The 70,725-nt window shown below is 43.7% G+C and overlaps 4 protein-coding genes and 1 pseudogene across 11 annotated transcripts; 3 read left to right on the forward strand and 2 right to left on the reverse strand.

The window, feature by feature from the left end:
* The first annotated feature begins 3,852 nt into the window (after positions 1-3,852).
* On the forward strand, positions 3,853-4,029 carry LOC122007456 (annotated as a pseudogene).
* A 625-nt stretch (positions 4,030-4,654) lies between these two features.
* LOC122006373 (uncharacterized WD repeat-containing protein C2A9.03-like) lies at positions 4,655-12,949 on the reverse strand. 3 transcript variants are annotated; one of them, XM_042561847.1, is made up of 11 exons: positions 12,790-12,949; positions 12,600-12,689; positions 11,548-11,698; positions 10,823-10,990; positions 10,652-10,738; positions 9,779-9,913; positions 9,535-9,645; positions 6,195-6,286; positions 6,016-6,121; positions 5,682-5,768; positions 4,655-5,427 (listed from the first exon to the last, which is right to left on the reverse strand). In XM_042561847.1, exons 3-11 carry the CDS (start codon positions 11,683-11,685, stop codon positions 5,014-5,016), a joined length of 1,338 nt encoding a protein of 445 aa, XP_042417781.1. In that variant the 5' UTR covers positions 11,686-11,698; positions 12,600-12,689; positions 12,790-12,949; the 3' UTR covers positions 4,655-5,013. The 3 variants fall into 3 exon arrangements, with proteins under 3 accessions (XP_042417781.1, XP_042417783.1, XP_042417782.1); XM_042561849.1 differs by having other exon boundaries at positions 12,600-12,717; positions 12,790-12,908; XM_042561848.1 differs by lacking the exon at positions 12,600-12,689 and having other exon boundaries at positions 12,790-12,932.
* A 3,864-nt stretch (positions 12,950-16,813) lies between these two features.
* LOC122004564 lies at positions 16,814-17,302 on the reverse strand. Its single transcript, XM_042559429.1, has one exon. The coding sequence runs from the start codon at positions 17,300-17,302 to the stop codon at positions 16,814-16,816; it is 489 nt and encodes a 162-aa protein (XP_042415363.1).
* Positions 17,303-23,647: 6,345 nt separating this feature from the next.
* On the forward strand, positions 23,648-27,118 carry LOC122006374 (uncharacterized membrane protein At3g27390-like). Of its 5 annotated transcripts, none has more exons than XM_042561852.1 (11): positions 23,648-23,706; positions 23,811-23,888; positions 24,121-24,297; positions 24,376-24,568; positions 24,732-24,868; positions 25,180-25,468; positions 25,536-25,642; positions 25,747-25,915; positions 25,988-26,183; positions 26,256-26,496; positions 26,569-27,118. In XM_042561852.1, the coding sequence occupies exons 4-11, from the start codon at positions 24,404-24,406 to the stop codon at positions 26,777-26,779; spliced, it is 1,515 nt and encodes a 504-aa protein (XP_042417786.1). In that variant the 5' UTR covers positions 23,648-23,706; positions 23,811-23,888; positions 24,121-24,297; positions 24,376-24,403; the 3' UTR covers positions 26,780-27,118. The 5 variants fall into 5 exon arrangements, 4 of the variants coding, with proteins under 4 accessions (XP_042417786.1, XP_042417785.1, XP_042417787.1 ...); XM_042561851.1 differs by having other exon boundaries at positions 23,653-23,706; positions 24,121-24,229; XM_042561853.1 differs by lacking the exon at positions 23,648-23,706 and having other exon boundaries at positions 23,739-23,888; positions 24,121-24,229; positions 26,256-26,344; positions 26,406-26,496; positions 26,569-26,711.
* On the forward strand, positions 27,012-34,178 carry LOC122006376 (agmatine deiminase-like). Of its 2 annotated transcripts, none has more exons than XM_042561856.1 (13): positions 27,012-27,153; positions 27,391-27,531; positions 27,753-27,792; positions 27,898-28,053; positions 28,438-28,551; positions 28,671-28,766; positions 28,842-28,923; positions 29,846-29,901; positions 30,006-30,084; positions 30,307-30,441; positions 31,988-32,223; positions 33,297-33,455; positions 33,830-34,178. In XM_042561856.1, the coding sequence occupies exons 4-13, from the start codon at positions 27,961-27,963 to the stop codon at positions 33,938-33,940; spliced, it is 1,161 nt and encodes a 386-aa protein (XP_042417790.1). In that variant the 5' UTR covers positions 27,012-27,153; positions 27,391-27,531; positions 27,753-27,792; positions 27,898-27,960; the 3' UTR covers positions 33,941-34,178. The 2 variants fall into 2 exon arrangements, with proteins under 2 accessions (XP_042417790.1, XP_042417788.1); XM_042561854.1 differs by having other exon boundaries at positions 27,895-28,053; positions 33,830-33,950.
* Positions 34,179-70,725: the final 36,547 nt, after the last annotated feature.

Below are 70,725 nucleotides of genomic sequence, written 5' to 3' on the forward strand. Positions count from 1 at the left end.
ACATAATTTAATAAAACTAATTGATTGGGAATTAAAATTATAATACCAATATAGAATTAATCGACACATACTCTTGTTGCAAAATTAGACAGTTGTGCTTGTCATGTGATACACCTTGAAGCCCGCATCCACAACATAGCCTGGACTTTGAGGTTGACTTCTTCTTTAATGATTTCAATCTCTTCCCACATCCTTTTGTTTTTACTAAAGATAAATCAACAATACCAAGGGCTTCATCTATGGATTTCTTTCTTTGACTTTCATTATCGCATGTTCTACTAATGTTCATCTCTTAAATTTTACTATAGATACAATCTAATTGCATGTTGATCCAAGAAATTTGTCCCCTCATCTGTCAAAGACGTATCATCAATTAATATCGAAGATCTAAAGGATAACCTCGAGTATCTTATCATCAAAAACCTTTCTGGATCATCGGTTAAATTTTCCCTTTCCAAATAAAAACCAGCTTCAACCTTTGCATCTCATGTCCATCATTTGAGTATATACTTATCAAGTAAATGAAACATTTGGTTAATATGAAAATAAGCTAACATATGCCTATATGAAATGCCCTTGAACTCAAATTTCATACATCTACAAGATATGTAGTCCCTCTATTGGTGATGTGTGGGCGTCCTTGGTTTGGAGGAAGAATAACTTTGAAAATTCACCACAAGGTAAACTACTGAGTCAACTAATGTAAATGCTTGTTACACATATAACTAAGAGTATCACTCATTTTACTTTGAAACTCCAGCTATATCTTTTTTGTGTACAACTTAACTATTTGAATATCCATTGGCTAGCTTGTTTTAATCTTTGGATGCTCATTTATATTAATATGATTTGCAACTAACTCATTGTGTCTTTGATGCCTTAATGTCTTATTGAAACGGATGATAAAATCCATTAATGAGTTCTAATTTTAGAAATACCTCTTGAAAAAGAATATGAGCTTTCAGATCTCTGACTACTTGACATTCCAGCATAAAATATATGCCTAAAATAAACTGACACCCATTTGTGGCAATTCATATATCAATGACAACCAATCATTTTTCTTCAAGTTAGTACACTTGATAACCTCTTGCCATGACTTCTCAAATTCATCTAAGTGTTATAGAATTTGCAATAACATTCTTTATGCTTTGATAGTGGTTTCAAAAATTCAAATGGCGTAATTTATATGGGAATTTGTTCATTATATGCCATAAACAATATCGATGCACTATCTAAGGAAAAACTTGGGCAATAACTTTCGTCATAACAGGATCCTAATATGTGATGATCATGTTTAATGCACCTTTCGGCATGACTTCTATGAGCTTCTTATACAATCAAACAAAAGATTTAGTTTTCTCATCATTTAAAAAGCCACAACCAAAAATAATTGTTCGATGATGATGACTAACTCCTACAAATGGTGCAAAAATTAACCTATATTTATTGGTGCTATATGTCGTATCAAATACAACTATATCATTAAATACACTATATGTCCTCCTTGATACATGATCCATCCAAAAATATCTACTAAATTTGTTATCTGAATCAGTATCGTAATCAAAGGAAAAACCTAAAATTTTCTCTTTCTTAGAGGAAAATAACTTGATTAGTGTTTTAGCATCAATGCCTTTTTGTTCATCCCTTAGCTTTTTCTTGAAGTTTTTAATATCTCTTTCTATGCAACCTACATGCTCAAGCCCTCCATACTCTATATCCAATAATCGTACTTGTTGACAAGTTGACACATTAGCATCTGAAAACTATTGAGTCAATGCTTTCTTTACTGTTGAAACACTATGATGTGAGCATAGAAAATGTACCTTTATAGGAGTCGAGAGTGGATGATTTTGATTTTCAATGAAGTTAGTGAGAACCCAATTAGGTCTAATTTGTTCCTTCACTAATGAAATCTTTGACTTACATCCAATTCTAACTTCGCCATGTGCTATTATCTTTTTGATTTTATCACTTAATGTCTACATATTCCGTTGAATATCTGTATGTTCTTTTTTAAAGCATACAAATTTTTTCCAGATTACCTCATTAGTTTTCTTATTTTTCTTGTTATTGCTTATTCCTGTGCTAAATTTGGCTTCTCGTGCATATTGATTATAGAACATAAATGTCTCCTCTAGTAATGTGAATTGTATCCCAGTTTTTGGCTTTTGATCATTATCAACTTGGAAAATGTATAGCTGTTCATCACAAAAATTTTCTTCCATTAATGTAGAATGCCAGATTCAAAAAAATTGAGCAACAGTTCAAGCGAGAGCACAAACATTATATCAATTACTAGACAACTATAAGTCGAGCAACAGTTTTCTTGCTTAATCCATGAAGTTCACTACAATCATAATCTCATCCAAAATATAGTATGATATTAAATTTCTTTGTTCAAGCCAGACAAGGAAGAATTCTACAAAGGTCCATGTGAATTACAAAATGATGGTAATAATAATGATTCAAAATCCAAAAAAAAAAACATTACTTTGTAATACTAGGTATGTTGGTGCTGGTTTATAATAAGCAACACTAATATGGTGTCACTGTTTATAAATCAGCATCAATGTGGTACTGATTTTTAAAATCAACACCAACATAGCGCTGGTTTTTAAAAACTAGTACCAATGTGGAGCTGTTTTTTTTTTTAAATAGCTCAATGCATCCAAAGCAACAAAATCATTGCATAAGACACTTCTAAATAGCATTTAAAAAAATATAACTTCTATATCCTACTATCAATCAACTACAAGAATCAACTATAAAATTAATCATAAAACATAATGAAAAATCAACTACAATGTTTGTGCTGATTTTGAAAGACTAACATCATGTTGGTGTTGGTTTTCATAGACCAACACTAACGTGGTAGTCATTTTGGAAGACTAGCACCAACATTGACCATCACCAATGTGGTGCTAGTTTTGAAAGACCAGCACCAACATGGTGCTAATTTTTAAAAGAAAACTAGCACCAATGTATTGCTAATTTTTTAAAAGACAAGGACCAACGTTGGGTCCAATACCAATGTGGTGTTGGTTTTGAAAGACTAGCACCATGTTCGTGTTGGTTTTGAAAGAAAATTAGCACCAATGTGGTGCTAATTTTTTAAAGACCAGGACCGACGTTGGGTCCAGCACTAATGTGGTGCTGGTTTTGAAAGACTAGCACCACGTTGGTGCTAGTTTTGAAAGAAAAATTATCCCACCGTTGGTGTTGGTCATTCAAAATCAGCAATTGAAGTTCATAAGGTCGATGTGGAATGTGGATTATGAAAATGAGTAGAAAAAGGAAAGAAGGGAGATGACTAGTATAGTTTCAAGGAAATTCCTAAGGTCGATGTGGAATGTGAATTTTGAAACACGAGTAGAAAAAGGAGAAGAGGGGTGTGCAGTATAGTTTAGATAAAAACCCTAACTCACTTGCTACGAATTGAGAGTTAAACAAGATAACCTGTATTTAGGGTTGGAAGAGGAGGAATAGAGGAGTGGATAAGTGGTGAAGAGGGTTTAGGGATTTTATTTTAGGGAAGAGAGGCGAGCGAAGGAAGAGAAGAGCAAAAATAAGCTTAAGTAAAGGAAGAGAAGAATTAAAAAAATTTAGATTCTGGTCGCGTCAAGTACCCACGTAGACTGTCACCCATGGTTACCCATATATATATATATATATATATATATATATATATATATAAATAATTTTAAGACTTGTTAGTAATTTTTTCTGATTATTTTTTATAGAAAAAATATGTACTGTCATGGTTCTCTTATTCCCCATATCTTAGGACTAGTAACATCACAAGCGGAGAAACTTCTATAAATACTTTGGGTTGGTGCCATTAAAAGTGTACCTTTCTCGACCTTGTGGCTTTGATCAAGTATAGTATCACTTCTTATCAGTTTAATATCTAATATTAAAAATTAAATTAATTTTTTATGAGAGAGCTCGTTACAGTAGTTTACTGTTGGGGTTCCTGAACATCGCCCTTGCATTGCACTACTACATGAGCCTGACGCATCTTTACTAAGTCCAATTTATGGGCCTTGGATACTAAGTTACGTGTATTCATGCACTGTATTACACATGCAACGCGTGTGCAATGACTAATATATAAAATTCATCCGTTTGAAAAATCAAATACCTCTCTCTCTATATATATAAATATTATTCGAACTAATTAATTCGAGAGATTACTAGCCTAGTCCCATTAAAATTTTCCACCGGTCATAAAGTAGATTCAGAAAGTGCTTACATTATTAGACATTGATAGCCAACTTTCACAAATCGCTCCTTGCCGATGAGAGTCATGGTCCACCTGAGTACTCAACTATAATTCGCAACACAACTGCTCCGCTAGTAGGCCCAAACCCATGGATAATCATGTTGTGTTCATGACACAACCACTCCGCTAGTCTATTTAGGCCCATGAGTATTCATGCTACACTTTATGTTTTTTTAAAGAGCGTTTGTACAAATGGTACTTTGAATTTGGAACGGTCCACTGTATTCATTGATTGATTTGAATAAACCCGATCTATTTAGCAAATGGAATCCATCCAAATCAATCAATTAGCATATGGGATCCATCTTATGGTCCGCAAAGAATCCCCCGCCTGACTTTTTCATCAAATAGAGCATAAATATAATATTATGCGACACGAACTATTTCATTGCACAAGATTTCACTTTTTTACACTAACACAGTATTGGAGAATCAACAACTTTTTTACATTTATAGAGGCCAAAGCACTATAATTTCTCACCTAAATGTCAACTAGACAAACAAAAACATCAGCAAGAATGAAAAGTAAAATTCCTATCTAAACATTCCCAAGTCAACCACGCACTGGAATTACTTAAAACAAGACTTGGACTCTGACAAAACACACTGTTTCAAAGAAAAGAGCAACATCTGTTTGACTCACGGGCATGAAGAACAGCAAAGCCATTAGCACCATCGCCCAGAACAGATGGTCATACTAATTATGCATGTTTGCTACTCAGAAGTCACAGCATTGCATCAAGGTAAGAGTAGTTTCGTGTGCGGCTGTACTGCAAGAGGCTACCATAAGTTCTATCAAATACACCAACAAAAAGTGCTTCTGTGTCAGGACTGAAAGACATGCCCGAGATTTCACCAAAGAAATCTAGCTCCTGATGTTTGTTGTACCCAGTTCCCACCTCGTAGATATGAACAAAATCCGCAGGTTCTGCCATTGCCAAAAATTGGCCATCGGATGTGAATCGGACCGACCGGATAGCGCCTAGATTGCCTCTCAATGCAGTCACGGAACTGGAGAGGTTCCTGGTGTCCCAAATGCGGCAAGTCTTGTCCTGGTTGCCAGTGGCAAATGTGCAGCCATCGGGATTCCATGCCGATGCAAAGGAGTAGTCACGGTGACCTTTCAAGGTATGTACAGTCTGCAAGAACCAGAGTTATGCAATTATTCACTCAAGCTTTACTTGAATGTCAAAAGCCTAACCTCCTGGTATAGCTTTGTTAGACAACTACGGCCCATTTCCACTATGACAACTTCTAAAAACAAACATTTTCAAATCATTATTTTAAAAAAATAATAGAACAGATGTAAAATTCTTAGATTCTCAATAACTGTTCTGATTGTTTCATCCCTAGTACAGTTCTTACCAAGATAGATATTTTGGATAATACAAACCTTTCCTGTGTGAGAATCAACCAACATGCCGTCAGGATCATCTCCAACAATGACAAGAAGCTTTCCATCAGGACTAATAGATGCATGCTGCAACAAGAACAGAATTGCAGATGTGAGTATATGTAACTGAACAAAAATAGCATTTTGTAAGCAAAACAAACAAATTGTCAAGATCAAAATCCCAGTAGGCTGCCGCTACAACTGATTGAGTTGAGTTTCCTTTCTCAACGAAGCGGCACCACTACAAGCAGAAATTCAGACCGACATAATATGGGATGCACATTAATGTGACTAGAAACTAGATTAACTCAACAAGAAATGCATTATATCTTACGTTCACAGGCCATGGAAAGCTGAAATGGCTGCAAAGTTGAAACTTCTCCATGTCAAAATCTCGTACTCCGGAGTCATTATTAGAAGACATGAAGTGAACAGCCCCACTGGATAGATTATAGACCAGAAAATCAAGCAGACAACTAGATATTTTTAGGAAAATCAGTAATTTACATTTACCTACAACTTTCAAAAATTTCCAGGGCATTAGTAATTGCATTGTCATCGTATGTTGTTCTGCAGCAAAAGCTAATTCCTTCCCGATCTAAAAACTGTTTCAATTTGAAGGAAAAAAATTTGAGGTAATATTGACTTCATCATACCACACTTCTATGTAACAGATGGAAGGACAGATAAATTGAAACAACAAGTTCTGATAATACCTATTGATATCATATTTAGCTAGAACAAGCACATATGTAAAAAATTCACTTACAAATTTAAGGGTAAATGAGAACAAATAATCACAAAGAAGAAAACACAGAAAATAAATTAGCAGAAGTTCATTGATCAGAATAACAAGCACATAAAAAAATAATCAAAGCACTTTTATATAGACACTAACAAATAATATCAAGCTAATCGTGTCAAAGGATGTCAAGTTCTAACTTAAATTTGATTCCTTGAACAATTAGCTTCAATGGGTATGACCATCATCATCATTAGGCTGTGATGTCAACCACATGAATATTCCTTCATCAGTTATATGCAATGTTATATCACTAGTAATATTCAAATTGATTAAATAAATTTTTTATTACATCAAGTATTGTTTTCTTTGGTCTCCCTCTAATCTGAACACCTTCTAATTTGATAGATTTCAACTCTTGTAACTGATAGAACCTATTGGCCATCTTTGATTATGGAAAAAACAATCTGCCTAAAAAATCACAATATGCCAGAAATAAACATCCAATAAAGATGATTTTTTCCAGGTTTTAATCAAGGTTTAGGTTTTAAGTATTTGTAAATTTTGGTTTGGGTCTAAATTTCTGATTTTATTTTATTTTATTTGCAAAATTGGGTTTTCCAAGTTTTAGGTGGGTTTCAGCTTTTAAAGCACATATATAGAATCCAGAGCCTTGGCGCAATGGTAAAATTATTGTCGTGTGACTTTGAGGTCATGAGTTCAAGTTGTGGAAACAACCTTTTACAATGCAAGATAAGGCTACACACAATAGACTCAATGTGGTCCGACCTTTTCTCACATCCCGCATTGGCGGAAGCTTCTACACTAGACTGTCTTTTATATCATTGAAGAATCCCACAAATCTTACATACCTTAACATACATCTTATAACACATATCACTGAAAAACCCCACAATTTTTTTTAAAAAAACTGAACTGAAAGTGGTTAGGATTTTTTTCCCCAAAGTTAAAGTTCTGATTTTGTTTTCCTTTTTGGTAATCCAACCTTTCAGGTCAACATTTCAACCCTACTCAGTGTCAAGGAACCTGATGGTTGTTTTTGTCTCAGATGATGTTTTTGATGAGTTAAAATCCACTGATCTTCTCAATGTGGGTGTTCCATTTGGCATGTCAATAAAAATGGTTCTGATGAGTATTTGTTCAAGTGCCAGAGCCATTTTAGATATAGAAGAGTTGCTACCTTAACAAGGGGCATTCAAACATCTATCTTTATCAGCTAAATTTTCAACAGATTATACTCTTTCAACTTCAGTGCCAGTAACCCCTTTAAAGCATTCTCATTTCCAAAAATTAACAACATAATTGACATACAAACAATGCCTACCTATTGTAGCTCATGAAGTCATGATCACTGATGATGAAATTTGCAACTTGGTACTTGACAAGATTTTTTTTGGAATTGAACACCAAATGTCAAAGCTTGGTTTTAGTCATTTTTGATCATTTAAAAAATTCCCTTCTCCTTTAGTCCCTCTCTTCTCATACCAGAGATTGCCAGGTTAGATACATGGCTCTATGTTGTATCATCCATACTTGTAAGATGAAGATGAAGAATACCATGGCAAACGAGGACCTTTCCTCAAGAGAAAAAAGGCTACATACAAAGTCATGGTTATCTTGCCATGGAGGCAACCCAATATTAGTCATAAAGTGATACTTTAGTATTATCCTAATTTCTTCCATGTTCAGTTCATTGAGATCAATCAAATAAATTTTTTTTGATGAAAATCTTAGGGGGCGTTTGGTTCTTTCCTAGGAATAAGAATCGGAATGAGAATCATTGTATTGTGGAATGAGAATGGGTATGAGCATGAATATCACTCTTAAAAGCAATGTTTGGTTAGTTGCATATTTTCTATCGGAATAAATCAAAATTTTCCTTTTTACCCTTAAAGGAAAATAAGAGAAAAAATTAGATGTGAGAGAAAGATGAATGTGAGAGAAAATATGATGAAAGAGAATAATGAGGGAGAAAGTGTGATGAGAAAGAATGAAGAGAGAGAAAGTGTGATGAGAGAAAATGAGAAAAGAGAGTGTGATAGGAGAGATCATGATGAGAGAAGATGAGAGAGAAAATATGATGTGAGAGAAAGTATGATGGGAGAGGATGAAGAGAGAGAAAATGTAATGAGAAAAATGAGGGGAGAGAGTGTGATAAGAGAGATTGAGGAGAGAGAAAGTATGATGAGAGAGAAAGTGTGATGAGGAAAAAGAGAGCAGTGAGTGTGATGGGAGAGATTGAGGAGAGAGAAAATATGATGAGAGAGAAAGTGTGTTGAGTAAAAAAAGAGGAGTGAGAGAGAAAGTGTGATGAGAGCGAAAGTGTGATAAGAAAAAAAGAGAAAAGATAGTGTGATGGGAGAGATTGAGAAGAGAGAAAGTATGATGAGAGAAAAAGAAGGAAGAGAGTGTGATGGAAGAGATTGAGGAGAGAGAAAGTATGATGAGAGAGAAAGTGTAATGAGAAAAAAGAGGAAAGAGAGTGTGATAGGAGAGATTAAGGAGAGAGAAAGTGTGTGATAAAATGATGAGAGAGAAAATATGATGAGAAAGAACAAGGAGAGAGAAGTGATATGAAAGAAAAAATAAATAAATATATTTTGATATTTGGTATTATGGGAGAAAATTTTAGTTTTAGGTCAAGAGTATTTTTGGAATAAGGAAATATTTTGATTGATGAAAATAGGGTAATGGCTCATTGAAGGAGAGGTACATGGGAATGAGTTATTACCCAATTTCAAGGATTCATTCCCTTATTTGTATTCCTATTCCAATAATCCAAACATTAACAATGACAATCAATGATTCTCATTCCCATTCCCCACTCCTATTCCCCTAAACCAAACGCCCCCATTTTTTACCATATACATACTTCGATTATTTCTTTTACAGCTTTCCTTTGCAATATCAATCATGGGACAATAACCTATTGCTTAACCATAAAATATGTATATTAATGGAGAAGTGTTGTCTTGACAGACAGATTAATTGACCACTTGTTGCAGAATGACGCAATGAGCTTGTTGATCAACCACATCTATGGTATGACAAATTGTTTCAAATGTAGGCTGACAACCAGAAAGAAATTACCTTACATATAAGTTCTCCTTGGAATCCTCCTGCTACAAGCATATTATCTTTCACAGCTAGTGTACTAACTTGAGTATGTGAAAATCCTTCCAACAAACTTCCAGGGTGTTTCTGCAGAAAAAGATATGGACAAATGTAAAAAAGTATTCGATATATCAGAAGGACAGAAGCCCATAAGTACGCAGTTCACAATTGACAACTCATTCATAAGCAATAGTCAAGTAAACAGATTCCTTGAACACACCTCAAAAGGAGCTATGTGCCCCGAGACATTGATAACTTCATATTCCTTGCCATTTAGAGCAGACCAATGAAGCACAGCATCATGTGACATTAGGTAGACGTCATGCTTTGATGTAGCCCATACCAAATTTCTCAACTGAAAATTAAAATATCAATCCAGGTAAGTCTAATGTTTCATAGCTCTGTCCATCAATAAACAGAATTCAGACTCCTAATGATTCAGACAGCTTAAGAAATGAACGGCTGAATAGGATGAATTATAGGTTTCAAAAATCCACAAAATAACTGAGAAATGGATATGTAAGGTCATATTCAACTACTTGTCGTGGCAAACTTTTGATACAAATTTGTAAATATTCCACATAATTTAGGTTTTTCAATTCAGATATGAAAACAAAAAGGTCATCCAAAATCTTCTAGTATCATGGAAAGTAGCTCCCATGCAAACAATAGGAACTTGCCATGGATATGCAGTAAGATACCAAATAAATTCTTAAGTCTTCAAAGAGAGTTCAATTAATCAAAACCATCAAATATCATCATTCTTTTGTGAGGAGAAATTGATACCAACATTAAGATAAGATATGAAGAGTTTTTGTGCTAAAGCATTGTCCTACCCAGAAAAATGAAAAGCTTGGACAAACAAGAAGAACATATTAATGAATGCAATTGGTTCATAACTTGTGGATTACTTCCTGACATGTACCATTGATGACAAAGTTTGCATAATTCAAATTGAAGCCTTAAGGTTAGCATAACACAATGGCTAAATTTGTAGAATCTACAGGCACCACTGGTGGTCAAATGATAGGGAATCATCGTTAACAAGCCCAGAAAGTGGTGGAATTGCTTGCCCCTGCAGAAAAATGCTCACCTGGAAATGAAGGATTGTTGATTTGACAGATCTTGTATTTCTCTGAAACTCGTAATACATGCCACCTTTTTGGGTTGATTTGCATTCCTGTATGATTAATGGGCAAATAAGTTTATGATCAAACAAGTATAAGTAGTGAGGAAAGTTAAAATTGAACCACTTGCTTCATGCCTTTTCTGATGCTTCCCCAGAATTTTGTACATTCTCATAGTTTTTGTATTGTTCCAGCCTGGTTCGTCTGTAGCTCTCACGTGTGATGTTTAGCGTACCCCATGGAATTCCTTGGATATCTTTTCCTTTCCTTGCTTGAGCAGAGGAAATATCAATTTCTCTTTCATTCTGAAATTCAAAACAAAGGTAAGTTGTGAACAATTGATTACTAGAGAAATAAAGAACAGTTTGGATAACAATCCAAAGTACAACTATGAAGAGAACCACCATCAACCTGCAATTTTCCTGACTATTTCTGCTACATGGATCTTAAACATTCATCAAGCTCTATGCAAGTTACATCGCTAATAATATTCATGCCAATTAAGTCTTTTTAGTCTTGTTTAATCTCCCTCTACTTCTTGTGCCTTCTCTCTACTCCAAATCCATCAATGCTCACCACCACCATCATCATTGTCCCATCTAAGTCCCAAACATTTGGGGTTGGCTAATGAATCTTAATCCTCTATTACAGTTAATAACTTAATATCGATCTTAGGTTTAGATTTTAATATTGACTAGCAAGGCCTAAAGCAGCCCTCAAACTTTTTCAGCTTAGGCCATCTACTGGTGATTTTCATAATTTATCCTAGATAAAAACTAAAAATAGAATGATAATATTACAAAATACAAATGATATAATGCTGTTGAAGATAAGAAAGGGTGCAGCAGCAGACACAGCATACCAACGGGTCATAATCTTCGCCATCAGAGTCTGAATTGCCTAGCGCTCCACCATAGAATTCTTCATACATATCTTCTCCATCTCCCATTTCATGATTTTCCACCATTTCATCCATATCATCAAACTGGTGATTTTGCATGGAGTATATGCCTCTGCCAAAGATAAAGAGATTTCAACATACTCTTTGAGTTAACTTTGAAATGCATTGTTTATACTCACACATACTTAAATCAGAGCGGTAATTTCAGCATATGCAAGGTTATGCACCTATTCCTATTATTCTATTTGGAGATAAATTGTCTAAGAGCATGATTATTACATAACAACATATGTGTCCTACTTATTGAGAGCTCAAATTAGCAACTAATTTTATAGTCTACTCTAACCAGACTAACTGGTACCTTTGATTTTGGAAACAGTACATTCGTAGAGTAAGCAAAAGTACATGCATCATTAAAGCAGATATAAGAGTAATAAAAATAAAATATAGTGGCCTAAATGGGAAGCTTCAGAAGTAACAACTGTATGTTTATGCTTGCTAACAACAAGCAGAATTTTTTCATAGGGTAGTATAATTTTATCAAAATGTGATGCCTGATCCAAATAAGTATTTGGACAAGACCCATTCTCCTAACCTGCCCCACCTTCCCTTTTAGCTCATAAGGGAGTGAAAAAGAATAGAGAGATAGGGAAGGAGATAAGAGTGCCATATGTTGGTTTTGTCTCGGAAAGGAGGATGATGATATTGGAGATGCAGTGCTGCAGACAGGAAGAGGAGAGAGAGGGAGACTCACTACAACCACAGGAGAAGTGGATGCGAATGAGAAGAAAGAATTAAATTTGGAAAAAAGAAAGACAAAGGAGGAGAAAGGAGAATGGGAAACAACAGTGTCTACAGGAAGAGGATATGAACAATCAAGGCAAAAACTTTCTACAGAATCAGATTGTAACTGACAAGAACAAGCCTAAAAAAACAAAATTTCGAGCCAAATGAAATCAAATTATCCAAAAACATAGAAAAATGCATTCAACCCAAAAGAAAAGGGATTTTACCTTCAACGAGATCCGTCGACAAAGCAACAATAAGAAGGAAGACCTAGACTTTCGCACTTAACGACACAAACGACAACAGAAGCCGATGGCCTATGAACAGATCACAGACACCAAAGAACTAATCATGACAGGTGAAGCATCGCGGGAAAAAAAAAACCTTAATTTTCATAATTGGCAATTTGGTATGCACCTGTGATAGGGTTCAGGAAGCCTTCGGATCTCGATCGAAACGATGCTGATGTCCGAATAATCGGACGCCTTGTGGCAGAAATCGAGCGAATTCTGGGAGCTAAAAGGGATCGGATTAGGTTAAGGGCCTTTTTTGGGAAAAAGAAAATTATAAAAAAAAAAAAGTGAAATACGACTGGATAATACAGAAAATAGTCGGCGTAATATTTACGGAAATATCATTCTCTCTGAATTAATTCTTTTGCAATTTTCCCAAAAAGTTATTTTTATTTATTCATGCCCCTTCTTCACAAGTTTTTTGTCCCACAAATAATCAAGTATATTTAATTACTAAATTATAGATATGTAATTTATTTAATTAATATATTTTTTGTTTGTCGCATAATATTAACTTCAAGATAATATATGTAATTATAGATTCCTGAAATAATAAATATTTTTAAATGGTATGAATTTATTTTAAAATTTGCTTTAGATAATTATGATACTGCGTAGAAAATAATAAATGAATAATATACGTTAATCATAGTTTTTTAAACGTATATAATTAACAGTTTTTCGCCGGCCCCTCCTGCTGCGGCTGGTGGCTCCCCGCCGGCCTTTCCCTGATCACTTCGCTGGTGGTCCTCGAGGTTAAGCGGCTTCCGCTCGCTGGAACGTCGTTACAATTTTGCCTCCTTTCGGTCGCCGGAATCCTCTTCCCCGCCTCCCGGTTTGTACTCTGCGGTTGATGCAGTGTTTTGCTTGCGACGACGACGACGACATTTCTCTGCTATTTTAATTTTGGATTGCTTTGAAGATTTTATCTCCCCAAAACGATTTTAATTCTGTGGTTTGTTTAATGAAATTTCGTGCGGTACTCCTTTATTCTCACGATATATCCGCAACACAAATTCTGTTGATCGCAGAATTGATTACAGAGATAAAGTCGATCTCCTCTTTGCCGCTCAACAGCAAGCACTGAACACTCCGTAGCCTTCATCACAGTCGCTGTCGCAGAAGGCGGTCTCTCAGACGAAGCGGCGGCTCTACCGGCACTTCCTGCTGCCGTCGCCGTCGTCATCGACGCCGGAGAATATGATCCAGCTGGAGATGATGGAAAGCCAGGCGATGATGAGGCAGTACATGACTTCCCCCCATAATCCTCGGGCGTCCATCCCTTCCATTCTACGTCGCGCCTGGCACACTCTTCTTTGCCCGGAATTTATAGGAGAAGCGATGAAAAGACCGCCGGCGATTGAAGTACTTGAAGATGTGGATAGGGTTCAGACGGTGACGAGGCGTGCATGCCATGAATGATCAGGTGACGAACGAGGGCATTCATTGTGGAGCCATTGCTTTAATTCGATCGAGATGTGTGACATTAACAGAACGGCGAGGTGGTTGTTGATCACGTTCGCATTGAAAATAATGGAAGGTGATCCTGTCCGGAAGTCGGGGAAGTGGAGGTTGGGGGTGTAGTGCTCCTGTTGATCTTTGATGAACTCCACGTTTACCTGTAACACTAATAGCGTCAGTACCGAGCCAGGGCAGGGATCCCGGCAATGATCCTCAGATGCTCAAGTCAACCTCCAGCGAAGCAAGAAGCACCGAATTAAAACTGTAGCGTAACTGTAGAGATCATAAGGAAAGCATACTTTTGTCGATGCATGCCTGACCCCCCTTTATATAGGGCTCCTGTAACATGTGTGTGCACGCTTCTATAATTTTTTATTCATTTTCCCGACCGACCCTCCGTCCAAACCACTTGACAACTTTCGTTGGGGCCTCAACCTTCACTGCCCTGCTATAAAAGTGCTCCGGACTACTTGCATGCTGCCTCCATGCTAGCTGGTCAGAAGTTCAATATTCACAAGTTACTGGAGGAAGGAGTTCTAACACTTTTCGGCCTTAGCTCGATCAGCCCGTCTGAGCCGATCGACTTAGGTAAACTGTTCACTTGCTTCTCTTCTCTTTGTCTAACTGATTTCTTTCTTTATTTTGTAACTGGTCGGGCAATCAAAGCTTTCCAGGGCCGAAGTTGACAAAGTAGTGGTCGAAGTTTTAGCCGATCGGGGATTTCAACAGGAAGATCTTCCAGAGCTTATTCAAGAGGCCGGTGGGGAGTCGGGCCAGGTGCCAGTCGAAGGAGCAGCGACTGGTGCGCCGATCGTAGGGCTTCCGGTTGATCAGCTAGCTCCAGAAGAGGGCTCGCAATCGAAAGCGCCGCTTGAGAATACTCGCAAGAGGCGTCGAGCGGAGAAAGCTGCTCGCTCCGCGTCTTCAACAGTGAGGATCGCCGATCGACCTGGTGCTTCCAGACCGATATTGTCGAAGGCCGCCAATATCTCCTCCAACCAAACACCCTCCGACCCTCTTGTCGCCTCTCCAATCGCCATCCTGCCGCCACTATCGGCTCAGGGTCGCATCCTAAGGTCGAGCATCAACCCTGCGCCCTCTTCCTCCCGCGCGGGCCGATCGGCTTCTTCCCATTCGGCCCCGACCGGTCGGAGACGCGTCACAGCCACCCTCCACCTTCCTACCGAAGAGCTTTCGACGCGGGGAGACTGGCCGGTTAGACTAAACACCGGATCATCATTCGAGCCCATTTGGCCGAGGTGTGGGAAGATGTACGCGCCCGGGCGGCGGCCGCGCCCCCGGGTGCATTAGCGGACAACCACACTAGGCTACTTACCGGTGTGAGTTTTTCTTTCAGCTTCTATACTAATTAATCTGGCCTTGTTTCTGATCTACTTTCGGTTTTGATTTCTGCAGTTTTGGGTGGACAACCTTGCTATGTGCCAGAGGCTCGCTTTTGTGGAGGATGAGCTGAAACGGCTGAAGGAAGCCCCCGACCAGTCGGGTACCACTCATGGTCTAAATGACACTCAGGTGGCTCAACTGCAGGCCGACTTGGCCAAGAGTGAAGAGCTGCTCGCTGCCGAGCGAGGCAAGAGTACTGAGCAGGCCGGGAACATTGACCGACTCAAAAAGGAGATTTCCACCTTCGAGAGCAAAATCACACTCGCTACAACCGCAAGCAAAGCAAAGGGCCGTTGATGATCTAGAAAAGAATAATGTGGAAGCTCGGGCTCTCGAGCAGAAGTTAAAGCAGACAAAAGACAAGTTGAAAAATGCAAAGGACCAGCTGGCGCCTGAGCGGCAAGCCCGCGAATCTGTAGAAGCCACTTTAAGGAGTCAGCTGTCCGAAAAGGATGTCGATCTGGCGGTGGTGAAGGCAGACCTGGAGAGCGCCCGGTCGGCCCTAGAGACGCACAAAGAAAGCGAGCCCAGCCGATTCAAGGAGATGAAGGTGGCCTACATCCGGTCTGACACCTTCGTTAACAAGTTTGTAGACCGGATTCTTCGACTTTTCTGACTTGCCATTGACAACGTTTTTGACCAACTCAAGAAGAAGGGGCACCTGCCCGCCGATCTGGCTGGCATTATCATTGACCGTGACCAGCTCAACGACTCTATTCCGGACGATGCTCTGAATTACTTGGAATGAGTGTTGAAGTCTTCTTATATGTCTTGTTTGGGGATCTTTTGGTTGTACTTTCTGTTTGTCTTCATCCGATCGGCCTAAACTTTTTGGGCAAAGTTGGGACACGTCTTCTTTTTAACATTCTTCTTTTTTGCCGTTTTTACGTTTGTCTTCCAAATGTGACAAAGCGATCGCCTTGATACCCGCTTATCTAGTCGACGATTTGGGGGCGATACAAGTGGTGCGAAGGTTTAAGGTCGCTGCTCGACCGTCGATGACGCGAGGGTTTAAGGTCGCCGCTCGACCGTTGGTGGAAACTAGGGTTTAAGGTCGCCGCTCGACCGTTGGTGGAGACTTGCATTTAATGTTGCTGCTCAACCGTTGGTGGAGACTAAGGTTTAAGGTCGTTGTTCGACCGTTGGTGGAGACTTGCGTTTAACGTCGTCGCTTGACTATTCGATGTGACGTTCGACATATAACTTAGAAATTTTTTATTTTGACCTGCATTCAGAGAGGACGTACAAAAATGTATAAATATGCTTTTATACTTGCGCAACTCTCATCCGGCCCGATAGGGTTGGAGATGGTTTGCGCTCCATGGTTGTTCGAGCCGCCTTCCCGTCTCGTCCTCTAGATAATAAGCGTCCGAGCGGAGCTTTTCCATGACCTTGAAAGGCCTTGCCCATGGGGCTTTGTGCTTGGTGACATCCCCGACTGGCCTGACTTTCTTCCAAGCGAGGTCGCCGACCTGGAAGGACCTCAGGATCACCCTCCGGTTGTAGGTTTGCTGCATCCACTGTCGATACGCCATCAGTCGAACAGCCGCTTTGGCACGCGCTTCATCCATCAAGTCTAGCTCCAAAAGCCTCCGCTCGGCGTTACCTTCATCATAATGCTGCACCCGATCGGACTCTAATCCGACTTCGACGGGGACGACCGCTTTACCACCATACACTAGGTGGAATGGGGTCAGACCGGTCCCCTCCTTCGATGTCGTGCGGAGGGCCCACAACACGTTCGGGAGCTCATTAATCCAGCTGCCTCCCATATGGTCGAACCAAACATGCAAGACTCGAAGAATTTCCCGATTGGTGACTTCTGCTTGCCCGTTGCTCTGCGGATAGTCCACGGAAGTGAAGGTCTGCTGGATATCATATCCTTCGCACCACTCCCTAGCCTCTGACCGACTAATTGTCTTCCATTATCTGAGACGAGTCGGCAAGGGATACCGAACCGACAGATGATGTTCTGTCATACGAATTTCATAACTATCTGCTCAGTTATCTTGGCTAGAGACTCGTCTTTGACCAATTTGGAGAAGTAGTCCACTGCGACGAGCAGGAACTTTCGTTGATCGGTTGCCATAGGGAAAGGTCCGACGATATCCATGCCCCATTGGTCGAACGGACAAGAGACTGTGGACGCCTTTATCCCCTCGGTGGGTCGGTGCGAGATGTTGTGATACTTTTGGCAGGATAAGCACGTGGCTACTGTCCGAGCGGCATCCTCCTGGAGGGTTGGCCAAAAATATTCAGCCGGCAGAATTTTCCTCGCTAATGAGCGACCACCTGGATGTCTTTTGCAAGATCCCTGGTGCACTTCTCATAGTATGTAGTCGACATCTTCTGACCCAACGTACTTGAGCAAAGGTCGGGAGAAGACTTTCTTATACAGCTGGTCTTCGATCAGAGTGAATCACCCAGCCATTTTTCTTAATAACCTAGCCTCCTCCTGATCGGACGGGGTAGCTCTCGACCGCAGGATTTCTATCATCGCTATCCTCCAATCGCTCGGGAAAGTGAGCCCTTCCATTCGATCGACGTGTGCCACCAAATAGGTTTTCTCGATCGACTGCGCCATGATAATCGACGACAGTGAACTGGCTAACTTGGCCAATTCATTTGTAGCCTGATTTTTTGATCGAGGGATCTTCTGTATAACGACCTCTTGAAAGTTGGACTTCAGTTTTTCGAAGGCCTCTGCATAGAGTTTGAGTCAGACATTGCTTATCTCGAACGCTCTGGACAGTTGCTAAGCGACCAACTGAGAATCTAACTGGATCAAGACTTTGATTGCTCCGACGTGCCGAGCGGCCTGTAAGCCGGCTATTAATTCCTCGTACTCGACTTTGTTGTTGGTGGCCCTGTAGTCTAACCGAACGACCAATTGCATTTGATCTTCTTGCGGGGAGATGAGCAGTATGTCGATGCCGCTCCCCTGTCGAGTGGACGAACCATCCACATATATCCTCCACACGGCTTTTGCTCTGGGCTCTATACCTTGGTGACGAAATCCGCCAAGGACTGTGCTTTGATGGCAGTTCGGGGTTGATACTGAATGTTGAACTCGCTGAGCTCCGTTGTCCATTTGATTAGTGGCCCAGACGCCTCGAGATTGAGAAGGACTCTTCCCAAGGGACTGTTAGTCATCATGATTATCGAGTGAGCGAGGAAGTACGGGCGAAGCCTCTGAGCGGCGAGCACTAAAGCATAAGCCAGCTTTTCAAGACCAGTGTAGCGGGACTCAACATCTTTTAATATATGGCTTAAAAAGTACACTGGTTGTTCTTCGCCGCTCTGCCTAACTAATGCTGAACCTACCGCATGTTCTATAGACGACAAGTAGATCCGGAGCGGCACGCCGACATATGCCTTGGCTAGTACAGGCAGGGAATTGAGGTATTCTTTGAGCTCTTCTAATGCCTTGTTGCCCTCCTCGTCCAATTGAAATTTTATCGCCCGGTGCAGTATTTTGAAAAATGGTAAGCTCCGATCGGATGACTTGGAGATGAATCTGGATAACGCCATGATCCGATCGGTCAATCGCTGAGCTTCCTTCAAGTTGCGGGTGTGGGGAAATGTCTTGCAACGCTTTCACTTTGATTGGATTCGCCTCGATGCCCCGCTCGGTTACTATGTAGCCGAGGAAGCACCCACTCTTTGCGCCAAACAGACACTTGCTTGGGTTCAATTTTATCCCATAAGTCTTGAGTGTCCGGCAGGTCTCCTTAATATCTGCACATAGGTCAGCCGCTCGGAGGGATTTTATCAATATATCATCTACGCATACCTCCATGTTACGACCGATCTGTCGTCGGAATACTTTGTTCATCAATCTTTGATAAGTGGCTCCGACATTCTTGAGTCTAAATGACATGATGTTGTAGCAGTACGTATCGTTGACCGTAATGAAGCTGACCTTTTTTTGATCTTCGCGGACGAGAGACACTTGATGATAACCCTGGTAGGCATCTAGCATGCAGATCAACTCGCATCCCTGCAGTGGAGTCCACCATTTGGTCGATTCGAGGTAGCGGCTAGAAGTCCTTTGGGCATGCCTTGTTGAGGTCACGGAAGTCGATGCAGACTCACCATTTGTTGCCCGGTTTAGAGACGAGGATGACGTTGGCGAGCCAGATTGGGAATTGAACTTTCCTCACGTGTCCGGCTTGCAACAACTTTTCTACCTCTGCTCGGATGATCAGGTTCTGCTCAGCGCTAAAATCCCTTTTGCGTTGCTTTACCGGATGAGCGTCTGGTCGAACATGTAGCTCATGCTGAGTTACGCTTGGGGAGATACCGTGTAGTTCATGCGTTGACCATGCAAACATGTCATGGTTCCGTTGAAGACAAACGACCAATTCTGTCTTCTGCTTGGCCTCTAAGTCGGCAACCACGAAAGTAGTGGCCTCCGCTCGGCAAGGATGGATCTAGACTTCCTCTTTTTCTTCGCACGCGAGGGCAGGAGGTTTTTCAGTAATTCTTCCGAGTGGCTTTGGCCTCGGTTTTGACCATCTCAACGTAGCAATGCCGAGCGACAAGTTGGTCGCCCTTGACTTCTCCAACCCGGTCATCTACTGGAAACTTAATTTTCTGACAGTAGGTAGAGACAACTGCCCTGAACTCGTTGAGGGTCGGTCGTCCTAAGATAACGTTGTAAGCTGAGGGGGCGTCCACCACGATGAAGTTCATGGTCCTATCCTCTCTAGGGATGTAAACGAGCCGAACCAAGCCGAACAGTATTAGGCTCGAGCTCGGCTCGTTTAAGTTATATTCGGGCTCGAGCTTGAATCGAGCTTTTATCACAAGGCTCGAGCTCAGCTCGTTTTAGAATTATCAAGCTCGTGAATAGTTCGAGCTCAGCTCGTGAATAGTTCGAGCTCGGCTCGTTATTAGCTCGATTATCAAAGTTAACGAGTCTAACTCGTTATGCGAGCTCGGGCTCGTTTAGAGCTCGTTTTTGGCTCGTTTTAAAGCTCATTTTAAGGCTCGTTTTAGAGCTCGTTTTAGAGCTCGTTTTTTGGCTCGGTTTAAGGCTCATTTTTTTGGCTCGCGAGCCTATAAACGAACATGTTCGCGAGCTCACGAGCCCAATATCCTTAAGCTCGAGCTCGGCTCGATAAAACTGTCGAGCTCGAAATCGAGCTCGAACTCGGCTCGATAAGATAAACGAACGAACTCGAACAAGTTTTTTACCGAATCGAGCTCCGAATAGCTCGCGAACCGTTTGGTTCATTTACATCCCTACTCCTCTCTGAGTGAAATGGCCAATTCTGTTTGCCTGATCGGCAAAACTTCATTATCGGTGAATCCGTATAGCGGGGTCGTCATAGGTAGCAGCTCGCCCCGACCGATCTGCAGCTGATCGAACACCTTTTTGAAATTATGTTCACCAAGATTCCTGTGTCAACAAAGATACAGTGAATGGTATAATTAGCGATCACTCTCGGATGATCAAGGCATCGTCGTGAGGGATCTGGACTCCCTCTAAGTCCCGAGGTCCGAAGCTGATTTCGGGCCCTTCGGCTTTCTCCTTGCTGTATCCGACGTCATGGATCTCCAACCGCCGAGCGTATGATTTCCAAGCCCAGTTGGAATCTCCACCGGTCAACCGTCCGACAATCATGCCTATCTTGCCTCGTGAGGCGTTATTTCGGTTCTCCTCTTCCCGGGCGGAGGGCCTATTCTGCTCGGACGAGATTCTGGAGGGATCAGTTTCCTCCCTTCGCTGATGGTGGTGGCGTTCGGGCTCTCTTTTGTCTTCTCGCCGCTCGGTTGAACGACGACGATCCCGTCGATCGGGAGATGGCGAGCGACGGCGATACCCCCTGGGCGTCGGCCGGCTGACGATCAGCGTCAGTGCTCAGCAGTCCTGGGTGTTGTGTGTCGCTGATTGGTGGAACGAACAGAACATAGGTGTCCATACCTTGCCCTTTGACACCTTCGGTCGGTTGGATGCCACATGCTGTACGGCGTGTACCCGGGCTTCTTGATGTGGATGTGCTCCCTCAGCTCTTGGCCCTTTTGGCGGCAGATGGATGCTAGCCGGTCTACGCTCGGTCGACGCCGAATGCTCGATCGACACCTCCTTTCTTCTGGGCGCCTGAGCTTCTTCCACATTGATGTACTCATTGGCCTTTTTCAGCATGCGGTTGAAGTCTCGAGCTGGCTTCCTGATGAGTGATCGGAAAAAGACTCCTTTGGCGAGTGCCTGGGTGAAGGCATTCATCATGGTCTCGGACGAGACCGAGGAGATATCCGTGACCACCTGGTTGAAGTGCTGGATGTACGCTCGGAGCACTTCCTTGGCCCAAGTTTTAGGGCGAAAAGGCTGACACTTGTCTTCTAGTAGCATCGGTTGCTGGCGAAGGGATGCTGGAAGGCAACTCGAAAATCTTTGAAACTTTGTATCGAGCTGCCCGGTAGCCTTCTGAACTACCGCTGCATCGATCCAGAGAGAGTCGTGAGAAAGACTCTACACTTTACTCCATCCATGTACTGGTGCAGCGTAGCCTCATTGTCGAACCGATCTAGATAATCATCTGGGTCGGTCATCCCGTTGTATGTCCCGAACGCCAACGAGGTGTAATGTCGAGGCAGAGGATCTTGTAAGATTTCCTCTGAGAACTACCTATTGATCCATTCAGGGGATGCGGCGCTCCGGGGCGCTTTTCCTTTCCTTGTGTCTCGTACGGGCGCCTCGTCAGATGATGACCCCCTGCTCCTGATGCGCTTGAGCTATCTCCGAGGGAGTTTGGAATAGGGCATGATGGAAAGGGATCGGCGCTGGCAGCGCCTCCCCTTGGGTGTAGGTCGGTCTGCGGTTCTGGCCCCATACGGAAGCTGCTCCGCTCGGTCTTCTTGCCCCGCTCGCCGATTGCCCGTTGAGATTGTTGGTTGTGGTGCTAGCCGATTGGCGATCGCTTGCTGTTGTTGCTGCTCCATCATTTTTGCTGCTTGTGCTTTGCATGAGCATCTCCAACTCTTCTTGCGTGAGCGTCACGGTGGTTAGTCGTCCAACGTCTTTCATTTCCTCATCTTGGATTCAAGTGACGTTCTTATAGACGACACCAAATATGATCTTGTCTGCAAATCAGGGAAGTGGATGCTGGGGACGTGACGCTCCTACCGACCTTCGATGGACTCCGCGCCTGCCTGCAATACTAGCAGCGTCAGTGCCGAGCCAGGGAAGGGATCTCGGTGATGGCCCTCCGATCCTCAAGTCAGCCTCCGGCGAAGCAAGAAGCAACGAAAACTGTAGCGTAACTGTAGAGATCGCGAGGAAAGCATACCTCCACCGATGCCTGGACCCCCCTTTATATATGACTCCTGTAGCATGTGTGCATGCTTCTTAAAGCGTGCACGCATTCCAAGCTTTCCGTGAAGAGACATGTCAGAAAAGTGTCTCCGACATAGTACTTGAACGAGTCGAACATATATCTAAAGTGACAGTAGAAGCTTCCGCCGTACGATCCTCTATCTGACCATGCTGTTCGTCGGTGGCACTAACTCCCAAAAGGATGTTGGAGGATATCCCACCGTACCTGTGGCTTGACCGAGCGGAATGAGCTCTCGGCTGAGAGTCCTTTGTAGCGTCGCCCGTTGTTGGGTCGAGCGAGACAACAGCTCGACCTGAGCGTTGTATGTCTGTTCGGCCATATCTCTATTCCGCTGTTCTGAATATTGATGTAAGGTCGAGCGGAGTAGCCGCTCGGCCTGCTTCTGTAGATACTTGGCGTTCGTTCCTATGTTGAGCGTCAGGTGCTTCAGTTAGTAGCTAAGCCAGTGATGTCGTCGGATCATGCCTCTTCATATCTCGGTCGTTGGAACCACCTGCGCGATCGACGAGCTATAGTGGAGCGTTAACCACTTTAACTCTGATTCCCATTGATCTCCACCATGAGAGTATGGTGAAGTCCCTTTTTATCACCGTATCAGTAGGTTACGGATTTTTGTTAGATTCTGAAAATAATTGAAGATATTTATTAGGTAAATTATCAATGCTAATTTTACTGAAATTAATATGGTAATTTATAAATAGATTTCAACTTTATCAACCTAAACTGTAATTAAACGTGTCCTTCTCGTGACTGTTACGAAGCATCAAGCCACAGCCTGACTCACGAGGAATCATTCCCAGTGATCGACACGTACCACTGGCGAAGAGCGTAAAGTAATCTCCTTTTCCTTCCGTTTCTCTTTATTTAATCTTCGACCGCTTCTCCTATTAATCCTCTGATCTTTCTCTGCATTAATAACAAATGGATGTTCCCAAAGGTTTCTTGGCATCACTCTGGAGTTTCGTTGCCTTCCTTCCGTTCTTCGTCTTGCTCTTGGTCCTTGGCATCATCAAAGGTATGCAGGCGCAGACAAGGTGTCTGCTTTATTAACGTTGAACCGCTAGTATCACTATAAAAACTTCTGGAGTTAAATTTTTTAGTTAATGTCACTGTGAAGTATTTAGTCCAGAGAAAATCTTAAAAAGTTCTATCTTTTTTGAATTTCTTGCTGACTTATATGTCCTTGCATAGCAGTAATTGAAATATTCTGCAAAATCATACATTTAATGATGGCTATGTTCTCGCAGCTGCTACAATCGGCCCTGTTGTGACTTCTATAGTTTTAGTTGGGAATTCGGCTGTAGTCATCGGCATGTGGCCAGCACATTTCATCTGGACTTATTATTGCGTGCTGAAGTAAAAGCCTCTTACGTTTTCTTTACATCCTTGATTTTGAATTAGTAGGGACGTGGGAGATGGAGACGGTTTGATTTGAAATTTTTGCCCTTGTTTTGGTTTTTAAGGATAAATTGCAGTCTCGCCTTCACTTTTTCCCTTTGCAGGACTGCAAAGCTTGGGCTTGTTCTAAAAATGTTCTCATTGGTTGCGTTGCCATTTCCATTACTCTTGTCGCCAGCATTAAGCGTTCTGGGGAGCCTTCTAGTTGGAATAGGCTATGGATTCTTTGCTCCTCTAATTGCAACATTTGAGGCTGCTGGAGAACAAGTGGTTGACAAGCTTTATCATTGCTTTGCTGTAAGTTTCATGAACCATTGCCGATGGTGATGCAACCTCACAGCCGAATAGTATATCTGTTTCTTCAATTGCACATGTCAAGATATGCAAATGATCATTGAAGTCGATGAATTGAGACGAGATAGTAAAACACTCATGCAAACATGACATGGTGCTATGGCAGGATGGATGTGTAGACACTGTCAAGGGAGCTTGTACGTTGGTGGTGGACTTCACAGATTTTTGCTTCCACTCCTACTTCTCATATATGGATGACCTCATTGAAAACCTTGGAGCTGGGGAGAATCCAATGGATATCAAGTATGAGTTATTACTCCTTTAGTTGCATGTAGAATTGTCGTATCACTTTGCAAATTATTTTGTAGGTACTTTAGGATACCACTGTGTAACATACAATGCTCATCAAGGATCCTATAAAGTTAGTCCAGCAAAGTTTGTAGATTCTGAACTAATGCCATCTAAGTTTGTAGATTCTGTCAGAATCTAATATTTTTTGGAAGACCTATAGCTCCCATATTAGCCAACACTATAGAAAATAGTTATCTCTTTGCCAATTTAGTATGAAGTGAACTAGCTATGAAGTTTCAACTATTTTTCTTTTGTACTGCTAGGTTGACAAAGCTACCAAGTTGTTTGCTGGTTTCTCTTATTGGTACCCTAGTTGATGTGCCTATGATCAGTATCGTTGCACTGTGCAAGAGTCCCTACATGCTAATAAAGGGCTGGCAACGCCTATTTCACGACTTAATTGGAAGGGAAGGACCTTTTCTGGAGACAGTTTGTGTACCCTTTGCTGGTTTAGCTATTCTATTATGGCCACTCGCCGTCATCGGGGCAGTAATCACTGCATTTCTGTGCAGCTTCCTTCTAGGATTTTATGGGGGCATTGTTGTTCATCAGGTATGTATGCTTGGGGACATAACATGTCTCTTCACTTTTCACTGTCTCATTTGTTCTACACCTTTAGGAGGACTCTTTTCGCATGGGAATTGCTTATATTGTGTCTGTGATCTCAATATTTGATGAGTACAGCAATGATCTACTTTATCTAAGAGAAGGATCATGCTTTCCAAGGTATCATACTTTCTTGCCCCATGCTTGAAATTGTAGAGCTAATTTATCTCATGAATATTACATTTGTTCTAGCCTTGATCATTCTGAAAGTTAATGGCAGCCAGGCCCAAGTATCGAAAATCAAATGCTGATCGAGAGCTTCTTGAGAACAAAGAAGAGGTTGAGAAGAAGAAGGCCCAAAATGGGAAAGTTCTATCAAGCTCGAATACAACAAAGTTAGCTACTCAAAGATCAACTTTGAAGGAAACAATACAGCAACTGAAACCTATTCAAGTTAGAAATCTCTGATGCTCCATATGAATATATGCTCTTGCAAAAAAAAAATAACCAGAGATGTTCTTACAGATATGGGATTGGCTCTTCATGTCTTGTGAGATCAATGGAAGGATACTATTCGGAGAGGGTCTGATCACAGTAGAAGATATAGAAGAATGCATTGTCAAAGGGAAATGCAAGAAGTTAAGCATAAGATTACCTTCATGGTGTATTCTCCAGTGCCTGCTACAATCCGTGAAATCCGACACATATGGCCTTCGGATATGTATGAGACACTCTGCTTCTTTGCATTCCTATCTACCTGTAATATCGATTTATACCTCTTTGAATTCTTCAGCTGATGAAGTGGAGCTTACTAATTTTAACTGGCCAAGGGACAAGGTGTTTGATTGGATTCTAGGGCCACTCCTGATCATCAAGGAACAAGTAAGAAAACTTCAATTGAAAGAGAACGAAGAAGCTTGCTTAAGGAAGTTGATACTGATAGGAAAAAATGAGAAGCCGGAGGACTGGGATGAAGTTGGTTTTCCATCAGATGACCATGTAAGAAGAGCTCAATTGCAGGCGATATTGAGAAGGTATTGCTATTGCTTTTCATGATTCAGTCCAATCTTTGGCACAGAAAATTTTCATTAGGTAAACCCTTGCAGGATTCAAGGGATCGTTGCAAACATGTCCAGGATTCCAAGTTTTCGTCGCAGGTTCAATAGTCTAATCAAATCCTTGTATCTGGAGGCAATACAGACTGGTGCTTTTGGCAGCCAGATAGGAGAAAGCAGCAGCAGCAGCAGCAGCAGCAGCAGCAGCAGCTGGAAAAAGAGAAACAAACACATGATGAAATCAAACAGCCTCGATGTTTAACAGTGCACCAGATGATTTTGTTTGGAAATTCGATCACTCAAGTGGAATGTATTAATGCTTTGTCTCCAAGTTTAATCACAGACGAGATTCTGACCGTAGAGTAAGATTGACGATGATGACGTATACTATATAGATTATAGACACGTGGTGGACCCATTCAAACCGTCCGGTGGCAGAATAATATTGGTCTTCGATTCCCCCCACCCTATTGTGAAGCCTACTCACCTCGCGACCCTTCCCCAGTCTCCTTGGCGGCAGCGACGGTCCCCTCGCCACCGTCGCCTTATCCGGAGAAGGCAATTGCTCCGGCGTTCCCAAGGAGAGTGGAAGATCGGAAAGGTGTGCGAAGAAATTAATGAATTGAATTCCAGGTGGTCGGTAGCAGCTCTCGTTCTCCCTTCGCCTATTAATCTGATTCGCGTTTGTTTTATTTTTGTTTCTATTTTTCTCATCCTGCTCGATCCACTGGCGATTGACTTGATCGTGCTTCTTATCAGTAGAATCTTCTTTTGTTGAATGATAATTTACGGAAACCTGACATCACTGCGTAAGATCCGGTTTTTGACGGCATTCGTCGAGACTGGTCCATGAACTCTAGTTTTTTCCTTCAGAAATATTGCAGATTTGGAAGTACTGAGGGGCGCCATCTGGTTTTTCTTCTCGGACCAGGTTCCATCGATCTCCTCTTCATCTTACCGTCGCGTTCTCCTCCATATACCTTTCTCGCCGTGAGAGCGAGCGACACGAATCAGGTTAGTTCTCATCTCCATCCCCTCTTCTTCGAGCCGTCTTTATGACACTCCGCTTATTCCCAGTGGGCTGAGAGAGTGTTTAGGCGATGGATATATGTGTGTTTATGAGATACATAATTTGGGTGTGGATCAGGTGTTACCGAGGTGTTGAGGCGACTGAATGGTATCTTTTCTTTTTGTTCTAATGTACGTTTGATCAGTGTGATTTGTGTTTCTTTCAGTTTGGGTATCAGTGGTGGTGGATTTGATCTGTAGTCGTTGGTAAGTTTTCATATTCTCTAATCTCCTGGGCTAAATTTCTTCCTCTATTTTCTGTGGATCGTCGATGCTATTTAATAGTCGTTGGTGTTTTCTTCTATATAGCAGTTAGGTCTCTAGGAGCAGAGAGAACCACCGACTTGGCTGTAGAGAGAGAGAGAGAGACAGAGGATGTCAATAAGCTTGAAGGAGAAGCCGGCTCTTCTGGGCTTCCACATGCCTGCGGAGTGGGAACCCCATCAACAATGTTGGATCGGATGGCCTGTGAGTGTTGATTGAAATCTGCCTCTTGATTCTCTGTTTTTCTTAGTAATGCAAATTTTTTCTCCACAATTTAGAATTGAAATAACCTGTTGCAGATTGTTTTTATTTGTATGGATTAATGACCTTTATGAGAGATTTTATTTTAATCTTTTCATGAATGACTGCATTCTTAGACCAAAACTATTTAGTCTTTTGTCATTTGTTTAGTTATTTAATCAATAATTAATCTGGATGATTAGAAGAACATAGTGCTTTTTTTAAATGATTGTTTTTTATCAATGTGTTGCATTTCCTAATCTTCCATCATTTCTATTAGCTTTTAAAATTGATTATGTCTCAGTTTATGTGTTTTTTAAAGTTGATTGAGAATCATTTCCATTTCAGGAACGCCTCGATAATTGGCGGGATGGTGCACTTCCTGTTCAGGACACTTTTGTTAAGGTGGCAAAAGCAATTTCAAAATTTGAGCCTGTTACAGTGTGTGTTATCTCAGATCAGGTGAACTTTTATCTGTGTTATGAACCTAAAATTTGTTGTTACATGGCTTCTCAATGTGGAGGTGCCTTTCTTGTGAATTATGGATTCAAATTTTTTTACTTGATTTATATGTGAAACAGTATACAAAAGCTTATGATAGGCTTCATGAAAATGGTAACATCCGAGTAGTGGAGATGAGCATGAACGATGCCTGGTTTCGTGATATTGGACCAACAGTATGCCCTTGTTATACTCTTTGTTCAGGTTATCTATGATTTTGTTTCTGTAGCTTATGAAAAAATTTGTATCAGTTTGTTCGGCGTGTCAAGTCTACAACAGAAGATCAGGAGCATCAAATTGCAGGAATTGACTGGAAGTTTAATTGTTGGGGTGGTATGGTTTGAAATTGCTTCTTATGTTTATTCCTTGAACAATCCTTTTCATTTATCTAGCACCACAATTATTGAACATACTAATCATTAATATTCATTTCGTGAGCCCTTGAATGCAATGAATAAGAATGCTAGAAAGAAATTGCAAACAAGTTATGGATCATCTTCTTCAAAATAACATGATGTTTTTAGGCAAATGACATGAACAAATATATTGCAAAAAAAAAAGAGAAGATATTTACAAGATTCTTCTGTTCTATACATCACAGGAAGAAGCAAATTCCAAAGAGAAAGGTAATGAATTACTTTTCTCCATGTCCAAGAGAAGAACTACACCGGAAAAGGATGAACTATATCTCTAGTAGTTGCACCTGTGCAACAACCACGGTTTTGCTTTTTGCAAAATAATACCATCAGTTCTTTGCAAATAGTTGCATTTGTGCATTCTTTTTCTCTTGCCAACCACTGCAATCTGAAACTAGATTGCAAATGACTTGTTTTTAATAGTACAATCTGTTCTTTCAAAATGCTTCAACACATGATATTTCCAACTGCAAAATATATGCAAATTTAGCACATCATTTTGTATCAACAGTATATACAAGGATGATAAAATTTCTAGAAGCAACATGCTCTATCTTAACACCTAATTAGCAATCCTTTATACCTTTTTGAAAATGTCTCAAGTGTGTAGTGCTTTTTGTAGCAAGTAATTCAACCTGACTCAACATAGTATATGCAAATATGGATCAGAAACACATATTTACAGGAACAGTTCATCTACAACTATTGCCACACAAGCTTAATCGACACCACATTTCTTCTGATATGCCAATTATTTAAGCAGAGTTTTTATCGTGGTTCTTTATTTATGTTGTTCCTTTTGTTGGATAGTAATGGGAGTCTTATGGCTTGTAATCCAGGACCAGAAGATGGTTGCTATAGTGATTGGACACTTGATGTTCTTGTAGCCCAGAAGGTAATTGATACGTGCTAGTATGATTCAAATTTTCAGTTTCTATGACCAATTTTCTTGAAGCTTTCTTTGTTTGATGCTCAATATATGCTACTTTTTGTTTTTAGATTCTCGAGCTTGATAGAATAGCTAGATTTTCACATAGGATGGTTCTTGAGGGTGGAAGCATTCATGTAGATGGAGATGGTACTTTCCTTCTATGTTTTTTAGCAGCTGTTTGTATTATTCTGGTATATTATATATTTGTCGTCAAAATACATGTTTTCTCCACAAAATTTGAAGTTTGGAGCTTGATTCATAGATCAGCACACCTGACTACATGTGATTTTATTGCTAATTAGGCTTGCTACTTGAAGTCTATAGTTTCTATTAGAAGCGTCTCTTAAATTTGTCTATATTTCCTTACAGGTACTTGCATTACAACTGAAGAATGCTTGTTAAATCCAAATAGGAATCCTGATATGACAAAAGAAGAGATAGAACAGGAGCTGATGATGTATCTTGGGGTTAGTAAGGTCATCTGGTTGCCTAGAGGACTCTATGGTAATTATAAATGTGCTTAACAAGTTATCACTATAGTGGTTGCTTACCAACTCTCATCTTCAGAAAGATTTTCAAATCTGAGGTTTCAAAGTTTTTGTTGTTGGCTAATAATTGCATTTTTTCAAGCTTTCAAAAAGCATATGTAGGTGCTATACTGCCTTTCCACTATAGCGCCTATGGATATGCATGGCCATATGTGGTCAAATATTACAAATATAAAAAGTATATTAATAAATAATCACCAACATATATACAATAATCAGCCCATTCTCTGAATTGAAGAAATCACGTTCTCTCAGTTGAAGAAAGCACATTTTCTCAATTTATCGTAATTCTTTTTGCCTCCGGGGGCGGGGTGTCGTGGTTAGGTCCTCCAACGGCAGGCCAGGCATATGGAGTTTGAGACTCAATTGCGGCGTATTGTGGGGGATTTTCCCCTCAATGGGTAGTGGACCCGAGAACGCTAGTTGTCAGGATGAGCCTCCACGTACGCTTCCCCGATTTAACTTGGTGGTCGGTGGGAAACTTCTGTGAGGCCGAGCCGGTGACTCCTAGGATTAGTCGAGCCGAGGCTTGGATACCTGAAGCATCCTAGCAAACATCCTATACTCAAACTTGTAACACACTTTTGCAACTGAGCCACATCTCAAGCTTATCATTCACACCGCACACCCCTCTGATCTACTCACCTACAGGATCATTACTGAAGACCAAAGTCTCTGATAGACTGATACCTTACCTTGGTGTGAGATGCTTAGGAACCAGAAGTGATAGGAAACTTAGGTGGGTTGGATGTCTGTCTTATTTATTCATTATCATCTCCTTTTATATCTGCTGACATCAAACTAAATAGATTGCCTTGCTTTGGTGTTTGGCATGAGCCACTGAAACTTACATAGTGCTGTAACAAGGACTCTTATTTAGTTTTCTGGCAAGCAAGTGCTAGTTGACATGTATTCTCCACTAGCTAGATGATTAAAAAATGGTGAAGAAGAAACGAGTATTCTCCATGGTTTTACTTCTGTGAAGCTTCAGTTGGCTTAGTGTGGAAAACATTATCAATATAAATAAGTCATGCCTCAACTGCAAACCAATTCAGACTTTACCAAACCCACTGAGTAGCATGGCAACTATGAAATTGAGTTCACAACAACAGATAGTACTAACATATAATCTGTCATATCAATTTTCGCCATTTTCTAGCTGGAACAGTCTATTCTTGTTCTGTTGTAACTTTCTCTTGCTAAAATGAGAAATATATACAGTTATATTGACAAATAAAAATTCTCCTTTTTCCCTTGAGATATGCTCAATTCTTAGTTTCAATTTTTATTATTGTCTAACACCATTAATAACATGTATTAATATATTGCATGAATAGACTCGCTCCTTTTAGCTTACAAATGCTTCATTGACTTGTTTGATTCTGAGTGTTATTGTTTAATCTTGTGAAGCTCGCGAATAGACTCGCTCCTTTTAGCTTACAAATGCTTCCTTGACTTGTTTGATTCTGAGTGTTAGTGTCTCGCTATTCTAACTTGTGTAGGTGATGATGATACCAATGGCCATGTAGACAACATGTGTTGTTTTGTTAAGCCTGGTGTCGTGCTTTTGGCTTGGACTGATGATGAACAAGATCCTCAATATGAGCGTTCGGTTGAGGCATTTAATGTTCTTTCCAACACAACTGATGCTAAAAATAGAAACATAGAGATTATCAAACTTCACATACCTGGCCCACTTTATATCACTAAAGAAGAAGCAGATGGGCTTATTTCTTTGGTTAGTATTATTGTTTTTCTGTATTCCATTTATAATTGCTTCTAATAAATCCTTCTGGAATGGTGATATTCACAATGGCGTAGCCAAGGCTGGGTTTCACTAAGAGCTAGTGCAGCGCAGCAGCCTAGCAATTTTTAGACTTATCTATTGAACTCAAATCCAGCAATCTAGCAATTTTTAGGCTTCCAGCCCAGTGCAGCCCAGCAGCCTAATAATTTTTAGGCTTATAGCTCAAATCCAGTAGCCAGCAATTTTTAGACATATTGAGCTTAAATCCAGCAGCCCAGCAACTTTTAGCCTTGTATATTGAGCCCAAATTTTAAAAGGGCTTTTTTTGTTTGTCATTCGACACATCAAAGAGCAGCAGATCACAGACAAGTAACAGCCCAGGGCAGTTGAAGATCCTCGCTACGCCTACGCCATTGGATATTCAGACACGTCTTCCTAAGAATATTACTGTTTTCTTTCATGAGGCTTCACTTGAGGAAATATAATGGCAGAGGCGAAGCAAACAATTTAACACTTTACTTTCTTTTAAAATATGCTTTCATTGAATAAACATACTGATGTGTGCTGCACTATTATTATCCATAAACCAAATGGTAAATGAATACTACGTCATGTAATGTGGTATGAATCTGTATATTCCTTTGTTTTTTTGTTTTACCCTTTTGGAATATGCATTCATGTCGTTTCTCCAGAACCTCTTCTGGAGTTGCATGACGATGATGATTGTTTAAAAGAGACTGACTACATTAATGAATAATGAAGGGCAAATGTTTGTGTGATTGTAAAGATGATTTTCTTTTTTTCTGCAAATTGCTGACCTGAGAACTGTGCTCGTAGAACTTACTCAGACCTAAGTTGAAGCTCTACACTCTATATGGATTATTTAGACAATGAAATTCTCTATTATTTTATTATTGCCTTTGTAATTGATATTCTATGTCTGTAGGTCTTCATTGCTCTTGTCAACTTTCATTAAAGATAAATAATTAAATTGGCTTTCGAAGCTTTAGATATTAACTAGTTCCAACATGGAATTTCTTACTATTTTGTATATTTGATCATAGGATGGGAATGCAAAACCAAGACTTGCAGGTACAAGGCTAGCTGCTGCCTATGTGAACTTTTATATTGCCAATGGTGGAATCATAGCACCAGCATTTGGTGATGAAAAGTGGGACCAACAAGCGTATGCTGTCCTTGCATCTGCATTTCCTAATCATGAGGTAAATACAAAATTTCACAAATAACATGTTTTTTTTTCATTTGGAGTTGATTCCATGTCGACATCTTTGAAGAAAATATATTTTATAGTTAAACAAGCTGAATCGATCAAGGATAAATAATAGGAGAAAAGAGAACGCTCTATTTGAATTGGAAAAACATTTTCCATGAAATCAACTCACCCTTAGACCTAGTCAATTGTTATGTTTGGTATCAGTCTGGTTTGCTATGAGATCTTCCTTTGCTTCGTGTATTAGAATATATTCAGCTCTTTCCGTTCTCCATGGACAATAGAAACATTTTTCTTCCACTTTTATTTTTTTTTATTTGTCCCGTAATGAATCGAGGAACACCCACTGGTTATATACTTCCACAGGTTGTAATGATTGAAGGTGCAAGGGAGATTTGTCTGGGAGGTGGCAACATCCATTGCATCACCCAGCAGCAACCGGCTGCCATACACGCTCCATTTGTAGCTTCCAAGTAATGGATCAACACACTAGCAATAAGACTAAAGACGTATTCTTCTCTGACGAGCGACGTGAATAAAATTGTCAGTGAATAAGTCCTAGCATATTTATTTTTTTTGAAAACATTAATGTGTTTTTTTTTCATAAAATGATATTTTGCATCAAAATTCGTGGATATACTGAGCAAAATTCGTACTGCTTAAGTTAATTTTTGCTCAATATACAATTTATAATGACATTTAACTATTTTGTGCCGATAGATTTTTCTTTTTCTTTTTATATTGGATCCATATGAATATTATATAAATTAATTAATTAATTAAAATTTAAAATTTTAAAATATCCATACATATAGTATGCATGTCAGTCTCTACTCTACAAATAGAATGCCACTCACACTTTTGCTTTGACCTTCGCCGTCAGAATCCAAACAAAAGTCAAATGCCGTTGAAATAAACCGATTCGCCCGGCTCGCCGGTGATCCCAACTGCCCCGGCGTAACCTCTCACCTTGGCTTCCTCATATCTCTGCACTAACGCAACCACCGTCGTTGCCAGCAGTGACGATTCTCTCGTAGTCTTCTATAAATTGCTCCTCCCCCCTTTCTTTCCCTTCGATCCCAGCCACCGCAGCCCCTCCAATTCTTCTCTGCGGTAGAATATATGTATCGCAGCTGATATGGTATGTTATGAGTTGACCCAGTAGTAAGGCATGGAAGTCAACGTCAAGATAAGATGGCGGTCAAAATCAGGATGAGATGGGAATCAGGGTTGGAGTATAAGCAGATAGCCAAGTTGCTCTCATCGAGACTCAGCTCCTCACTCCTTAACACTAAGACATTCAACATGAAGCCGGTTGGACTTAAGGGCCTCAATGCTCTACACCTTAGTACCCAAACACACATAATAAATCTGATCGGTCCAGGGTTGATCAGGTTTACAGAACACAGTTCCCTATTTTACAGCACTAAGGTAACTCTCAGCATATGGTCGGTTGGTCCAAGCGCCAGTCTGGTTTAGAAGGCATAACTCTCTACCTCTTAGCATATGTTTGGTTGGCCCAAGGGTTGGTTGGGTTTACAAGGCTTAATTCCCTATCTTGCAGCACTAAGGAAACTCAATATATGGTCGGTCGGTCCAAGTGCCAATCGGATTTACAGGGCATATCTACCTATCTCTCAATATATGGCAAGTCGATCATAACACTGGTCGAGCTTACGAGGCTTAGCACTCCCACTTATATATAATACAAATGTATGAGACAATTCTCAGTACAAACCTGATCGGTCTAAGAGTCGATCATACTTAAAGGACTTAATTCCTCATTTCTATTGTCAGTCTCCCATCATACAGCCAGTCGACTATTAGGTCAGTTGAATCGTCTATAGGGACAATATTATCAGGGAATCGTAACAACTTATCAGAGAATAATAACTACTTGTCAGAGAATATTTTGTTGCTATAACATGTATGTGCAATGAAACCTTCCTCGAATGGTGGCTATATACTTTCCATCATCTAACATTCTAATGGCATATTCTCTCTACTACCTCATTGATGACAAAAGTTATAAGAAGTGATTCATATATATGTGACGGAAGATTCTTCGGAGAATGACTACACATTTTCTAGGTTGTACATCTTCCATTACTAGACATATTCTGACATCTTCTGACATCAAATATTCCTTATCACCTCATTATTGTGGAGGTTATAAGAGATTACATAAAAAGGGGACTTCAGTTCGAAGTTCGGAGTCCTTTTCTCTCCAGTTCGAAGTCTTCTCGTAGTTAGAAGAAGAAGGAGCCCTTTTCTCTCCAGTTCGAAGTCTTCTCGCAGTCAACAACAGAGCCGCGTACCTAGCGTGCCATCTCCCTTGCTTTCAGACAGGATCAAATTTGACGTCATCTATGGGAATGATTTGCCTGAATCTGAAACAAGGAGATAGAAGAAGTTGGATGACTCACAACCATCACTTTATCACATGAAGATTTAGAGTTACTCATAGTTGCATGAGTACAGAAATTGGCATAGCAGCAACAAGCGATAGTGGAACGTCCCTTGCCAAATGACCCGACCCTATCGGTGATAAGACAACATGCCGAGCTAAGGACATGGGTGGAGGAGTCAATTGGGTTTCAGCTGGCTCCTCCTCCCCGAACTAGTTTCATGCAAGCGCCTGCGCAGCCAGTTAACCTGCGGCTTGTGCCACCATCCTTGATTGCCTATCACCGGGCATTATTCCACACGCCTCTTGAGGAGGTGGGTCTAGAAGAAAGGACCTAAGTATCGTCTTTTGGAGACGCGCCCACTCGATATCTGTGTAAGGGAAAAGCCTCGATGGTCAGCGGGCCCCTTAAACAGATAAGCATGTCGTTATCTCACAAAATCTTAAAAGATAAGCTGCCGAGCCACTTCTGACCCCTGATGCAGGGGAATATGGAGGGGCAATCGATCTAGGAGACCACCTCTTTAAGTTCAAAAACGCAGTCATCCTTCACCAATATACAGATGACGTAAAGTGCCGAGTGTTTCTCATCATACTCTCGTGCTTGGCACAAAGATGGTTCAACCAGCTTCTTACCGAGTACTACTTTTGTAAAGATTTTCACAAGGCTTTACTTCACCACTTCATCAACAACCACAGGTAACACAAAACCATGTTGAGTTTATTATCCCTCAAACAGGAGCCCAAGGAGACGCTGAGGGCCTATATAAAAAAGTTCAACTAGGTGATCATGGATATTCCTTTAGCAACCCCAGGGATTCTAGTGAGCACCTTCTCTCAAGGTCTCACAGACAGTGAGTTCTTTCATTCCCTGATTAAGATGCCCCCAAGGGACTTCAATCATCTACTTGGTTGGGTGACCAAGTACATTAATGTAGAAGATGTAAAATACCGGAAAAAAAAATGTCGGATAACGATAGGGGAATTTACCAGAATTTTTAGGAATTTTCTGAGAAATTTTCGGAGCACGTACGCTAGGTTTTGAGGGGACGAATTTATGGGTACGAATAAAGCCTGTTGAGGATACCCGTTTAAGTGAGGAAAAATTTTATTATAAATGCATTTTCTTTGTTTTTCTTATTTCCCAAAATGCCTTTTCCTTTCCACAAACCCGCGCCCTTTTCCTCACCGATCCGTGCCCTACGAGCGCCGCCGCCGGCCAACCGACGCCGCCGACGCTTGTGGCGGTTCCTCCAGCGCCGGGGTGATTCCTTCTTCCCCTTCCTTCTCGTGCCTAGCGACATCTTTCCCCTCTACGATCGAGCCCTCCTCTTCATCTTCTCCTCTTCTTCGACGCTGACTAGGGCCGCCGACGCCTGGGCCCTAGCACCGCCGGTTGCCGCTCCTCCTCAGTCCTAGAGCCGGTCTCTCTTCTTCCTTTCCGAGCCCACCGGACGGCGCCACCACATGAGGCCGAAGGGAGCAACGCTGACACCCTTACCGTCGCTTCTCTACAGTGCCGACCATGCCCTGTGCCCTAGCCGTCTCCTGCATGTTTACTGGCTTCTGATGCAGCCACTGCTTGGCATCGTCGTCATCGGAAAAGAGTAGTCTCAAGCCTCCATCGGGACCAAAAGGTAGAGATTTTTTCCAAATTGAGTCACTGCATACACTCATCTGTTCATATTGTCTATCAACAGGAAGGCAACTGGGAATCAAAGTGCATTATGTCAAATTCTACCATTCTAAGCATATAGTGCTAGTGCATTGATCCGTGTTTGCTTCTGAAGAATTGTTAGACTATTGGTCTATATGTTAGTTTGCATTAGCAATTGGTTGAAGCATCATATTGTTTCCTTTTTGGATCTGGGTAGTGAAGAGGTGTCCGACAAGAGCTGTGGTGTTTCCAGCAGCAGTTACATTCTTCCAGTAGCCTCTCCTTTCCGGCAACAATTCTTTTTTTTGGCCGAGGATTAAGCTAAGAAGTAAGGTAAGGATTTGGTGTATGGATTGAGTTGGCACGCTTTTGATACATGTTGTTTTAGGTATGAATTGATACATATATAATTGGATTTGGATTTAGGTTAATTTCTCGGGGATATGATTTAGCTAATTAATTTATATGTAATTAGCTAAATCCGTATATCATATTGTTACAGGACTGTGATTCGAGATTGGCCGTCTCGACATCGGATTGGTTCGATTCGATCTATACCGGAGGCGGGTACCTCTTGACTTATCATTTATGATATTGTCTTTGGATATGCATAGTACTTTATAACGGCAAGCAATGAACATGTTTGTCTTTGGTATGTCACTGTTTGATATCTATAGCATGTTAGGTTTGTCGCCTGTGATGTGTCCATGCTTATATCTCGTGATTTGTTGCCATGAGTATCTTATTGCCATGAGTATCTTAGTTTCTAGAGTGACATACCATGCTTTACTGAGGTTAGGACTAGGTTCTGGACTTTTGGTTTCAGTCATGTGTATCGAGATTATCTGATACTTAGGTTTTATGCCATGACTAGCTTGTGTACCTCTATTTGTATATCATATATGATTCGTGTACCTAGACCTTGATTCTTGATATGTGCATATTGTTGGTACATATGTTATGGAAGGAGATATGTTTAGGATCTAGGTTGCTATACCATAGAGGACCTGTATGCCCTAGATCCGTGGATTTGACCTACTGATACTGTGGTACCCATATTATATATATATGGATTTTTCTATGCTGATCAGGTTATACCATATTTGTTATGTTCGGGACATATGTTTTGATATTTTATCTGACCTGTGTACTCTAGATTTGGTATGTGACCATCGCTGTTACAGTACCCATTTTGTATATATGGATATGGTTATGTTGATCAGTTTTTGCTATGCATAGTGACATGCATCATGATTGCATGCTGTGCGATTGTCGGCTCCACTATGGTTGAGCCCATCGCCAGTTACATGTACTGCACACACCCCCACTCATGGTTTAGTGGTATATCAGGCAGGTGTGTGGCGGTTCTGCTGTTTGGCTCCGTTGGTCTGAGGACTCAGCGTGGTAGCCGGCAGACAGTTCCGCTCTGTTTGGCTCCACTGGCATTTAGTGTAGCAGTGTAGCAGCCGGCAGACGGTGGACTCTGTTTGGCTCCGTTGGTCAGGTGACTCAGCGTGGTAGCCGGCAGAGATTTCCTCCCCGTCATCGTGTACCGGGAGATGAGAGCATTGAGCTCCCCCATTTATGATTTGGGGTCACAGGACAGGAGTACTCCGACAGCATCCCGTCCACTCGGTCACTCATCAGGAGTAGTGACGACAGAGTGCACGGTTGTCACAGCCCTACCCACTCGGTCTCGCCATTTGTTTGTGAGAGGACTGACTGGCGTCAGGGGTGACCAGGACGCATCATTAGCATCATATGCATTGATTGCCTTTATTAGTTTGTGTTTGCTGCACTTATATGCTGCATTTTGGTGGATGCATTTGTTTGACATGCATACAGGAGACATACTGCGTATCGTTTTGATGACCCTTAGATCAGGATAGGAGTTCCTGGTGAGTACAGCTTCCTCAGTTACCTTTCAGTTTTGCATATTCCCTATATATGATTAGGAAGCTGTATTCCATGTTTATTGCTGTTAGATATATCTTACTACTCATGTCTATTGGTATTCGCTGAGTTGTTGAACTCACCCCCGTGGACTCTATATTTTTCAGGTACCAGGTTGTTATGATGTCGCTTGGAGTATCCTGTATGCTGGTCCCCACGTCACATCAGAAGACTTATCGGTTTCACGTATGTTTTGTTTGTTTATGTATCAGTTTGTTTAGCTCTGTACTCCGATTTTGTTTTTTGAGTGTTGATGTTGTTATGTGGTATTTTGTTATGTTGTTGGTTGTGTAAGCCTAGCCGGCTAGCAGTTATGTATTTTGGATTTCTATCGTTTTTCTGCTGTGTTTTATATTTTGTTCCAGCCGAGTGGGCTGACGATATATATATATAACTGCGTGGTTGTGTGTATATTCCAGCCGCCTGTGGCTGATGTATATTGTGTATGTAGAAAGTTTCAGATTGTCCGCCGTACAGGGGAGGTGCTGCCGAAATTTCTTCGGACAGGGACTCCTCTGGGGCGTGACAGAAGAAGCCCAATATGCTTGGAAGAAGGAAGTCGCCCCACTCATCGTAGTCTCAGCTCCAAAGCACCGAGCACCACCTCTGCCTCTTCCTCATAAAAGACTTTGAGTGGGCCCTCCACAGCCTGCCCCTAAGCTGGGAACCCACGCTGTACAACACGTGGGGGCTAGGCAGACACAATTTCCTAAGCCCCCCATATGGGCTCCAAAATTTTATACCAACTATCGGTCTAAGGCACACAACACTCAAGATTATTACTATTACAATCAATAGAAGTGTCTGGTAGCTAACCAAAGGTTCTGCCAACGTTCACCATCTCTCAATCGTTATCGCTATGAGCAGCCTAATGGACCACCCCAAAGAGACTACCAAGGCACTGAGCAACACTGGCAAACACCACAGCAGCAAGATAACCAGGTTCATACCTCCGTAGGGTCGAATAGGAGCGTCACCCGACATAGCAAGAAGAAAATCATAATAATGTCACTCGAAAGGATATTGGTATGATTGCAGGAGGCCCGATTGACGGATATTCCAACCGGTCGAGGATGTCACACGCCCGCCAACTAAAAATTCAAGTCGTCAGTTGTTGCTAGGAGCAGGCACAAGGGCCCGAGATTAGTTTTGGGCCTAAGGATTTAGAAGAGGTGGAAATACCCCATGATAAGGCTTTGATCATTAAGGCTGTTATAGCCAATTATAACATACATCATACTTTTGTTGGTACGGGTATAAGCAAACGTGCTCTCACACAAATATCCCAGACTCCTAAGCCTTCCGGCTAAGTTATAAGCGAGCATACTCTCGCTCCTATGTCCTAGACTTCCGAGCTGTCTGGCCGGATTATAAGCAAGGATGCTTTTGCGCCTATGTCCTAGGCTCCCGAGACGTCCTGTCGGGTTATAAGAAAGCATGATCTCGCGCCTATATCCTAAACTCCTGAGCCATCAGGTCGAGTTATAAGCGAGCATGCTCTCATGCCTATCTTCCAGACTCTTGAGTTGTTCGGCAGGGTTATAAGCGATCATGCTCTCGCGCCTAATCCCAAACTCTAGAGCCTTTCGGCTAGGTTTTAAATGAGCATGCTCTCGTGCTTGTCCCAGACTCCCAAGATGTCCGACCTCATTATAAGAGAGTATGCTCTCGTGCCTATGTTCCAGACTCCTGAATTATTCGGCCAAGTGATAAGCAAGCATCCACTCTTGCCTATGTCCCAAACTCCCGAGCCGTTAGGCTGGGTTATAAGTGAGCATGCTCCCACTCCTGTCTCAAACTCTCAAGCCATTCGACCGAGTTATAAGCATGTATGCTCTCGTGCCTATGCCCCAAACTCCCATTGTCACGCCCCGGGGGTATAGTTCCCGGTACCCCACTTGGTGATAGTATAATACAAGAAACCATAAAAATCATTTAAACAAAATAATCAAGAAATTTATCAATATATATATATATATATATAAATCATTTTTATAGATAAGAAAACTATACAAATAACACGACACATGAAACAAAATATAAATACAACGAAACGAAATTAAAGTAAACTAGGAATCAACACGTCAAGATCTCTGAGCAATTCTATGTAAAGTCGGGACCAACTATATAGTATAAAAAAGATCCCTGTGCCTACAAAACTAGAGGCCAAGGAATGCAGAAAGTAAGCCAAATTGCTAAATGAGTAATTAGGAAAGATGTGTATGAATTTAATGTTGTTTAAGAAATTAAAGAAATATAGTAAATTACAATCTCTTATTACAACTTTAAGTTCTTCTTAAAATTCTCCATTTATACATAAATATATATGTATAATCATCTTTAGTTATCATCATCTATAATCAGGTAATATTTTTATATTAGGATTTAGAATCTTCACTTTATCATCATTTATTATCATCAATTAAAATTAATTCTCTAGTCTTATTATTTAATCAACTGGTATACAAGTCATCCATGGTAATATCAACATATATATCAATGGTCTAAATATGATAAATCAACTAAAAAGTGAATTACTGGAGCTAATATCATCAAAGTGTAATATCATATATATAAGCTAAAAGCCTCCTTAGAGTATAATATTGTCGCTGATCCTGTCCGAATGCTGAACCAACGGACGCTGGGCACGGGGCACTCTCCGACTATTGACATGGATCTTCGACTGGTAGCACGAAGCTCCGGCGAACCTGCACAGAAGTCGGGCCGGGAAGGGGTTCCCGGCGGCGACCCTCCGACGCTCAAGTCAGGTAAGCAAGTGGTGGAAAAAGTAGCTCAAAAGGAGTTCCACGCGTACCTCCGGTGAAGTATGCGGCTCTTTATATAGAGCGGTGAAAGAGTTCCCACACGTCTATCGAGGCGCGTACGCGTCCGCAGCCCATATCTCGGTATGTGTCTGTCAGAAAGCTTACCTGACGCCATACTGCTACAGTCCAATCACGTCTTCGATGGGACAACATAACACCTCGTTGTCAGACTCGGAGTATGGCCTAGCCATAGGACGTGACAGCGGTCAGGAAATGTTCGTCCTTCTCTATACACCACAGGCCGGGACGTCCGTCCGGCCGGCTGGACGAAGAGCGTCGTCCGGACGGCCTTCATCCCCTGCGCCGGCCGGGCGGCACGCCCATCACGTCCCGCCTGTCGTTTGCATTGATATGCTGGGGAGACTTCCGGGCGGGTGCTACGTAAGGACTGTTAGCAGTATGTCACCTTCTCTTAGGCCTTCCGCTCGGCTCTTAGCTATTGTTTCAACTGAGCGTCGGAACCCCGACCCCTGTCAGGGCACCTTTTACTGTTGGATGCTCATCGGTCGGCCAATCGGTCTATCCTTTTCTCCCAAGTCTGGTGAGCCGGTCGGCCACCCTTCTCCGGTGGACCCCCCGGCCCTTTGATCTCCACGTGGCGTTGACCCCTCGCAATGGGGTCCTCTGCCTTGACCACCGGATCACTTGCCTTCTCCTCAAGTCTAGTTGAAGGAGGCGAAGTCCGACTGACTGGACTGCCGATCTAATTGGGTGACGAACGATACCTTAGTCCGCTCGGACGGGCTAATGGATGCTCAGCCGTTCGGCGATATCTTGCCCGTGCCTTGGAATTTATGCCGAAGCTTCTGTTAACCACGTGCGTTAACCCGTAACTTGCTGACACGTGGCTGCCTTTCTCTTGTCAGGATATGGCGGTGGCGTCACATCCGATGGGACAGCCGCCGTTTGAAAGGAATGGCTGGATGATGACCTCGTTATCGACGACCTGGATCGGACGGTGGAAATTGATCGCTGCCGCCCTTATAAAGCTCCCGACCCCTGCTCTTCGCCGCATTTTGACCTCCTCGTTTCCAGACACCTCTCTGCTCTCTTCTTCTCCGGCGACCTTGCACCTCCAACGACCTCAAACCCCCTGCGACTATCTGTTTACTAGTAAGCCTTTCTTCTCCTCGGTTCCTCGCTCCTTTCTTCCTGTTAGTCGCTTTTATCATTCTGCCTTCTTTCCTGGCTTTATTTCTTTTTCCTTCCATTCCGCGTTCATTCCCGGTCCTATACCATGACTAGTACCTCACAGTCGACCGGCGGCGCTCCTGGTCTGTGGTACACGGCCATGGAGAGCCGTTTCGATGAGGAGGACGTGTTGCGTCTGGCCAGGACTTACGACATTCCTCCTGACCACCACATAGTATTAGCCACCCCGGCCGATCGGCCTCATGAACCGCCGCCCGACACTGTTCTTTTCTTCCGAGACCAATTTTTGGCCGGGCTACGCTTTCCACCCCATAAGTTTATCTTGCAAGTCTGCAATTACTTCCGCATCCCGCTCGGCCAGATAGTTCCCAACTCCATTAGGCTGCTGAGCGGGGTGATAATTCTCTTTAAGCTGAACAGCATCCCCCTCGACCCTAAGATTTTCCACTACTTTTTTTATCCCAAGCAAGCCGAGTGGGACACCTTTGTTTTCCAGTCTAGGATAGGTTTCGTTCTCTTCGATAACATGCCGAGCTCCAACAAACATTGGAAGGAGCATTTTTTTTATGTACGTTTTCCCGAGCCGCCAACCTTCCGTGTCAAATGGCAGACGGCAATGCCCGCGCAACCAGAGCTCGACAAGTTTAGAGGCGATGCGGCCTACCTTCATGCAGCCGATCGGCTGGTCGGCCAGCGCTATCATATCGACAAGCTGCTCCTCCCGGGAGTAATGTATATATTCGGCTTGTCTTCTACTCCGGCCGATCTGCCCTGCAGCATGAGTAAGTTCCCTCATCTTCCCGTTTATTTTGTTCTAACTGATTTATTTTTTGCTTCTGCAGCTGAAGTTATGTGGCGCGCTAAGGCAACCGAAAAGCTCAAGCTGAAAGCCGCCAATATTGAGGTGGCCAAGAACAAGGAGATCGCCGAGCGGGGCCTTGCTCCAGCGGATCCGGTCGGCGAAGAAGGTGAGGGGACTCAGGATGTCACCGAAGCCTTAGTCGCTCCTGCCTCTCACGACGAGGATGCGGGCGACATAGAACCCTCCGCTCAAGTCGAGGTAGAGGGTCGTTCGGCCGACGACGTTCCACTGCTCACTCGGAAGCGCAGACGGCCAGAGTCGGCACCTGCATCGGTTCCATCTGATGAGCCATCATCCGAGCGGGGCGTTGACGCTCCGGTGTTATCCGGGACGATTTCCCTAGAGAGCACCCCGACACCGCATGGCTCACCGAGGGCCAGCTCTGAGGTACCACCGTCCAGTCTGTTGGTGCGGGAAGCATCTAACGATCGAACCTAAGTTTTGATAATGACAAAGGATTCAAAGTTAAGGTGAGTTGTGATCTAACATGTTAAATGAGTGTCCCAGGAAAAGTCCTAACTGCGGTTAGGCAGAGGAAAAACCCTAGGGGGTGGTAACCCTATGCGGAAAGTCTTGGCAGGTCTATGGCTTCAGGCAAAAGTCCTAGGGGGTGGTAACCCTAGGTGAAAAGTCCTGGTGTCGCGAACCAGGTGAAAGTCTGGACTAGCCGGGAAGCGGATGTCCAGCAGAAAGTCCGGAAGCGTCGAGTGCCGAGCAAAAGTCCAGTTGATCTGGAGGATCGTACTGGCAACAGGTAAATCTCCTGAGTGGAGTAGGTGAGGACGTGTTCCCCGTAGAGGGAACAGTAGGCGTCGGGTCGACCTAGGGTTTCCGGTTGGAAACCTGAAGTCAGACTCGGACAGTCCGGAGACTGTTAATACTTCATTTATAATATTTGTTGTATTATGTGCTAACTTTGTGCTGCAGGGTAGTGTTTGGGACTAACATATCTTGCAGGTGCAAAGGAGCAACTTAAAGCCTCGGATGAACAGTGTCCAAGGCGCCTCCATGGAGCTTGGAGGCGCCTTGGATGCAAGGCTGGAGTTGGCTGCGAGAAGCTGTTCAAGGCGCCTTGATGAACAGTGGAAGGCGCCTTGAACAGATGAAGGCGCCCTGTGAACAGTGGAAGGCGCCTTGAGTCTATGATAAGATTCGACCAGTTCGCTCCTCATCTCCTCGGCTGACTCGGCTGTTCAAGGCGCCTTGGTGAACAGTAGAAGGCGCTTTGAACACCCTTTATAAGGGGTTTCGACCAGCAGCTCTGTACAATAACTTCCAAGCAATCTTTCTGCTACAAGCTGCTCACGAGACGATCCCGAAGTGCTGCTACGAGACACCGACGACCCGGAGCTCCGAAATCTTCAGATTACGATATTGTCGTCGGTATAACTGTACTTTTTCATTATACTTAACTGTAATACTTGTACTCTTGTCGAGCTTATAGTTGTTGCCCACGGAAAGCGATCAAGGATCGCGGGCCTTCGAGTAGGAGTCGTCACAGGCTCCGAACGAAGTAAATTCTCTTGTCTTTCTGTGTGTCTGTTTACTTTCCGCTGCGTTACTTCTCCGATAGTTTTTACGATTCCGATAATTGAACCATTTTAGCCACGAGCGCTATTCACCCCCCCCTCTAGCGCGTCTCGATCCAACACAGTCCACCGAAAACTCTGCGCCGTATCAGGCGGTTGGGCGAACTTCCTTCTTCGTCCACCGGTAGGCCGTTCGGTGAGGCAGCTGCTTCTCAGAGCGAGCAGAGCGGCCCAAACTTAATTAAAATCATCCTGCGCCTCCCCTCGGAGGAATACATGGCTGCTGCTGATCGGCCAGTGGTCCCTGAGCAGCAGATCACCTTGACGGGCCCTCTTGCAAAAGCTTGGAAGGATGCTCGGCGCCGAGTAGCCGCGTTGACTCCTGGACAGCTAGGCGATAGCAACCTACAACAGGCCACCGAGGTATGCTCTTTTTCTTTGTTCGTGTATTTGAATTAAGTTTTTAACTTATCCACGTTTGCTCGCAGAACTGGGTGGAGCAGATTTCCATTAGCGATCGGTTGGCCGAACTGGAGGACGAACTGAAGAAGCTCAAGGCTGCGGGGGACAGCAGACAATCGACGACCACTCTGGAGAAGGCCAAAAGGTTGCTGGAAGCTGAGCGGGGTAAGACTTCCGGATTGACAAGCGAGGTTGCCCGCCTTGAAGCCTTAGTCAAGCAGCGGGACAAAGAAGTAAAGACCGTGACCGCTCGAAAGCTCAAGGCCATTGATGATATGGACTTGATGAAGGTGGAGAACCGGGGGCTGGAACAACGGGTGAAGGAGCTAGACGCCTCACTAACTGCCGAGCGGGAGGGTCGCTCCGCCGATCGGACCAAAGCAGAAGGAGCCTTGCAAGATCTTCAGGCTGCCCTGGATGCTTCCCAGACCGCTCTCAAGGATTACCAAGATGGAGAGCCCGGTCGATCGACGGAGGTACGCAAGGCCTTCGTCCGCTCGGACGAGTTTGGCGAGAAGTTTATCGACAAGCTCTCCTTGACTTTTGAGGAGGCAATCAAAGTGGCGGTGGAATACATGAAGAACAAAGGCCATGCTCCTGCCGATCTATCCGTCCCTGCCGAAGACCTGGCGACCATGATGGGCTCCATCCCTGACCATCATTTTAATTTTGATGACTAAGAATCTGTCTGTGAGGCTATTTTGTAATTTCCTGTATGCGCGTCGTTCGGGGCAAACTTTATAAATTTTGTCAATCCGCCGATCGGCGTGGATGAACTGTCTCTTGTTATTTGTCCATTCTTCCCGCGTCCAATTTTTGTTTTTCGCCTTGGTCTTGAGCTTTTTGTGCCCAAGTACATGTGGTAAAGTAACCACTCGGCCCAACCCTGCTACGTCGGGTTCTACCGAGGGCTACGCAGAAAACCATCCATCCGGCGGCCTCATAGGCTCCGGTCGCCCGTCGAATTTTATCGTCGGAACTTGACTACTGTCCGATCGGTATGTTTATAAACGCCGCTCGTCTCTCGATATTTAACGTCGGAGCTCGACGGTCTTCCGCTCGGACGTTTATAGACGCCGGCTCATCTCTCGATATTTAACGTCGGAGCTCGACGGTCTTCCGCTCGGACGTTTATAGACGCCGGCTCGTCTCTCGATATTTTACGTCGGAGCTCGACGGTCTTCCGCTCGGACGTTTATAGACGCCGGCTCGTCTCTCGATATTTAACGTCGGAGCTCGACGGTCTTCCACTCGGACGTTTATAGACGCCGGCTCGTCTCTCGATATTTAACGTCGGAGCTCGACGGCCTTAAAGGCAAACTTGAACACAGTCGCTTGGTGAACACATTAGCCATCCTTTGAATTAATTTTGCTTCCTGCATTACAGGGGCATTGGGCGATCAAAATATATGCAAAAATGAGTTACATTAGTGCACCTTTCACCCAGCTCGATAAGGCTGGAGATGATTCACGCTCCACGGCCGGTCCAACTGGCGCCCATCTCCATCCTCCAAATAATAAGCGCCTGAGCGGAGCTTTTCAATAACCTTGAAGGGGCCCGCCCAAGGAGCTTCCAGCTTGCCGACGTCGTCGACCGGCTTGACTTTCTTCCACACAAGGTCGCCGACCTGGAATGATCTGGGAATTACGCGGCGGTTGTAGTTTTGCTTCATCCGCTGCCGGTACGCCATCAGCCGGACGGATTCCTTGGCTCTTTCTTCTTCGACCAAATCCAGCTCCAGGTTCCTCCGCTCGGCGTTGTCCCCATCATAATTTTGGATCCGAGCGGACTCAACTCCCACTTCAACCGGAATGACCGCCTCGCCGCCATACACCAGGTGGAACGGCGTGAAGCCTGTCCCTTCCTTTGGAGTCGTTCGTATGGCCCATAGGACACTCGACACTTCATCTACCCAACTTCCTCCCAAATGGTCGAGCCGAGTGCGCAGAATACGAAAAATTTCCCGATTGGCTACTTTGGCTTGACCGTTGCTTTGGGGATAGGCCACGGATGTGAAGTGTTACTCGATGTCATAGCTTTTGCACCAGTCCTCGAGCAACTTCCCTGTGAATTGCCGCCCATTGTCGAAAACCAGTCGGCGAGGGATGCCGAACCGACAGATGATATGTTGCCAGATGAATTTTTTGACCATCTGTTCGGTGATCCTGGCTAGCGGCTCGGCCTCCACCCACTTGGAAAAATAATCGACCGCCACTAGCAGAAATTTCCGCTGTCCGGTCGCCATTGGAAATGGACCAACAATATCCATCCCCCATTGATCGAACGGACATGAGACTGTGGATGCCTTCATTTCCTCTGCCGGTCGGTGGTAGAAGTTATGGTACTTCTGGCATGAAAGGCACGTCGACACAGTCCGAGCGGTGTCTGCTTGTAAGGTTGGCCAGAAGTACCCGGCCAGCAGGATCTTCTTAGCCAGCGATCGTCCGCCCGGATGCCCTCCGCACGATCCTTGATGTACTTCTTGGAGGATGTAAGCCGAGTCCTCCGAGCTCACGCATTTCAACAGCGGGCGTGAAAAAGCCTTCTTGTAAAGCTGATCGCCGATGAGTGTGAACCGACCGGCTCTCCTCCTTAGCAGCTGGGCTTCATTCTGATCGGACGGTGTGGCGCCCGAGCGCAGAAACTCTGTAATGGGTGCCCTCTAGTCGCTCGGAAACATAAGGCCTTCCATGCGGTCGACGTGCGCCACCAACAACACTTGTTCAATTGGCTGCTGAATGGCGATCGACGTTATTGAGCTCGCGAGTTTGGCTAACTCGTCGGCCGCTTGATTTTCTGCTCTGGGTATCTTCTGGATAATAACTTCTCTAAAATCGGCTTTAAGCCTTTCAAAGGCTTCAGCGTAGAGCTTGAGCCGAGCACTGTTGATTTCGAAGGTACCAGAGAGCTGCTGAGCGGCCAACTGGGAATCCGAATGAAGCGTTACCCAACCGGCTCCCACATGCCGTGCTGCCTGCAAGCCGGCTATGAGGGCCTCATACTCTGCCTCATTGTTTGTAGCTTTGTAGTCCAGCCGGACGGATAGGTGCATCTTCTCTTCTTGGGGGGGAGAGCAGTAGTATTCCAATCCCGCTTCCGAGCCGAGTGGACGACCCATCCACATATATTCTCCACATAGCTTCCAGCTCCGGCCTTTGCACCTCAGTCACAAAATTAGCCAAGGACTGCGCTTTGATCGCCGAGCGGGGCTGGTATTGGATATCAAATTCACTTAACTCCGTCGTCCATTTGATGAGCCGCTCGGACGCTTCTGGATTCAGTAATACACGCCCGAGTGGGCTATTGGTTTTGACAATGATGGTATGCGCCAGGAAGTATGGGCGAAGGCGCCGAGCGGCGAGGACCAGGGCGAAGGTCAGCTTTTCGAGCCCAGTGTAGCGAGATTCAGCATCTTTTAAAATATGACTAAGGAAATACACAGGTTCTTCTCCACTCGCCCTTACTAGTGCCGAGCTGATTGCTTGCTCGGTTGAAGACAAGTACATATAAAGGGGCTCACCCGCAGTCGGCTTGGCTAATACCGGGAGAGAACTCAGATATGCCTTCAAATCTTCGAACGCCCGATCGCATTCTTCGTCCCAATGAAACTTATTGGCCTTGCGCAAGATTTTGAAAAAAGGAAGGCTCCGGTCGGCGGTTTTGGAGATGAATCTGGACAGAGCAGTTATCCGACCGGTCAAACGCTGCACTTCCCTTGTATTTCTTGGAGGCGGCATGTCTTGTAGAGCTTTCACCTTGATGGGATTTGCTTCGATACCCCGCTCGGTCACTATGTACCCCAAGAAACCCCCTCCTTTTGCTCCGAACAGGCACTTCTGGGGATTTAGCTTGACTCCATATTTGTGTAGCGTCCGGAAGGTTTCCTCCATGTCTTTGAAGAGATCGGCCGCTCGGACGGACTTGATGAGAATGTCGTCCACATAAACTTCCAGATTCCGCCCGATCTGCTCTTTGAACACTTTGTTCATCAAGCGTTGATAAGTGGCTCCCGCGTTCTTTAATCCGAATGGCATCACATTATAGCAGTAGGTGCCGTCGGCCGTCACGAAGCTGACTTTTTCTTGATCTTCACGGGTGAGCGGCACTTGATGATAGCCTTGGTAAGCGTCGAGCATACATATTAATTCGCAGCCGGCCGTAGAGTCCACCAGCTGATCTATCCGGGGTAGAGGATAAAAGTCTTTCGGGCAAGCTTTGTTGAGATCCCGAAAATCTATGCATACTCTCCACTTGTTGCCCGGCTTGGAGACTAATACTACGTTAGCCAGCCAGCTCGGGAACTGCACTTCTCGTATATGGCCGGCCTCCAGAAGCTTCTCAACTTCCGCCCGGATGATGACATTCTGTTCGGCGCTGAAATCTCTTTTTCTCTGCTTCACTGGCCGAGCGTCCGGCCGGACGTGGAGCTCATGCTGCGCTACACTTGGTGAAATTCCGGGCAGCTCATGGGTCGACCAGACGAAGACATCATGGTTTCTTTGGAGGCATTTGATCACTTCCTTCTTCTGGTTGGCCTCCAGATCAGACGCAATAAAGGTAGTGGCCTCCGATCGGGTTGGATGAATCTGCACTTCCTCCTTTTCTTCATAAATTAAAGAGGGTGGCTTTTCAGTTATGGCGTTTACCTCGATCCGGGGTGCCTTCCGAGCGGAGTTGGCTTCTGCTCGAATCATCTCGACGTAGCATCGCCGAGCCGCAAGTTGATCTCCCCGTACTTCACCCACTCTATCCTCCACGGGGAACTTGATCTTCTGATAAAAGGTGGAGACGGCCGCTCGGAACTCGCTGAGCGCCGGTCGTCCCAAAATGACGTTGTAGGACGAGGGAGAGTCAACCACCACAAAGTTTGCTGTCCTCGTCCTCCTGAGCGGCTCTTCTCCCAGCCGGATCTGTCCGACCGGCTGAACTTCGTTACCCGTAAACCCGTATAGGGGGGTTGTCATGGGTAGCAGCTCGGCTTGATCGATTTGTAGCTGATCGAACGCCTTCTTAAATATGATGTTGACTGAGCTTCCTGTGTCAAAAAATACGCGATGAATAGTATAATTGGCTATTACCGCTTTGATGAGCAGAGCGTCGTCGTGGGGTACTTCCACTCCTTCCAAGTTCCCGGGACCGAAACTGATTTCGGGTCCGCTCGCTCGCTCTTGGTTGCAGCCGACTGCATGGATTTGGAGCTGCCGGACGCTCGCCTTTCTCGCTCGGTTGGAGTCTCCTCCGGTCGGCCCGCCAGCAATAATGTTGATCTCGCCTCGGGAAGTATTGCTTCTATTCTCTTCTTCCCGAGCGGATGGTCGAGACCGTTCTCATGACTTTCGGCGATTTTCCTACCTTGGAGAGCGGTGCCGATCGGGCGTCTGTTGCTGTCGCCTATCGTTTCGAGTCCGATCGGCTTCATGAGGCCTTTGTCGCCTGTCAGACGACGGTGATCTACGCCCGCCACTTCGAGGCACAGGATGAGCAATCAAAGGAAGGCTCCGACAATCTCTGGTGTTATACGTGTCCGTGCGGTGGATTGAGCAGAACATGGGAGTCCATTTCTTCTTTGGCTTGGGTCATTCGGCTCCTACTTCTTGCACTTAGGACCTCACATGAGGGGAGCGGATTGCTTCGGCCCTCGGTCCTCTTGGCGGTTGATGAGTGGCGTGCTGTTTCCGCTCGGCAGGAGGAGCCCGCTCGGTTGGAGTTTCTTTTTTCCTGGCCGTTTGCGCTTCTTCCACGTTGATGTATTCGTTAGCCCGGTGTAGCATGTGATCATAATCTCGGGGCGGCTTTCGGATGAGCGATCGGAAGAAATCCCCATCCACTAGGCCTTGTGTGAAGGCATTCATCATGGTCTCCGAGGTGGCCGTTGGAATATCCATGGCCACTTTGTTGAATCGCTGGATGTAAGCTCGGAGCGATTCACGGGCTTCTTGTTTGATGGCGAACAGACTAACGCTGGTTTTTTGATAGCGCCGACTGCTTGCAAAATGATGGAGGAAGGCCGTTCGGAAGTCCTTGAAGCTTGTGATGGATCCGTCCGGCAGCCTCCGAAACCACCGTTGAGCTGATCCTGAGAGAGTGGTGAGGAAAACCCGGCACTTCACCCCATCTGTGTACTGATGCAGGGTGGCCGTGTTATCAAACTTGCCCAAATGATCATCCGGATCGGTGGTCCCGTTGTATTCGCCGATCGTCGGAGGTACGTAATGCTTGGGCAAAGGGTCTCGTAGAATAGCCTATGAAAATTGGCGATTGATCCGCTCGGGCGATGCGTCCGCTCTGGGGGCTTTCCCTTTTCTATCGTCTCGTCTAGGCATTTCGTCCGAAGAAGATCCCCGATCTCTATGAGCTGCTGTGGCTTCAGGGGTACGGAATAGGGCTCGATGAAATGCAACGGTGGCCGGCGGTGCTTCCGCTCGACCTCCAGACGCTGACGTTGCTTACTGCTCCGGCCGCTCGGCTGTGGCTTTCTGTTTTTTCTCCACAAGCTTGGCGGCCCTTATCTCGATCAGAGCGTCGAGTTCCTCCGTCGAAAGCATCACCGTGTGTTGTCGTCCAGCCTCGTCCATTGTTTCCGTTCGGATGCAGGAGCGTTCCCACAGACGGCGCCAACTTGATCCTGTCCGAATGCTGAACCAACGGACGCTGGGCACGGGGCACTCTCCGACTATTGACGTGGATCTTCGACTGGTAGCACGAAGCTCCGGCGAACCTGCACAGAAGTCGGGCCAGGAAGGGGTTCCCGGCGGCGACCCTCCGATGCTCAAGTCAGGTAAGCAAGTGGTGGAAAAAGTAGCTCAAAAGGAGTTCCACGCGTACCTCCGGCGAAGTATGCGGCTCTTTATATAGAGCGGTGAAAGAGTTCCCACACGTCCACCGAGGCGCGTACGTGTCCGCAGCCCATACCTCGGTATGTGTCTGTCAGAAAGCTTACCTGACGCCATACTGCTACAGTCCAATCACGTCTTCGATGGGACAACAGAACACCTCGTTGTCAGACTCGGAGTATGGCCTAGCCATAGGACGTGACAGCTGTCAAGAAATGTTCGTCCTTCTCTATACACCACAGGCCGGGACGTCCGTCCGGCCGGCTGGACGAAGAGCGTCGTCCGGACGACCCTCATCCCCTGCGCCGGCCGGGCGGCACGCCCATCACGTCCCGCCTGTCGTTTGCATTGATATGCTGGGGAGACTTCCGGGCGAGTGCTACGTAAGGACTGTTAGCAGTATGTCACCTTCTCTTAGGCCTTCCGCTCGGCTCTTAGCTATTGTTTCAACTGAGCGTCGGAACCGCGACCCCTGTCAGGGCACCTTTTACTGTTGGATGCTCATCGGTCGACCAATCGGTCTATCCTTTTCTCCCAAGTCCGGTGAGCCGGTCGGCTCACCCTTCTCCGGTGGACCCCCCGGCCCTTTGATCTCCATGTGGCGTTGACCCCTCGCAATGGGGTCCTCTGCCTTGACCACCGAATCAGTCGCATACGTCATTTGACGTACGGGCTACCAGCCCTCACCAATGGAAGACATAATAAACACTGACCAAGAGTTACATCACGCCACCATTCTTTGGGTGTGCAGCCAGGTACTCTAGACTGCGAGCCATTGCTCTACCATAATAATATGTGGGTAATCCAGTACTCAGATATAAAGCTCTGGTATAACGCTAGGCTCATAGTTTTCACTTTTTAGTATTCTTCATTTACCATTTTTATTATTTCACTTTAATCCTTTTTACCATCATTATTTCCTTCTAAGTTCATGTCTTATTGGTTAGTCTAAATGACCATTCCAAGTCAACTTTTTTATATAAATATATTAATTCATTTAAGTATTATCATAGATTTCATAGATAAAAATCATCAATAAAAAAGCTATAAGTATCAACAGATAGAATATCAATAAATATGGAGTATGGAAGGTCAAGGAGGTAAAAAAATGTTGGGAGCAATCTTGAGGGTCCGATGTGACCATGAGTTTTGATGTTTAAGCAAAGGGTTTAAGTTAGGTTTACCCTTATATTTAATATATGTATTTGAGTTGTGTAGGTTTGCAGGATACATATATGACTTATCTTGATGGCTTTAGGTCCGGTGAAAGATGGAGCGTCTGAAGGACCGTGGACAAGGCAGCAAGGACAAACCGAGAGGAGCGTACTTCGGGACATACACGAAAGATGATATTGGGACAAGTCGTGGACTTGAATATATCCGAGGGATGAGAGCCAAAGGAAGGAGACTTAAATTCAAGAGATTAAAGTTGTGAGGAAGAGTCAAGTGAGTTGTAAAGATCCAAGTGTGAAAGAAATGTACTCGGGAAGGGAAACCCTAAATTTAGTATTTTACCAGCCGATTGGCAATTGGACCAGTCGACTAGCAACTGGACTAGCCGACTGGCAATTGGACTAGCCGACTGCCAACTGGACTAGTCGGGGTAGGGCATTGAATGTTTTTATGCCCAACGACTATAAAAATTAGTTAACTGGTATTGTAGTCAGTTGATTGGTACTGTAGCCAGTCGACTGGTACATTATAGCCAGTCAACTGATACACTATAAAAGTCGACTAGTAAAGAGTTGTTGGCAGAATCACGGATTCTGTAGAGTACCTTTGGCTAGCACCATTCGACTGGCAATGGTAAAATCACCTTGCTGATTTCCCCAAGTTCTATATAACGGAGTTTGGGGTGGCTAGCCTTGGTGACGAAATTAGACTAGGTTAAAGCCTAATTAGAGTCTCCAAGCCTTCATAGCAAATCCAAGGTCTTGATGGAGTTTGTGGCAAGCTTTCTCCATGGACAAGGAGGATTGTGCTAGCCGGAGTTTCCAGAGACTAATCCATCGATGGATAGAGATTGTCCACCTTATGAACAGCGGCGGAATAGGAGCTTTATCTTCGAATCACGTAAATCTGCGTGTCATTGTGGTTTGTTCTTCTTGTCTTTAGATTAACTTCTTACTTGTTGTTTTGTTTTTCCGTTGCGCTAACATTGTAGGAAGTTAACGTTTGAGGTGATCGTCTATTCAACTCTCATTCTAGCCAGCCCAAGATCCCCAACAAAAAAGATAGATATAAACGAAAGAGTAATTTAGAATATTTGTTTAATTTTTAAAACAACCCTTTTCATATTAATCCCCATATGAACCCACTTAATGTACAGCAAAAACTTTTAGTGTCGACAAGTCACCGTGCTCCACCTGAACTCATATCTACATGTACAATACAACAATAATTCAAATACAGAAATGATAATAAAAATCATGACATAAGATCTAAACATTATCTACGGCTCGAAGCCGATAGATTATTATTTTTGATCTCGCCATCTTGTACCACTTGGCATTCCTAAATGAGACCTCATTGCTATTTAATTATTTACCCATCCTAACCATAAATTGATTAACATAAAGTATAAAATATACCTTTTGCAGATTACTGTGGTTGCTGGAAAAGAGGGCAGCAACTGGGGTTGTTTTCCCTTTGTCGCTGGTAGTCTCAGCTAGCTCCGGTGAGCTCTGGCGAACTTAGGTGAACTCCGACAGTGTTGCCAAGAAAAGGACAGCAACTAGGGCTACTGTTGGAGAAAACAAAAGGTAACAATGCAAGTTAGGGAAGGCTGAAAAGAAAGAAGACTGCTGGGATAGTGAAGGGGAAAGGAAAAACCTTTTCCCTTTTCAGAGATTGTCTCGATGAGCTTCGACGATGGCCATAGCTAGCTCCAGTGGTTGTTGTGCTTGGCTAGAAAAGAGGGCATCAACTTGGGATTTGTTTGCCCCCTCTTTTCTGGTGGTCCGGCGAGCTCGGGCACACTCCGAGGAGCTCAAATAGTGCTACCAAGAGCAAGGGTTGGTGGCTGGAGAAAAAGGTGGCAAGGTTGCCTGCTCTGCTCTTCATTGGAGTAGGAGAAAGGTATTGGAGGAGGAAAAGGGGGTTGTTTTGATTTTTATATGGTTGAAGAGAAGCAGAAAAGACAAGGAATGGGAGAAGAAGAATAAAAGAAAGTCAGGGATGGGGTGGGCCAAATGGGCATGAGCGTGGTAGGTATGGGTTTATCCTTTTTGTTTTTTTTTAAATTATTTTTTCCCAACTTAACACCCGAGCAGTTCGGTCGAGTTATAAGAGAGCATATTCTCATGCCTATATCCTAGATTCTTGAGTCGTTTGGCAGAGTTATAAGCGACCGTACTCTCACACCTATCCTAGAGTCCTGAGCCGTTCGATCGGGTTATAAGCGAGCATGGTCTCACACCTATATCCTAGACTCCCGAGTTGTCCGACCGGATTATAAGCGAGCATGATCTTATGCCCTAAGCTGTTCGATCGGGTTATAAGTGAACATATTCTCACACCTAAGAAGAAGAAAAGAAAAGTCAGGGATGGGATGGGCCAAATGGGCATGAGCGTGGTAGGTATGAGTTTGTCCTTTTTGTTGTTTTTAAAATTATTTTTTCCCTACTTAACACTCGAGCAGTTCGGTCGGGTTATAAGAGAGCATACTCTTATGCCTATATCCCAGATTCTTGAGCCGTTGGACAGAGTTATAAGCGACCGTACTCTCACGCCTATCCTAGAGTCCTGAGCCATCCGGTCGAGTTATAAGAGAGCATGGTCTCACACCTATATCCTAGACTCCCGAGCTGTCCGACCGGATTATAAGCGAGCATGCTCTTATGCCCTGAGCCGCTCGATCAGGTTATAAGTGAACATATTCTCACATCTATGTCCCAGACTCCCTAGCGTTCGGTCCAGGTTATAAGTGAGCATGCTCTCGCGCCTATGTTCTAGACTCCCGAGCCGTTCAACCTGGTTATAAGCGAGCGTACTCTCAAGCCTTTTTCTTAGACTCTCGAACTATCTGGCTGGGTTATATACGAGCATGCTCTTGCACCTATGTCCCAGACTCCCGAGTCGTCCGGTTGGGTTAAAAGTATGCATGCTCTCACACCTATATCATAGACTCCCAAGCCTTCAAGCAGGGTTATAAGCGAGCATACTCTTGAGCCTATGCCCCATACTCCTTTGTCGTCCGACCGAATTATAAGCGAACATGCTCTCGTGCCTATGTCCAAGACTCCTGAGCCATCTGACCAGGTTATAAGCGAACATGCTCTCATGCTCTCATGCATATGTCACAGACTCTCGAGCCGTCCAACTAGGTTATAATCGAGCAAGCCCTCGCGTCTATCTCGGACTCCTGAGCCATTTGACCAGGTTATAAGTAAGCATGCTCTCGTGTCTATATCCTAGACTTCTAAGCCATCTGGCCGGGTTATAAGCAAACATGCTCTCACGCCCATATCCCAGACTCCCGAGCTATCCGACCGAGTTATAAGTGAGCATGCTCTCGAGCCTGTCCCAAACTCCGGAGTTGTTGGTGTTAGTCCCTTGGTGGCCGGCAAGAGGGGAGGGATGAATTGCCCTACAAAAATAAACTCAACTCTTTCTCGACTTATAGCTTATAAGAAGAATTGTAATAAAAAACTAAGAGACTAATTAGAAAAATAGACACAAGGAGAATTACTTGGTTTGCAATCAGAAGATTGCTAATCCAAGGAAATTGAAGCGCACTTTATGAAGATCTCCTTCGAGCGGAGTAGCCTCTTACAACGTTAACAGTTCACAAATGAATGTATAACAGAAAGAAATGAATTACAAGTTGTTGTCTGAACTACTGAAAATAGAGCTATATTTATAGCACTATTTCGGGCACTTGGAAGGGTTTCGGGTGCCTAGAGTCGGATAGAATCTGATAAGATCGAGGTTTCTGGCGCTTGGAAGGGTTCCGGGCACCCGGACCCTTAAAGTCAGCACAATTGACTTTTTCGGTCGGGGCCCTCTGCTCCGATTCTGCTCGCCTCAGCCTGGTGCTCTTGAAGAAGATTGGGCTATCTAGGTGATCTGGCTATCTTGCACCTTTTGGTATTTTTCAGAGTTATCCATTCTTTGATTTAATTGCTTGATCTCATTCTTCATTTCCCTTTGTTCAGCAAGAATTTCCTCAAGCATCTTCTCTATTCTTGATAATTGATAACCTTATGATAGTTGTTGTTGATAAATTTGTTGCCCAGGTTAGTAGCTTGGCTTTGCTCTTGTAGATGGTACCTGGTCCTGATTATTCCGGTAAGAAAAATTTGAATGACTCCTCCACCCAGAGTTGTAAGTGTTGTAAGTGTTGGAGTACGGATTGTTCTGTCTTTGAATGTAACTGACTATTGCATCACATTGCTCATGTTGACTTATTTATGCAGAGATTGTCCCTAGGGGGCAAGTATCTTAAGCATGATCCGTACTTCCGCAAGTCTCGCACACACACATAATTACATTGGTAGTGCTATTTCCCATAGTCTCAAACTTTTTGGTCAGGGCATCCAACTTTACAAACATGAGTGTAACTGCATCTACATCAAATTTTCCTAAAGCCTTGATTTGATTCCCAGAAAAAGAGCCTCCAGATCTTTCAGATGCCCACTGATGATGGTTCAAGACTACATTTTCAATGATGTCTTCGGCTTCATCTAAGCTCTTGTTCATTAATGCCCCTCCCGCTGTAGAATCGAGGGACACCTTCGTGTGATAGCTGATGCCATTATAAAATATATGTAGGACTAACCACTTCTCTATCCCATGATGAGGGCACTATCTGAGCATACTTTTGAATTTGTCCCATGCTATAAATAATGATTCAGAGTCTGTCTGTCTGAAGCTTGCTATTAAATTCCTCATGTGAGTTTTTTTGCTTGGTGAATAAAATTTGTCCAAAAATTGTTGCTCACATTACTCCTAGGATGCTATACTATTTGCTAGTAAGGAGTTAAGCCACTGCTTGGCTCTGTCTCTTAAAAAAATCCAAACAGTAGTAGTCTCACTATTTCTAGTGGAACTCCATTCACCTTCATTGTGCTACAGATCTCATAAAATGATTCCAAGTGCTGGTTCGGATCATCATTTGGTCCTCCTCTAAATTGATTCTGCTGGACCATGTGGATTACCGCTGGCTTTATCTCAAAGTTATTAGCTTCAATTAGTGGCCTGATGATGCTAGACCGAAGCCCACGTACATAAGGTGTTGCGTAGTCTTTCAAAGGCTTGTCATCCATTTCCGATGCTTATTGTTTTGCTTCGAGTCTTTGCAGGAATCTTCTCCTTCAAAAAGTTCTATCGATCTCTGGGTCAAATGGCAGTAGTTTTCCTGCAAGATTAGCTCTTCGTATGCAAGAATGAGGTATCAAACAATCCAAATGCAACAAGAGAACAAAGATTTTAATTTTCTCAAAGGTAAAAAGAAAATGTAGAAGATTCAAAATGTAGAAATAAAAATGCAGAAATTTAAGTAAGCAAATGCAAGATGTAACTTCAAAATAAAATTTACAAGAATTATTTAAACTATAAAGAAAATAAAAATTTAGTCTAACTCAAATGATTATCACTAATGTTATAAGCGCAGTCCCCGGCAACGACGCAAAATTTTTTTTATGTTTCCTCAAGTGCATGGATACATCGTCAGTAATAAAAGATATCAAAGCACATGAACTGGTTATAAGCACTAGCGATCGCTCACATAGAATTAGCTAAACTATCGGTTGTTGAAAATTTACTATCTAGAAAGAAAGAAGAAACTTAGAAGAAGGAAAAGAGAACTAGAGTAAGTGTTGAATATATCGGTTTGGGGAATATTCTAGGAGTTCGGTTTCATTGTGGTATTTACTAATGCTACAATTTCCTACCTTCAATTAACATGCACTTGTAGGAAGTTAGATTTATTATCCCTAAGTATTTAATAGAGATGATTCCTATGGAATCCAGAAATAGTTAACCCCTGTCACTAGGGCACCTCAGTCATAGATCACATGAATATATGTCTAGTAAATAATAGTAACGATAAAGATAGAAATTTGGTGTAGTTTCCTACTTCCTTATGGAGGAATGTCTTCTCTTTTCAAGGGAATGTCCTAGACGTCCGTAAATAGGTTACCCTATCACTAGGGCCCCTCGGGTATATGATCTAAGGTACTTCTTCTACGAGATCATAAATTTCTACACAAACATTTGATCTAACATGGCAAAACATCTCATTCACATTTGAACGAATAGATACAAAGCAAGTTAATATCATGTCGATAGATAAAAGACATAACCATGAGTTTTTACATCATACCACAACCATAACTACTCCCTTGTCCTAGAACAATGAATCTACTCCATAGAGGAAAGAAAAAAATTCAAAGACATCAAGAAATAAAGTGATCAAAATCCAAGGAAGAGAAAGAGGGAGAAGAAGGCTTATTCAATGACATTGAGTAATCCTTGGGTCCAATACTTTGTTTCCGGAGTTGATGAAATGATGGAACCTGTCTTGTATCATTAAACGACAACCGAGGATGGCATGGAATGATACCAGGATAATTCTCTTAATGTCGGTGGCCTCCTCCTCTCCAGAAAAGGTTTAAAGCCCCTTTTATAGGCTAGGGCACGGGCCTGGCATGGCTCGTGTCACTGCCATGTGAGATTCACACGGCCAGCGTCTCCTTTGCTTTAGGTTAAGTGACATGGTTGTGTGAGATGCACACAACTGTGTTCTTCTTCGGCTCTAGATGTATTGCATGGTCGTGTGGGATCACATGGTCGTGTGCTTCTTCAACTCTAGATGGGTGGCATGACTGTGTGGGATCATACGACTATGTGCTGCTCCTCCTCTGGATCGGCCACATGACAGTGTAGGATCACACGACCGGTGCCAATATCTTTTACTTGCTCTCCGGTTCATCGATGATCATCTTTTTTGCTCCAAAAGTGATTCTTGTGAACATAAATGCACACAAAGAGAATATCTCCAACATAGAAGAGTAATTATACTGTAAATATGATAAGGAGTGTAAGAATGCATAAATCAATCATGAATAAAGTACATGATTGTGCATCAAAATATGCATAAAGGAGTATACGAACTACGCACATCACCAGACTCCCAAGTCTTTTAGCCGGGTTACTACGCATAAAGGAGTATACTATGCATCAAGAATTTGGTGACCCTCTTAGTCTCACCACCCTATAGGGAGATAGGGGGTTGGAACTCATCCCCTATTGTGATGGCAAGTCGAAGGAGAGGCAAAACTGGCATGCAGGTTTAGGGGGTGTACCAGGCCTTGAAGAGGAAGTGCCTGGGGTGGGTTAGTTGTTCGGGGCAGACACACAGATGTGGACAGTACAGGAATATGTTTAGTCAGCTCCAAATGTAATGCTCTCGCTAGGATAGGGCGAGCATCTTCCATTGGGTCTTTCCCTCTAGAGGTGGTAGTAGGAGCCATGGGTGTTTGTTCAACCCTCCCTTAGACGGTCGGAACCTAGGTGTTGGGGCATTGTCTTTTACACCTAATTCTGAGTGGCACATCCGAGTCAAGAGATTCTGTTGGGACCTTTGTGCTGCTAGAGGGGGGTGAATAGCGGCTCGTCGCGCTTGTGTCAGTTTGCTTCGTCTTGATAATGTGCAGCGGAATACAAAGACACAAACACTCACAATGCTAAAAACTAGGATTTACTTGGTATCCACCTCAAGATGAGGTGACTAATCCAAGGATCCACACACGACACGCTATCTCCACTATGAATCACTCCTTCTCAGTCACAGTCGGAGGTGGAGAAGCCTCATATAAACTCACATAACAATACACACAAAAATACAAGAAGAAGGAATACAAATACACGTAAAGACACTCTCTTCTTGCTTACTTGTACTTGTTGTTGCCTCTTGAACCTTGAGAAAACACTCCTAAGAGCCTTCAAGAACTGGCGGTGAAGATCGGAGAAGCTCGCTGTGAATTGCAGAGAAATCGCAGGAAGAAGAATGCAGAATTCTGCCGAGAAAACGCTCCGCAACGGCTATATCCTGTGCTCCCAATTGATCCAAATCATCCTCAATCGATTGTCACATCAGCACTGCTTCATCCCAGCCGTCCATCGCTCATTTCCTGCGCAATAGTCACTTCCCAATCGATCGACCGATCAATTGAGACTGCCTGAATCGATCGCCCGATCGATTCAGAGACTTTCTGTGCTCTCGCGTTCGCGCGAGAGCTTCTGTTGCCCAATCGATCGACCGATCGATTGGCAGCTCCCAATCGATCACCCGATCGATTGGGAAAGCCTCTGTGTTCACGATTTCACATTCCAATCGATCGACCGATCGATTGGGCATTCCTATAATCGCAGTACACTCCAATCGATCAATTGATCGATTGGACCTTGGTTCAATCGATCGCCCGATCGATTGACCAGCCTGAACTTAACTCAAACTCAAGTCTAAAATCTCCAACCCAACTCCTGGTTAACCGTGACTTGTTGGGTCTCCATGCCTAGCATTTGGCCACACCCGACCAACCTCAAACTAGCCTTCTCCATCAGCCTTGCGTCTCTTGGATATCTCCCATCCTTCACACCTTGCCTTCAGGAGCTTCCTTCGGCCTCATCCTAGTTGTCGGATTATACCACCACACTAGGACTTATCTTGCCAAGACCACATGCTTGGACTTTCTCCTTTGCCAAGATCACACTTGGACTTACCTTGCCAAGACCACATGCTTGGACTTACAACCTGTGCCAAGATCACACTTGGACTTCCCAATTGCCTGGCTCCTCACCAGGACTTTCTCCCTTACCAAGATCACACTTGGACTTTCCAAATGCCTAGCTCCTCACCAGGACTTTCTCCTTTGCCTAAACTCCAGTTAGAACTTCCACCACTGCCTAAACTCCAGTTATGACTTCACCACTACCTAACCTCCAGTTAGGACTTCTAGACGCCTAACCTCCAGTTAGGACTTACATACGCCTAACCTCCAGTTAGGACTTACCCAATCAAGTCTCCTGTCATCTCTGACCTACTTGACTTGTATTCTTATCAATCTGGTTAACCCTTTGACCATCTCCATAATCGAATGATTGCTCCAGCAATCTCCTTATATTGTCAATCTCCTTCTATTACTAAACATCAAAACTCAAATCCTGACTCGACTCAAACTTGACTCAACTCAAGCTTAGTCAAACTTGTCAAACTTGACCAAAAGAAATTGCCTCAACAATCTCCTCTTTTTTGATGTTTGACAATACCTCTAAGTTAGGCTAAATCCCATAGCCTTAACTTCTTCTTTACGCAAGGCTAAATCCTATAGCCTTAATTCTTCTTCATACTAAGGCTAAATCCCATAGCCTTAACTTCTTCTTTATCACAAGGCTAAATCCCATAGCCTTAACCCTTTTCATGACAAGGTATGAATGAAGGTTTCCTTTATTCTCTCCCTTTCCTAGAGGGCAAACTCCTCCTACTTGAGATGAAGGCCTAACTTAACCTTCCATTCTCCCCCTTTGCCATACATTAAAAACTGAAAACAAACTCTTCTCAATAAGAGTTAACTCTTTGTTGTTTATAACCTCATATGTTGTTAACAACCCCACAATGAAGATCTCATATTCTTCATTGCCGCCAAAGCTCCTCCTTGAGCTCTATTTCACTTCACAATGCTCATCCTAGAGCATGCCTCAACTTCTCAATGAAACTCTCATTCATTGTATTCAGTGCTCCCCCTTGAGCAGTAATCTTCTTCTCCATGCTCATTCGAGAGCATTTTCCACTTTACCAATGAAGGTCTGATCCCCTTCATTAACTCAATGCTCCCCCTTGAACAGTAATCTACTCCACAATGCTTATCTGAGAACATTTATCATCCTAGCAATGAAGATAACCAATCTTCCATTGTTCCCAATACTCGACCCTGAGTATTAATTCATCACGAAGGTTTAACCCTCTTCCAAGGTCTTTGAAAAGATCTTTATGTTTTCAAAGAGTAACCCCCCTAAAAACATGGTCAACCTTCTATCATTGCACTAACAATGACTTCGAGTTCCTAAACAGTTAGAAAAACCAAAACTTGAAGTTTTGAGGTTTAAAATTCAATAATGAAACTAAACCTTATCCTAACTTCACTTTGGTTTCTCTTAACCAATCCATACTTGTTTTCATCATGAAAACTCCCCCTAAATGGATACAAGTGTATGCCAAAGGGTTAGGAATGGTTAATGATCCTTGACAATCAAAACTTGAAGTTTTAAGGTTTCAAAATTCAGAATTGAAACTAAACCTTATCCTAAACTTCACTTTGGTTTCTCTTAACCAATCTATACTTGTTTTCATCATGAAAAACTCCCCCTAAACGTATACAAATGTATTCCAAGGGGTTTGGAGTGGTTAACGGGACTTAAAGTGACTTGAAGTGCTGAAATCATGCTTTTCTAGCCAAAAACATACTTCCCAATCGATTGAAGTTGGGACTCAATCGATTGAAATCACTCCATTGATCGATTTCGCAAGCTACTGCTCGCAGAAATTCCCTCTGAATTGATCGACTGATCGATCCAACCTGGGTCAATCATCGGCTGATCGATTCACTACCCTTTTGTTCGTGGGAATTGGCTTCCCAATCGATCGGCTGATCGATCGAACCCATCCCAATTGATCAGCTGATAGATTGGGCTCCTGATTTCTTGAAATTCAATTTCAGTGAAATTCAGAAACTCTCCAAAAATTCTACAAAATTCTAAAAATCATGAAAATTTATGTAGACATTATTTAGGATATACTTTATCAAGGAAAAATAGTTTTCTATGAAAATACTTCTTATTTTCAAAGATTGACACAAATTTGAAAACTTGTAAAAACTTTAGTGTTTTCTTCAAGTTTGTGTCTAACTATTCAATGGTGATCACTATCAAAAGATAGTCTTCACCAAGGTTTTCTAAAAGCATTTTAAAATCATTTTCAAAACCAATATCCAACCATGTTCTTTGGGCTCAATGCACATGACTTGTGCATTAGCTTTCCCAATGATTGGAAGTCACATGACTATGTGCTTTGATGAACCTAAAACTCAACATGATGCACTAAATCAACATCTTGAGTTTTGTTCACCATCCTAATATCTCACTTGTATCTAATGTGTGCTAAAACACATACAAGTCACCTTATGATTCTTTATAAGATGTATATTTGGTTTTGCCCTAAACTAAGGGATCATGCATATCTATCTAGACATTAAGAGACTTATGATCATCCACCTAGGATATCATTTGGTATAATCCCATTTGTTGGGATATTTACCATTCTTAACAAATGCATTTTATCCTTAATTACAAGGAAATTAACATAATGCATGATGTTACATGGCACACATCAAAATAAGTAATTTTCAAAAGAAAAACATGCTATAGCTAGCTACATAATGTATGTATGACATGACATGATATTTTTATGTTTTTCATAATAAAAATGAATGCAACATATGATGTCATGACATATGATAGACAATCAATCATGATACTTTAGCATAAATTAAATATACCTAAATAATCTATCTAAGTATCCTTAAACCTTAGATAAAACCTTAAAAATTAAGCCTAGATTGCTTATCTCTTGAAGGAATGCCAAAACCCAACTTGGCATTTCTTTTACCCCCTTTTTTTTATTTGTGCCAATTGAAATTAAGAATTCAATCCTCAAATATTTGTTTGGCACATATTACTCTCTTTAAGGATCAAACATTTAGATTGAGACTTAATTTTGCTCTTAATTCCTTAAGAACATACTAATATCAGACATTTCTTATCCTTTCTCCAAGTGTGTCAACTTACCTTTGATGTGATTCCTCAAGGTTTGACACAACTTACTCTTCCAAAGAGTAATTAATTTTATTAAGGTTTAAATTTTCCCTTAACCCCTCAATAGAATACCAAATTTTCAACTTGGTATTTCTTTTTTCATTTGTGCCAATTTAAATTTAAGTCCAATTCTTTAAGATTTGGCACATGTTATTCTTTCCAAGAGTGACAATTTGGATTAAGGTTTACATTTCCCTTAATTCCATAAGAAAATGCCAAATTCTAAATTTGGCATTACTTTTACTTTTCTCAAGTGTGTCAATTTAAATTGAATTCAACTCCTCAAACTTTAACACATTTTACTCTTTCAAAGAGTAACACTAATAATCATTTTCATTTTCAAAGGTTAACAATAACCTTGAAAATGCTCTCAAGTGTCAACTTTAACAAGGTTGGGTTAACTACCCTTCCAATTAGAGTTGACACTCTCTAAACCCATCTAGGGCGTAGAGAATTTGTTCCTAGAACCCAATACCTATTGGTGCTCCTTGGATGCTCTAGCTAGTTATTAGGGATAACTTCCCTAGATACCTTCCTAAGGACCTTTCTAGGCTTATTAGAAGCCTTGGTCACTTCTACTAGGTCACTTCTAGGGATAACTTCCCTTGTAACCTTCTTTGTGACTTTATTAGGCATTTTTGGAGCCTTAGTCACCTTTACTAGATCAACTTTAGGGATGACCTCTCTTGTGACCTTCTTTGTGACTTTGTTAGACTTCTTAGAAGTCTTAGTTATATTAGTTGATCCGGTGGTAAGGCCGGGGGACCTTCCTGAGGGAAAAGTCAACGACGCGTGGACGTCAACAGTCAAAGGGGGGTCAACCCCATGGGCTCGACGAGCGGGCGGGACATGTCGAGCGGATCATATGGCCGAGTGGATAGTCCGCTCGGCCGCGTTGCAAATCAAGAGTGAAGGCCGAGCGGTTGTCCGCTCGGCTAGGACGTCGGGCTATGAGAGCCGAGCAGGCGACGACTCTGAACCTTCCCAGACGGACAACCACCTGCGCCGGACCAAAGGCGAATATTCTGGCCGAGCGGCTTGATGGACGATCCGGGAAGAGGAAGTCAAAAAGTATGGGATAGCGAGTACGTCATCTCAGTAACCCCTGTTGCTGACAACCGACATGTTTGAAAATCGGACCACACTCAGTATCGTACGACAAAAGGTTCTGCTGTCCCATCAAGGAGACGCTCAGACTGTAGCAGTATGGCGGTAGACATGCTCTTCTGACAATCCCATGCTGCGGTATGGTGTAGGACACGTGTACATCTTGGTTTGTGTGCACCAAGTTCCCGTGGCTCTATATAAAGACCATTAGACTGCACCGAAGGTATGCAATCAAGGATCCCTGGAGCCACTTTCTTACTGTTCATCTTTCTGACTTGAGCGTCGGAGGGCCGTTGCCAGGAACACTTTCCCGGCCCGACATCTTTGCAGGTTTGCCGGAGCTCCACACGATCAGTCGAAGATCTGCGTCAGCAACCGGAGATCGCCACGTGCCCAACATCCATTGATTTAGCTTTCGGACAGGATCAATTTGGCGCCATCTGTGGGAACGCTCCTGCATCCGATCGGAAACGATAGACGAAGCTGGACGACCGCACTCGGTGATGCTCTCCACAGAGGAGCTCGACGCTTTGATCGAGACAAGAGCCGCTAAGCTGGTGGAACAAAGACAGAAGTCGCAAGACGAGCGGATTGAACACCAAGCAACGTCAGCATCAGGTGGCCGAGCGGAAGCACCGCAAGCCACAGTTCCATTCCATCGGGCTCTATTCCGCACTCCTGAAGCCGCAGCAGTTAATCGTGATCGAGGATCTTCTTCAGATGAAGTACCAAAACGAGATAGCAGAAAAGGCAAAGCCCTCCGAGCGGATTCCTCGCCCAACGGATCAACCGTCAATTCTCAGAAGCTATTCTACAAGATCCTCTGCCGAAGCACTATGTGCCCCCAGCGATCGGTGAATACAATGGAACTACCGACCTGGATGATCATTTGGGTAAGTTCGACAATACCGCTACCCTTCATCAATACACAGACGGGGTGAAGTGTCAAGTTTTTCTTACCACCCTCTCGGGATCGGCTCAACGGTGGTTTCGGAGGTTGCCGGACGGATCTATCTCAAGTTTCAAGGACTTCCGAACGGCCTTCCTTCACCACTTTGCTAGCAGTCGGCGCTATCAGAAGACTAGTGTCAGTCTGTTCGCCATCAAACAAGAAGCCCGCGAATCGCTCCGAGCCTATATCCAGCGGTTCAACAAAGTGGCCATGGATATCCCTACGGCCACCTCGGAGACTATGATGAATGCCTTCACACAAGGCCTCGTGGACGGGGATTTCTTCCGCTCGCTCATTCGGAAGCCGCCCCGAGACTACGACCATATGCTACACCGAGCCAACGAGTACATCAACGTGGAGGAAGCCCAAGAGGCCCGAAGAAAGGAAACTCCAACCGAGCGAGCTCCCCCTGCCGAGCGGAAGCCGCACACCGCTCATCAGCCGCCAAGAGGACCAAGGGCCGAAGCGATCCGCTCCCCCCAGGCTAGGTCCCATGTACAAGAAGTGGCTGCAGAGCGGCCCAGATCGAAGAAAAAGGTATGGACCCCTATGTTTTGCTCATTCCACCGGACGGACACACACAACACAAGGGATTGCCGGAGTCTTCCCTTGATCGCTCATCCCGTGCCCCGGAGTGGTCACCGCCGATCGCCATCATCCGACAGGCGACAGAGGCCTCGTGAAGCCGATCGGACGGTAGCCGACAGGCGACAACAGCAGACTCCCGAGCGACATCACACTCCGAGGCATGAGAATCCCCGGATTTCTAGGGAGCGGCCCCGACCGTCTGCTTGGGAAGAAGAGAATAGAAGTAACACTTCCCTAGGCGAAATCAACATTATAGCAGGCGGGCCGACCGGAGGCGATTCTAACCGAGCAAGAAAGGCGAGCGTCCGGCAGCTCCAGATCCATGCTGTCGGCTGCAGCCAGGAACGGGCGAGCGGACCCGAAATCAGCTTCGGGCCCAAGGACTTGGAAGGAGTCGAAGTGCCGCATGACGATGCTCTCCTCATCAAAGCGGTAATAGTCAACTACACTATTCACCACGTTTTTATTGACACAGGAAGCTCGGTTAATATCATATTCAAGAAGGCCTTCGATCAACTACAAATTGATCGAGCCGAGCTGCTGCCCATGACAACCCCCCTTTATGGGTTTACGGGCAATGAAGTCCTGCCGGTCGGACAAATCTGATTGGCTATTTCACTGGGAGAGGAGCCGCTCAGAAGGACGCTGACTACAAACTTCATCGTGGTGGACTCTCCCTCGGCATACAACGTCATCTTGGGACGACCCGCTCTCAGTGAATTCCGAGCGGCTGTCTCCACCTTCCACCAGAAAATCAAGTTCCCGGTCGAGGACAAAGTAGGAGAAGTACGAGGAGATCAACTAGCAGCTTGGCGATGCTACGTCGAGATGGTCCGAGCAGAAGCCAATTCCGCTCGGAAGACGCCCCGGATCGAGGTGAACGCTATAACTGAAAAACCTCCCTCTTTAGTTTATGAAGAAAAAGAGGAAGTGCAGATTCACCCGACCCGATCGGAGGCCACAACGTTCATTGTGGCCGATCTGGAGGTGAGCCAGAAAGAGGAAGTGATCAAGTGCCTACAGAGAAACCGTGATGTCTTCGTCTGGTCAACACATGAGCTGCCCGGAATTTCACCGAGCATAGCGCAGCATGAGCTCCACGTCCGACCGGACGCTCATCCTGTGAAGCAGAGAAAGAGGGACTTCAGCGCCGAACAAAATGCCATCATCCGAACGGAAGTCGAGAAACTCCTGGAGGCCGACCACATACGCGAGGTCCAGTTCCCCAGCTGGTTGGCGAACGTGGTACTAGTCTCCAAGCCGGGCAACAAATGGAGAGTGTGCATCGATTTCTGGGATCTTAACAAGGCGTGCCCAAAAGATTTTTACCCTCTGCCCCGGATCGATCAACTGGTGGACTCCACGGTCGGCTGCGAGTTGATATGCATGCTCGACGCTTATCAAGGCTATCATCAAGTGCCGCTCGTCCGAGAAGATCAAGAAAAAGTCAGCTTCGTTACAGCCGACGACACCTATTGCTATAATGTGATGCCGTTCGGACTGAAGAACGCGGGAGCCACTTATCAGTGCTTGATGAACAAAGTGTTCAAGGAGCAGATCGGGCGAAATCTGGAAGTATACGTGGACGATATTCTCATCAAGTCCGTCCGAGCGGCCGATCTCTTCGAAGACATGGAAGAAACTTTCCGAACGCTACGGAAATACGGAGTCAAGCAAAACCCTCAGAAGTGCCTGTTCGGAGCAAAAGGCGGGCGTTTCTTGGGATACATAGTGACTGAGCAGGGCATCGAGGCAAATCCCAGCAAAGTGAAAGCATTACAAGATATGCCGCCCCCAAGAAATCTGAGGAAAGTGCAGCGTTTGACTGGTCGGATAACTTCTCTGTCTAGGTTCATCTCCAAGACCGCCGACCGGAGCCTGCCTTTTTTCAAAATCTTGCGCAAATCCACTAAGTTTCACTGGGACGAAGAATGCGATCGGGCGTTCGAAGATCTGAAGGCATACTTGAACTCTCTACCTGTGTTAGCCAAGCCAACTATGGGTGAGCCACTTTGTATTTATTTATCTTCAACTGAGCAAGCAGTCGGCTCGGCACTAGTG

Source organism: Zingiber officinale, chromosome 7B, assembly GCF_018446385.1.
Source record: "Zingiber officinale cultivar Zhangliang chromosome 7B, Zo_v1.1, whole genome shotgun sequence".
In the NCBI taxonomy this organism is placed as follows: domain Eukaryota; kingdom Viridiplantae; phylum Streptophyta; class Magnoliopsida; order Zingiberales; family Zingiberaceae; genus Zingiber; species Zingiber officinale.

Bases quoted from the DNA above. Each gene is read 5' to 3' on its own strand.
- LOC122006374 (XM_042561850.1), top strand. From the start codon at position 23,795: ATGGATGTTCCCAAAGGTTTCTTGGCATCACTCTGGAGTTTCGTTGCC. The intron at 24,230-24,375 runs GTAAAAGCCTCT...TTCCCTTTGCAG, and splicing joins ACTTATTATTGCGTGCTGAA to GACTGCAAAGCTTGGGCTTG. The intron at 24,569-24,731 runs GTAAGTTTCATG...GTGCTATGGCAG, and splicing joins AGCTTTATCATTGCTTTGCT to GATGGATGTGTAGACACTGT.
- LOC122006376 (XM_042561856.1), top strand. From the start codon at position 27,961: ATGTCAATAAGCTTGAAGGAGAAGCCGGCTCTTCTGGGCTTCCACATG. The intron at 28,767-28,841 runs GTATGCCCTTGT...AATTTGTATCAG, and splicing joins TTCGTGATATTGGACCAACA to TTTGTTCGGCGTGTCAAGTC. The intron at 28,924-29,845 runs GTATGGTTTGAA...CTTGTAATCCAG, and splicing joins GAAGTTTAATTGTTGGGGTG to GACCAGAAGATGGTTGCTAT.
- LOC122006373 (XM_042561847.1), bottom strand. From the start codon at position 11,685: ATGCAAAATCACCAGTTTGATGATATGGATGAAATGGTGGAAAATCAT. The intron at 9,646-9,778 runs GTGTGTTCAAGG...CTTTTTCTGCAG, and splicing joins GGCACATAGCTCCTTTTGAG to AAACACCCTGGAAGTTTGTT. The intron at 6,287-9,534 runs GTAATTTCTTTC...AAATTGAAACAG, and splicing joins AAGGAGAACTTATATGTAAG to TTTTTAGATCGGGAAGGAAT.
- LOC122004564 (XM_042559429.1), bottom strand. From the start codon at position 17,302: ATGGGAGGCAGCTGGATTAATGAGCTCCCGAACGTGTTGTGGGCCCTC.